Source organism: Procambarus clarkii, chromosome 6 (genome assembly GCF_040958095.1).
Source record: "Procambarus clarkii isolate CNS0578487 chromosome 6, FALCON_Pclarkii_2.0, whole genome shotgun sequence".
NCBI classification, from domain to species: domain Eukaryota; kingdom Metazoa; phylum Arthropoda; class Malacostraca; order Decapoda; family Cambaridae; genus Procambarus; species Procambarus clarkii.
Window position 1 is genome coordinate 50311931 of NC_091155.1, and position 72089 is coordinate 50384019.

The following is a 72089-nucleotide window of genomic DNA, read 5'->3' on the forward strand; positions in this document are numbered from 1 at the left end:
CGTACATCTAGAAGTGACTTCTGATATGAGTGCCGAAGCCTTCATCCAAGCTTTTCGTAGATTTGTAGCACGCAGATCCTGTCCCAAGCTAATGATATCCGATAATGGTTCAAATTTTGTGGCAGGAAAAGCCTGCCTATGAGAGATATGGAATCATCCAGAAGTGCAGTCTGTCATGCAGAGACGACAATGCCACTGGAAATTTATTGCTCCCAGAGCCCCCTGGCAAGGTGGGTTCTACGAACGTATGATAGGGACTGTCAAGAAATGTTTAAGGAAGACCTTGCATCGACAGAAAATTAGTTTCTCTGAACTCCAAACACTCGTCGTGGAAATTGAGGCGCGAGTCAACAATCACCCATTAACTTACCTATCAGATGACTTCTCACAGAGAGAACCCATGAGTGCCTCACATTTATTACACGGAGGCCTGCTGAGTCCTCTGATACCTTTGGCAGAAGAGGATCCCGTCGACCCTTCCCATGTAACTAGGAAGTATTTAGTGGAAAGTTACCAACATCTATCGATAGTAATTGAAAGGTGGAATGAGGTGTGGACTCGAGAGTACCTCACAGCTCTACGAGAGTACCACTATGGAGCTTCGAACCCCTATAATAAAGTTCAACTCAAACCAGGAGACCTAGTACTGATTGACAGTGATGGACCAAGGTCAGAATGGCCTATAGGCAAAATTGTCTCTATCCACCCAGATCACCAAGGCATCCTGAGAGTAGTATGGGTTTTGTGCCGAGGCACTACTACCCTAAAAACATTAGAGAAGTTGGTACCTCTCGAATTAGCAGAACGAGAGTGTTTAGCAGAACCAACTTCACCTACAGTTTCCGAGGACAACAATTCTGATCCACCGAGCACCCGCCCACCTAGAGCAGCTGCTCAACGATGTAAATGGAAACTACAAGCCTATTATAGCTCTGACTAGGAGCAAATAATTTTCCATCCAATTTGAGTAATCATGATGATGCTGTGTTGTGATGTCAAGTAACAAATCAGTTACAAGTCACAATGACCCTGGACATTCACCTCATGGTGGATTCTCAGTTACCTTAAATTGTATAATTTAATCATTAATTTGTTTGTGTAGGCTATCAACTATAACATTATTCCATCTAGAGCATTTATGAGTTTACAAAGCTTTAAGACTTAGTAACATAACCGTTACACGTCATCGCGACACCAGTCTTTGAGTATATTGTAGGCTTTAGTAGTTATCAACTTTAGATAATTCACAATTCCATGTTTTACATTTAACATGAGTTACTTTACAGGACTTAAAGTCTTATCTGTCCTTGACAATTACGAGACATCCGTTATGTGTGTACTAACGTACTAACATACTAACATTAATAATAACTTCGGGATAGGTACGTCAGTACTCAACATTGAACTGCGACCCGAGCTTCCCCCCCCCCACCTGGAGTTATGCTGGAAATTCCCAACACTAATACACTACCATTGTATTATAATACATCATTATTATATACTAATTACAGTAGTTATTAATTTCACTAACAGTAGTGTTAACATGAATTAATATTTCTTTATCTGAGCCTATTACTAATATTCTCTCGACATCGAGAGACAGGATTGCATCAGATAATGTACATTTAAACATATTTATTACCAATATGTTAGAGAATTGAATGTGGTTCTCTAAAATTATCAGTATTCCGTACAGTAATTAACTACGGATAATATAGCTCCCATTAATCCTAAACCGAGAGTTATTAACTGAAATTATTATCAAGTAGCAGTTTCATCTGTTACGTACGAATGCTATGGTGGAGATAAATTTTCTCTCCATTTCTCGTTTAACACCATTTAACGAGAATATGATATTATTTAATTCCCTATAATTGCAACCCGGTTCTCATTAACGCATTACATCAATAATTATACGGAAAAGAATTATCCATGATTAGTAATTTCTGTTGTGAATGCATGATACGAATTGAGGGAGGGCGGAGACACCGCCATGATTTACCTCTAGCTACCACGCCGTGAGGACGTAATCATTTATTCGCCATTAAGACACGAGCGAGAGACGCCAACATTCACATCGAGCAACCCGGAAGAGTCGATTTCCACCAATACTACGTTAGGCCCTTGTAGTTAATCGGCCTAGGAGCATGCAATTGCTCCAGTAGCAATCTGGAATTGCTTTGGTGGACAACCAGCAGGTTAAGTGTTATAGTTTTGGTTATATAATGAGATCTCTTTTTATATCCTTGTACTGTGCACTGTCCATCGTTATGCTATGCGACCTCCCCAAACAATAAGTACGTCCATAAGGAATTAAATTTATTCCTTTTATGGCATAGTGAGGATATTAGATAGTAGGTGTAACCCATGATTATATACAGTTGAAATTTCAGCTTGTGTTGTAAGCAGTCGTGGTCATCATGTTCCCACGCCATGCTTGAACTCACGTGTTGCTGCAAGTAGCAGACGACGCCATTGCACCTCTACCTCTCCGTTCACTATTACAGCTAAGCAGCTGAAATCTTTTCTCTTATTTCTTTGATTGAGAAAAATCTAGATCAGTCGAAAGGATTTAGTTTATTTGATTTGAGATATTTAACGTAATATGTTAGCCTCATAAAGATCAAATGAGAATAGTTGCTTAGTTAATCAATATATAATCTTTTATCAGTAATCAATTTATCTAATGTTTCTTAATAGTATTTAGTAGAATTACTAATTTTTATTCAAGGAAGAACCAGCCTCGATGAAGCGTACTGGGAGTAGATGACTTCTGGTATTAACCCCCAATTTTGTGAAGGACGGAAAGTTTACTTTCGAACATTAATATTATACAGCCCATTTAATTTTAAAGAATAAATCTTTAATAGCTTCTTATCCATAGGCACTGGTGTTTCAGTCCTAATCATTTAACTTTATCTGTTTCCCCTTTCAGTCAAAACAGGGTGGTCCTCTGATTAATTCAAATTAATCTATTAATTAAATATCAATCAATCAATAGAGAGTAAACTTTCTTCCCAACATCACCTGAATTATCGTTGGCTTCTTCGCTTCCTATCCTCGTGAAAGCCACGTTTCCACTGTGGGACATTTGGGGCTTGACTCTATTTATTTAAATATTAATGTAATGAAATTCTATTACGAAGGACCACCCGCTTTTATAGTAGAGGGAAACTAAGAAAATATGATCATTAGAAAATTCTAGATGAACCAGTAACTATGGATAAATACTAGAGAATATGATCACTAATATAAATTAATGGGCTGTATAATTTAACTGAATCAAAGCCTCAAACACCTACAGTGGGGGGTTATTACTGGAACTTCATATATGTCCAGGAACTAGTGTGGTTCATGCACCAGTTCATTATACAATAATCTAATCCTATGACCAATTATAGAATCATTATATTTATCACCAATAAGAACATAGATTATAACATGAGAAATTAATAATTATAATAAACACATGTCAATCCAAAGAAACAGTGCTCTGCATGAATAATACTACAGATAATGGAATTTAAGGAATACGGAAAGGGTCTTAGCTTGAAGACGATTTCCAAGAAGTCGTTTACGACTCGTCCTCAGAATCTCCTGGACTCATCATGGAACACTGGGAGATGATTAACACGGGAAATGACAGCTCGGAGAATTCTTCACACACGCTGTAAATCAAATTATATTCAGTAGCAACAGATTAAGCTGCTAGACATCTATGTTCAAGAAAATTAAATTAAATAATGAAGGTAAATAATAACCTGTGGTTTTTTATAGTCGCTCTGCGTAACGACAAGCTACCCAGCTATAACCCCCTCCTAGATGATGCATCAAATAAGAATAAAGGTACTTAGCTAATAGGGCACTGTGTAAGTTAAGGCTTGCCGAAGTTCACGTCCTAGGTTCAGGCTTCGTTGTAACGAACACGTGATGTCTAGCCTAGCCTAGATGTTGACGCGCTTCACTGGCCGGTCACGTTGGGCTACACGGAACCAAATTTAACAGGTTCCTGGCCGAATGTCAAATTAAATCTCTTGACAATTCAACACGTTGTGTAAAGTGACACTGACACCAGCTAAGTTATTGTCTGCAAAGGTTCTTCACACCTCACAGTGGCGACTTTCATCTGGAGCTCTTGGTGGCGTCTACCCTGGTGGCTGGGTAATGGCGACTCTCTCTGAGTGCGTCGCCTCGTGTACTCGCGTCTCCTCTGCCCCGCTCCGCGTCCCGCATTTGATACACAAATTATTTACTACGAATATTATCATTTCTCGCAGTTGTGATTGAAATGCTTGGATAAGGACGGGTTTATTATTCAGAGGAGTTAAATATTATTATTTGCCCTTTTTACGATGGTAAACGAGCAATGGAGATGAATTAAAGTCTCTCCAGGGCATTCACGCGTGACGTTAAATTTATTACCAGATAACAGTTATAACTATAAACGCTTTATTTGGCATTAGTTGGGGATCAGTTTATCTGCAATTAATTATCACACAGAACACCGTTGTTTTATAGAGAATCAAATTCAATTCTCAGACACACTGGATATAGTTGTGTTTATTATAATGGAATCTGACGCAATACTAGCGTCTGGTGACGTAAGAATTCTAGCCTTATTGTACAGATGTAATTATTAGTACATGTGAACTCTACGTTTGGTTAATTTTAATTACTACAGTGATTAGTAGATTTAGTAATAATTAATAATAACACAACAGTGTTGTATTTAGTGTTGGAAATTTCCAACATAACTCTGGGGGAAGAGTTTTAGGGTCGCAGTGTAATGTGGAGTACTGACACACCCATCCCGAAGTTGGTATTAATATTAGTATGTTAGTACACACATAACAAATGTCCCGTATTTGTCAAGGACATACAAGAAACTTAAGTCTTGCTGATTTCATGTTAAATGGAACATGTTATTAAGAATTACCTAAAGCCAATAATTAAGAAAGCTTACAATAACTCTGAGACTGGTGTCGCTATGACATGTAATGTGTATGTTACAAATCTCTAAGTCTGCAAACTCTCAGATACTCTAGATAAATAATGTTATTTATAGCCTATACAACAATTAAAGATTTAAATCACACAATTCAAACAACAGAATCTACTGTGATGGGAATGTCCTGGGTCATAGTGAATTGTAATGGTTTGTTTCTTGACATCACCACAGTATCATCATAGTTATCTAAATTGGATGTAAAAGGAATTACTCTTCGTCAGAGCTGTAATAGGCTTGCAGTTTCCACTTACATTGTTGAGCAGCAGCTCTAGTGGGGCGGTTGCTTGGAGGATCAGAATCACTGTCCTCGGAAACTATTGGAGAAACGGGATCTGGCTGATGTTCTCGCTCAGCCAATTCAAGAGGAACCAGCTTCTCTAAAGTTTTTAGAGTAGTGTTGCCTCAGCATAAAACTTTCACTACTCTCAGGACACCTTGATGATCTGGATGAATGGCAACAATTTTGCCTATGGGCCACTCTGACCTTGGTCCATCACTGTCGACTAGTACTAGGTCCCCTGGTTTTAGTTGCACTTTATTATAAGGACTCGAAGCTCCGTAGTGGTACTCTCGTAGAGCTGTGAGGTACTCTCGAGTCCACACCTCATTCCACCTGTTAATAACCCCTGAAAGATGCTGGTAGCTTTCCACCAAGTCATCTCTGGTCACATGTGACGGGTCTACGGGGTCCTCTTCGGCTAAAGGGATGAGAGGGCTCAGTAGACCTCCATGGATCAAGTGTGAGGGACTCAGAGGTTCTCTCTGGGAGAAATCATCAGACAGGTAGGTTAAGGGGCGGTTATTGACTCGCGCCTCGATTTCCACAACAATGGTTTGGAGTTCGGAGTAACTGACCTTTTGTATGTGTAAGGTTTTTCTTAAACACTTCTTGACTGTGCCTATCATTCGTTCATAGAACCCACCTTGCCAAGGGGCTCTTGGTGCTATAAATTTCCAGTGACATTGTCGTCTCTGCAGGACTGACTGTACTTCTGGGTGATTCCAGACTTCTCGTAGACAAGCTTCTGCCACAAAATTGGAACCATTGTCCGATATCATTAATTTGGGACAAGATCTGTGAGCAGCAAATCTGTGGAAGGCCTGGATGAAGGCTTCAGCACTCATATCTGAAGTCACTTCTAAATGTACGCCTCTGGTTGTAGCACACGTAAAGAGACAAATGAATGCTTTCACTGGTATCTTGTCTGGGTTGCCAGTGAGAAGTAAGGCTCCTGTGTAATCAACACCAGTGGTTTCAAGAGGACGAAGATGAACCACTCTTTCTTCAGGGAGTGGTAGAGGTCCTGGGTAAGGACATACTCTAGTATCGTATCTTTTGCAGATTACACAGAATTTAATTATTGACTTAACTGTCTGACGACCTTGAGGAAGCCAGTACTTTTGTCTAAGGTCGGTGAGAGTATCTAACACTCCACCATGTAAAGTACCATATTGATGGTGATGTAAAACAAGAAGTTTAGTGATGATGTGGTGACGAGGTAGAAGAATTGGATTCTTCGTGTCCAGATCAATTTTTGCATGAAGCAAACGTCCTCCACATCTTAGTATATTATGAGTGTTGGCATCATACCAGATACCTAGAGACTTAGTTAATTTATCTGGAAGATTTTCATATTCGCTTCCATATGTCTCTTGTTGTGCACGTTTGATCCAGTAGAGGATAGGATTGGGAAACTTATGTCGAATTCCTATCTTAGCAAGAAAGTCAAACACATGTGCAGTCACTCTTCATAACTTACTTAAGTCAGAATAATTGTGAGGATCAATGGCTAAGATTCGTTGAGGTTCTGGTTCTTTCATGGGAGTGGTGATATTGGTCACTATGACTTGTGGCTTTTGTTTGGGCCACTGACCACCAACAAGCCATGAAGGTCCATTGAACCACAGCGAAGACTTGATAAGTTGTTTTATCGTTAATCCTCGAGATAAATAATCTGCAGGATTGTCCTTAGTAGGAACATGTCTGAATTTATATCCAGCAGATAACTCATGAATTTCCCTAACACGATTACTGACGTAGGGAGTCTTGTTGTTGTTGTTTCTTACCCATTGTAAGACTGCCTCGTTGTCTGATGTTACGAACCCGGATCCAGCGTCCGAGCACGGAGCAGTGACGACCGCGCCATCTGTGGGTCAGCTCCCGAAACCCCCTCCAAACGGACGACGACACCTGGTGAGGACGACGTGTACTGGCCTCGAGGGCCAGTTTCCAGTCCTGTTCAGCACTCTACACCGCCGCTGCTGACCTCTGGTGAGGTGGTGCTCAGACACCAGCGCCATCTATGGAGTGGATAGGTGGGCGTTTGTGTCTGAGCCTGTAAGTGAGGTGCCTTAGGGTGTCCCAGTTATTGATGACGTGTCTGCTTACAGAGTCGACCTGGGACTACTGTGATGGAAGTTGGGTCAGTCTACCCGAGGCAGCCGCCTCCTTACCTTGTGCTTTGCTGCAGCAGTTGTGAAGTCGTCCCCCCGGAAGAACACTGTGGTGTGTTACCCTGCCAGTGGAGTGGCAGTAGAAGGATTACCCGGGACCGACTGTTGGAGACGATCATCCACTGGGGTATTGAGGACAGGAGAGTGATTTGTGGTGTCACACGAGGCTCCTGTCTAGGGCGTTCCCCTTATATCGTTCGTGGAGTGGCCTGACCAGCCTTGCTGATCCGAAACCTGCCAGCAGACCAGCTGGACGTGTGGTTGACGGCCTCCACGGCGGTGCCCCCAGTGGACCTGTGTTTTGGCTGACCTGTGGCCAGGGTAGGCTCAACTTCTCAGAGGATTCGTTGTGAGGCCACGAAGAAGCACCGAGGACTCATCACCGAGAGTTTTGCTCCAGAGTCTTCAGCAGAAGACAATTGTGTATTTTCCCCTTGTACAGTGCTAATACCCCTCCCCCTGTGTACTTTTATATATTATTTATTTGGTGATGGGAACAATTATAATCTTAAGTTCTTAACTTTCTTTCCCTTCCCCCTTTAAGTTACTTGTGTCACGGATCACATCCCTTGAAAGCCACTACTGGCTCGGGGTCGGATATAACTTCCTCTAACAACATCAGAGTAAGAACCCCGTTGCGTCCCGAGAGGGCCGTAACATCTGACCACACGACAATCTCACCAAAGTGGATATTATTGAGTGTCTTTGTCAGGCAATGAGCCAATCTTACTCCCACCAGCAATGCAGTCAACTCCATTTGAGGTAAAGATCTCTTCTTAATGGGAGCAACTCTTGCTTTAGATGTGAGCAAAATTGATTGTGCACTATTAACTAAGTAGGCTACAGCGCCATATGCTTTGCCAGAGGCATCGCAGAAAACATGCAAATTGGTGGGTAAGCTTGGTCCTGAAGCATTACGAGGAAATTTCAAAACACCTAACTGATTAAAATCCGTTGAGAGTATCTGCCATTTAGCTTGTAACTCACTTGGTAACGGATCATCCCATCCCATATGTTTCTGCCAGCACTCCTGCATCAGGAGTTTGCCCCTTATTAATATAGGACTAAGTAAGCCTAAAGGGTCAAATGGTTGACTGACAAACGAGAGCAGTGTTCTCATGGTAAGGGTTGAGTTATCGGTTTGTACTGACTTGACATTCATCTCGTCAGTACTGGTGTTCCATTCCACGCCTAGAACCTTTAATTGATTGGGTACCTGATAACCTGGAAATTCTTTCTTGATTACCTGGTTGAGTAATTCATTATTTGAGGCCCATGACTGTAGTGGCATATTGGCTCCTAATAGCTCACGGTTAGCCTCATGGTAGATTTCTACCAAATTAGTTTGATCATTAGTTGTTTCCTGGAAATTGTCGACATACACGTTGTCGCTAATGTCTGCCTTATAAGGGCTATTTGATTTCCTCAAATGTGTGTCTAATGTTGCTTGCAAAAGAAACGGTGAGGACGTAGCTCCGAATAATACTGAGGCAAAACGATATGTGATGACTTCACTGTTAGGATCCAGTGGGTCCTTAATCCAGAGAAATTTTGTGTAGCTACGATCTTCCTCCTGCAAACCTACTCGGAGGAAAGCTTTGCTGATATCAGCAGTATAGGCGAAAATACCAGTGCGAAATCGTAACAGCACATCATGTAGCCTTTGTGTTAGGCTAGGTCCCGTTTGGAGACATTGATTTAAAGACACACTGCTTGGCTTTACTTTAGCACTACAGTTAAAGACAATACGAATAGGTGTTGTCAATGAGTCTTTCACCACAGCGTGATGAGGTAAATAATGACCTAATTTTCGGTCATCGTTATCAACAATTTCAATAAATTTACTGTCAAGTTGCTGTTGGATGAGTTGGTGATACATGTTCAGTTTGTCTGGCTGCTTCTGTAGTCGTGCTAATTGAGACTGCAATTGTGAGGCTGCCATAAAATAATTAACTGGAAGTTGTGGATGATTCAACTTCCATGGGAGTCTTACCCAGTATTGTTTATTTTCATAGACAACTGTATCCAGATATTGCTGGTAAGTCCACATATCATCAGGGCTTGGTTGTTCAGGGATAATACCTAAAGTGTCTAAATCCCACAAACGATGTACAGGTGGATCAGACTCAATATCTTCAGATATCTCTCTGAAACGTAGGGGTGACTGTTCCAAGCCTAGTCACGCCACTATTATGTTATTAGATTGTTGGTTTGTTGACGCTGGATTTTGTCGGAAAAGCACCGGTCCCGTAAGCAATTTGCCTCCAGCAGACGACAACAAATTCATTCCGTGTTGTCTGGTGCATCCAGTTATAAATTTGTAATAATGATCCGCGCCTATAAGTATTCCAACATCAGTGAGGCAGTCAGAATTTATTTTATAATCTGCTAGCCTCATGCGGTTTCGTTTAAGATGTCTCGCAGTGCGAGCTAAACCTGTGACCTGTAGGTCTGTAGGAAGTTTATCTACTACTACCGCTTGTATTGGACTAGTGGAAGATCCGAGTCTCACTAATACCTTAACTACTTGATATTCACGAGGTCCACTATTCGTCAAGAAACCAGAAATATTTAACTCCACACTTTTGGCAGGTTTTAAATTTAACTGTTCTACTAACTGTTGTGTAATGAAGGTTTTCTGTGATCCTTGATCAAAAAGACCTCTAGTGTTAACTCTAGATCTTCGGTTTATTAGTCTAAGTTGAGCTGTAGGCAGAGTGGTATTATTGCCTGATTCAGTAGCAAGTACATTTACTTCTTGATGCACTTTGCAATATTTCACTGCGGTAGAATTCGTGGAATTCTCCCCAGTGGTCATGGTTGGTGTAGAAGATTTTCTACATAAGGCGTAGTGATGTACACCTTGTTTGCACCTATTGCAGGAACGTAGCTGCACTACACATTTTTTGGGATCATGAGAGCCCATGCACTTGGTGCACTTGTGTATTTCTTGCAACCTTTTAATCCTAGTATTATAAGTAGGATAAACAGAGCATTGGTAGGTGGCATGTCCTTGATTACAAAACAGACACCTTCTCTGGTTAATTGACTTGGTCTCTTTAGTAGACAAGTCATTGGTTATCTCAGAAGGAGACACCGAATAAGTACCTACATTTCCACTTCTTTTCCCAGTGGATGGAGTAGTCTTGGATTTATATTTACTAGACTTATTCAAAGCCTGTTTAGGTTTGACTGAAGTGTCAGTATTAGTTGGTTTACACTCAGGTTTAATTTTATCATGAGTCTTCAACCTGTTAACCGTTATTCTCAATCCCTCGAATATTTGGTCAAGAGTGAGAAACTCGGTATTATAGTGTGAGCAGAGCTCTGTTAAGACATTTCGAGGTAATTTCCTCTGCAAAAGTAACTTGATTGACCATTCTGAAGCTGGTATGTTAACTTTAGTACCTAAGGCCTTTACTAGAGACTCTACTTCTAGTCTGAAGCTTTGAAGTGACTCTGGTCTACTATTTGGTGCATTCAGATCTAGCAATTGGTAATAGAGGGTAGCTATACTTAACTCTTTGTTGCAATAGTTCTACTTCAAAAGTTTTATAGCTTCCTCATAATTACTCTCATCGAGAGTTAGGTTATGTATGACCCTTTTAGCCTCTCCTTTGAGAAGACTAAGCAGGTATGAGAATTTAGAAACCTTGTCAAGAGACTGTTTCTTGTGTATATGAACTTCAAATGAAGTCCAAAAATTATCCCAATTTTCTGTATCTAATCCTGAAAATGTAGGTAAGTCTAAAGTAGGTAAACGAACCTCTGGTAGTTGGGTATTGAATTGAGACCCTGTGTTATTGGTATTGGATCCAGATTGTTTTGCTAATTTAGATAGCATGTAAAGTTTATCTTGAGTCTCATCTTCATACTGGGAGATACCGTCTACAATTTGACTTACTTCATCAGGATCAGTTTCTGTGGTATTCAGTAGAGTAAGATAAGACTGACTTGTAGACTTAACTTGATCTAATTTCAGATCAGCTACTCTTACTGATGTCTCTAAGTGATAAGAGTCAATGGGAGTATCTTTAGATAAGCCCTCAGCCTTGTTAATTAGTCTGGTCAAATGACCTTTAAGGCCAATATAGGTTCTCCTTAATTGCTAAGGAGTAGCCATGTTGGGCTTGGGTCCAAACTTCATGGAATTAGTATATGTATTACTAATGAAGCTTGGGTACTTGTTCATTAGTTGACAAGTAACATTAAATGTAGCCTAATTTAATGTGGCTAATTTATACTCTGCCTCACTTGAGGTTAAATGTACCTACCTAACAACAAGTAGCTAGATATTTTGTGCATTGTCTGAACTTCACCATTAGTTCTCGTCCGGTTAGCTCTTCTATATCAATATTAGAGGTAATGGGGATCATCCAGCAATACACAAAATAGATACATACAAAATAATGAGTACAAGATGAAATATTATGGAGACACTCCAATCAGAGTTATCTCAAAATTTAATCCCACCCTGGATAGGGTCAGCACAAATAGTATAATACATACACTACTGACTAGCTTAAGTCTAGTTGTGATAATTCCTACCTAAGAACTATAAATTTATTTAGTCTGGGCTTGTACCAATTTCAGCACAATCTCAGCCTAAATTCTACCTAATAAGATTGGTAAAGATTATTGCGGTGCAGTAAGGTGAATATAATTGTGCTGTATTTTTTGTTTTTTTGTTTTTATAAGAGTGCTCTTGCACACACAGGTGAAACAATTATGTACAGTTAAGTTTGGCTTGCTAGCCACAGCCGTTTGTGATAGTTGATGGTGTTGATCAACTTGTCAACCACATGCAACCTAGACTCACCTGACAAGTGTACACCATCTCTGGTCAGGTTTTGTCTATAAGGTCTGGCTGTAAATTGGATATAAGTGGCATCCAATCTCACTCGTTTTTTCAGCCTGAAATTTATGTACTTAGCAGCTCTCTGGTAGTATTCTGGTGTTACTCCCCAACGATTATCTTGACTTGGTTGGCGAGGTTCCACTAACGTGAATACTACCGAATTACTGATGAGCTTGAAAGAAGAAATTATGGCTTTAAGGTGTTTGATCACCTCAGCTGGATGACGAGTAGGATGGATGTCATTACCACCTAAGTATATAATGGTTAGATGGTGAGGCCACTCTAACGCAGGTGTTAGTGTGGAATTGTTATAAAAGTTATGAGCTGTTGCTCCTGGTGACCTAAAGATTCTTACTTCTGTATGAGGTATAGGTCTAAGTGTTGTGGGTAATTGACTGTGTCCCACTAAGGCTACCTTATACATGAGGTGAAAGTAGCGATGTGTTGGTGTGACTTAGACTAACTGATGTGTTACACTGTTGGCTGACACAATTAATTAAATAGTTAGTCTTGATTACATCACACAAGGATAAGTTATTATTAATTAGTATTTATAATTATAATTTATGTTTATCCGGTTCGAAGGATCATAATGTGGGACATTTGGGGCTTGACTCTATTTATTTAAATATTAATGTAATGAAATTCTATTACGAAGGACCACCCGCTTTTATAGTAAAGAGGGAAACTAAGAAAATATGATCATTAGAAAACCCACCGCGCCTGGGGTGACCACATTCCTTTGCAAAGTGTCCTCGTCCCCCACAGTTGTAACACCGACCGCCTCTCCTGGGCGACCCTCTACCAGTCATCCTGGTAGCACCAACGGTAGAGGTTCCCTGAGTCCTCCTAGGACTCCCCGTCATCGGTTCCCGGGCAGCAGCACTTGCTCCCGAGCTAGGTCCACTGCTCACAGCTTGGGGCTTCCTCCACAAATCCCTTGAGCTCTTGAACCGGGTTACTTCATCGGGCACACTACTCTTGGGAGAGTCCCCACCCGTCCTTGCTCCTCCTGAACTCCTAAAGTTCCTTCCCGACCTGTCCTCCTCCAGCATGTCGGCTCGGTCCGCTGCATCCTTCAGGTCCTTAATACCTGCTTCTCTCACCCTTACTCGCACCTCAGGATGGAGCACTGACATAAACTTCTCCCTCACTATCAGTCGTTTGATCTCATCCGCCGACTCTGCTTCCTCCGCCTTCAACCATCGTAGGAATTTCCGTTCCATATCCCTGGCGGTCTCAGCATAAGACTTTCCCGACGCTCTTGTACACTCTCTGAACCGCTTCCGGTAATGAGTGGAGCACCGCATTCTTAATTGCGTCGTAACTAGCACACTCCTCTAGGTCCAGCATGTTGTAGGCTTCCCGGGCTTCATCGGTCAACCTGCCCTGGACCAGAGCAGCCCAATCATCTTCCGGTGACTCTTTCAGAGTCGCTATCCGTTCGAAGTGTTCGAAGAACGCCTCAGCTTCTTGTGGTTTGAATGTAGGTAAGTCATGTTCCCTTACCTTGAGGTTATTCCGCCGTGCAGGTAGTGGGGGCAGCCCATGCTCAATGCGACGCAATTCAACTTCTTTCTTCGCCTTTATCTCCTCCAGTCTCCTCTCGCTGCAGCCGAGCTTCACGTTCCTCTCGCTGCATTTGCGCTTCTTTCTCCTCTCGTCGCAGCTGGGCTTCCAGTTGCAGGCTCCTCTTACTACAGCTGGACCTTCCACTGCTCCCATGTTCTCTGTGAATTCTCCCCACACTGGTAGGCACTTGGGGTGGCTCTAGTCGGGACGGTTCACCTTGGGATGGCTCTTCTTGGGACGGCTCTCCTTGAGACAGCCTCTTTTGAGATGGCTCCTCTCTCGTCGCCTCCTCTCGAGCCGTGAGCTGTGCCATGATCTCTATCTTTCGCTCCGCTACCTTAGTCGTCCTCAACCTGATCCCAAAGTGGCTTGCCACTTGTTGGAGCTGGGCCTTGGTACACTCTTCCAAAATTCTCTCATCCCTTGTCTCAGTAAATTTCTTTACTTTATCCTCCTCCATCTCTATGTTATCGAGCATACACGACAGCACAGACAAGTTAGTAGGTACTAATTTCACTGTTACAGTCCCTTAGCTAGTTGGATAACAGTACCACTGAATTCACTGGCCACTCTGTATTAGTACCCTGGCGACACTGTCTTGAAATCTGGGCAACACTGTAGCTTGATTACCATACCATGGCATCACTGTAGCCAGATACATGCATCTCGGCGAAGTTGCCAGTTCTTGGCTACCGTGGTTCGAATCCTAGAAAGGTCGCCAGTTCTTGTCATGGGGGGTGGGCTGGGGCTCTGCTAGCAATCGGCTGCTAGGGGCTCAGAAGGCAGAATATTCAGCCCCTCCGACTCCCAGGATTCACCGGAGACTCCTTGGTCCCACAGGGGAGGACCAGCAATGCCCACCACCTCAGGTCTTTGCTCCCAACACTAAAGGGGGGGGGGGGGAATGCCACTGATTCACCCTGCGAGCCCTTCAGTCAACCACGGGGAAACTGCTGTTAACAGTTCCGGCCTAGACCCGTGGAGAAGTGAAGGAAGACACAGGCTTACCTTATAACAGTAACTTCCCTGAGTCTTGCCTGCCAGACAAAAAAGGTTGCAGGAACTCCTTTCCCGCCTGCCTTCCCTATTTTCTTCTTAACAAGGTCGCCAGCTGGGTTAGTATATCTGCACCCCAGCGATGCAGTTCAGTGGGTGTATTCTATACTATTTGATGCCAGAGTGTTGCTACTCCCTCGATCTGCCACTGGACTTGTCAGCCCAGGGTATTCTCCCATAAAAGTCTGTGTGGCTTTACCTATCTCCAGCCACTACGTTGCTTGTTGCCACCATTCAGGCTTAGGGTACACTTTTATATAAGTCTGTGCTGCTTTACCCCTCTCCAGGCGATAAGAACTTCTATAGAGAACCTGATGTGCCCTAGGTGGTACTATGATAACCCTCGTGTATGCTCATAGAGAAATATTATAATGGAGGCACACTTAAACAATGATAAAATGTGTGTATTTACTGACACAAATTGCATGATCACATACACTTATAAGCAATACAGGAAAATGAACATAAGGATAATAAATCTGGAGATCGTCAGCAACTCTTCTTTCACGACCTCCAACACTCCTTCAACTGGGCAGATTAGACAGGAGTCACACTCTCTCACAGAAGGGCCTCTTTGCCACGTCGGCACCTCTTCTTCCACTGTCCTGCTGTCCACGCACACTGTCCTCTCCAACAGTCCTGGACACAAGCTGCCTTACAGCCTTTTCTACTACTAAAGTATTAATGTTATCCTGCAACATACAAATGCAAATATCGTGGCCTATCTAGCCTACTCAAACAAGGGGTAATGGCAGGGAAATTTGATCTACCTTACATTCCTGGCTCACGACGCCTGTCCCTCGATGGTGTGAGGTTCCCACGCTTCCTGAGTCGATCCTTGACGATCCAGGAACGTTTCACAAGTCCTCAGGTGTCATGCAGCCTTTGCGTCATCGCCGATCCAATCCCAGAGATTCAGCTATCCCAATCCTGGTTCACCAGTGGGCACTGAGCCAATCACTATATTCACACACTCGTCCCTTCCTCAAGGCGTTGCTCCTTGTGCTAGGAACGGTGTCGTCCCTCCAAAACCCTCAGGGAATGTGACCCGGTCACAGCCTGGCCTGCCTGCCACACCTTTCAAGACTATCAGCGTCGAGCGGCCCCGCCCAGCGTCGTCGCTGACCAATTTTCCAAGTTTGGCACTCCTCCGCTCAGTGAACTTGGCTTCTTTCTTGCTTCCCAGAAGCGCAGGGTCTCCAATAACGTTGGTGGGCTGCGATGGCTAGTTTAATCCACTGAATAAGGCTTGTAGAGCCTCAAATCCTCGAGAGCTGACCGAGGCGCCTCCTCTCACCTCCACAGTCAGGTCAACTCTGACGTTGGCGCCGAACGGGGCACTCGGTGACATCACGGCGGGCTCTGATTGGTCGCCCATGACCCACGCCACCCAATCCGCACACGGCTAGCGTTTTCTACAAAACGGCGGATCTGCAAGTAGGGGGTACTCTTTCATTTATATCAGGGCGCCACTTTCCCCTTTACCTACAAACTTATTATGTAAATTTCTCCCTTATCTAGCGGCCGGTCTGGTCGCCACATATACCAACAGACTCCCTGTATCTCAGAGAATCAGTAGGGAGAGCTGATATGACTCTCAAAGCAGGCAAACGAAAGATATAGGAGAGGGCACCGTAACAATGTGTATCATTATGTGATCATCATACCCAGTGGTGTGTATCATTTTATCATCAGCATACCCAGTGGAGTGTATCAATTTATCATCAGCATACCCAGTGGTGTGTACATTATATCTTCAGCATACCCAGTGGTGTGTACATTATATCATCAGCATACCCAGTGGTGTGTATCATTATATCATCAGCATGCCCAGTGGTGTATATCATTATATCATCAGCATACCCAGTGGTGTGTATCATTATATCATCAGCATACCCAGTGGTGTGTATCATTATATCATCAGCATATACAGTGGTGTGTATCATTATATCATCAGCATAGTTAATGATATGCATGTTGGGTTAGCTTGGTACAGAGTTAAACAGCGCGTTTATTAAGATAATAAATAAAGTAGGACTGAGAACACCTCCCTGTGGGGTGCCTAGTTCGAAGTCTCTTGTTACACTCTTATGCCTCTGGAAAAACACAGATGACTTCCTGTTGGATAAGTAATCCTTGAGAAGCCGTATCAACGAAGAAGCCGACCACTTATATTCATTCACGCAAGCTCACTCAAGATAACATGTCGGTTTGCAATACCAAAGACAGACTTGAGCTCTAGGGAGGTGGTACATGAATATTCAGTGTGCAGGGTAAGAAAGGTGGTGATGCAATGATGCACACTACTTCCATGCATGAAGCCATATATCTGGAGGGGATAGTATAGTTCTTATTCTATTGAGGAGACGGTTCAGGACCATTCTCTCAAATGATTTGCAAATGCAGCTAGTAAGGGAAATTTGGCAGAAAGCATTCTCTTGATGAGCTATGCTACTGAACTTACTGAACAGTAACATAGCTCATAATATACAGCAAAAGAAGGGGATTTTCTGGGACTAAAAGAAGCAAACGCAATATGTCATAAGTGATAAGATCCTCACGGGGGAATGTGGCTTTACCTTTTTTAGGGCCGAAAGTAACTCAAACTCAGCAAATGTCACGTTGCATTCATCTTCCTTGTGGAGCATGAAGTCAACAAGCCTTTCTCGATCTCCGTAACCAGCATTTAATCTGAATTGTGTGTCTGGGAGAAGATTATTGAAGCTAGAAGCTAGAAGTGGTTGCCCAAGCATCGACTAACTCGTTTTCTCTGAGTAGAGGGTGAGGGTGAGACACTCCTTCCATGCCAGGCGGAAGGGGCGGGAGGCGAGAGGGTTGAGAGTTGAGACTGTTAACAGTTTAGACTGGAAACAATCTAAATTAAAGTTATATTTCCAGTTTATTGAGACTGGAAACAAAAGTTCCCAGTTATATTGCCTGAACTCTGTCACGCGCTCCCTCGCCTTGGCTAGGACTTTCTGAAAGAGCTTGAGCATTGCTGACATACGGGTTTCCCTATATGTAAGTCCAACTCATCTGGCAGTGCGTTTCAAAGTACGCAGTTTGGGGTCATTGTAATAGGCATGGTGTTTATTACTCTTCATATCGTTCCGAGTATTGGATGGTGCTGGGGGCCGACCTAAAGGGTCAGCAAACATCTGAATGTTCTGCTTTGAGAGAAATCTTAATTTTTTAAGTGTTCCAAGAGTCGATTCCTTGGAAGCTTCTCTAGCGCCTAACTGAGAATGGTCGATAATGAAGCTACTGTGTAGTTTAGTGGCTCCTGTGTCCTTTCATTCTGGCACATTGGCACTACATTGGCTGTCTTTCTTTCCTTTGACAACTCCTTCTTTTTCATTGATGAGACGAAGAGTTAATGGGAGGCTTGAGCCCGCTGCTACATCGTTCAGTCTCCTCATATACCATTTGATGTTTACAGTATGTTGGTGGGTGAGTGGTACTCATATTTTCTTTAAAGTAAGGTTGTGGGTGAATGTTTATGACTCATACGTTGCTTACTATAACGTGGTGGATGAGTGTAAATGATTCTTATGTTGGTGACAGTAATGCTGAGGTTTAGTACTTATAGTCCGTATGTTATAGAGAGCAAGATACAATGTGTTTTAAAACTTCATCTGAAACGTTAAATCTCATTAAAAATCTGACTTAATTTGATACTTTCTATTGAAGTTCACATCTTATCAGCTCTTGTGTGCTCATGTGAATGTCTAAGTGAATGTTTGCGTTCGTGTGTGTGTGTGTGTGTGTGTGTGTGTGTGTGTGTGTGTGTGTGTGTGTGTGTGTGTGTGTGTGTGTACTCACCTAGTTGTGTTTGCGGGGGTTGAGCTCTGGCTCTTTGGTCCCCCCTCTCAACCGTCAATCAACAGGTGTACAGATTCCTGAGCCTATCGGTCTCTATCATATCTACACTTGAAACTGTGTATGGAGTCAGCCTCCACCACATCACTTCCTAATGCATTCCATTTGTCAACCACTCTGACACTAAAAAAGTTCTTTCTAATATCTCTGTGGCTCATTTGGGCACTCAGTTTCCACCTGTGTCCCCTTGTGCGTGTTCCCCTTGTGTTAAATAGACTGTCTTTATCTACCCTATCAATCCCCTTCAGAATCTTGAATGTGGTGATCATGTTCCCCCTAACTCTTCTGTCTTCCAGCGAAGTGAGGTTTAATTCCCGTAGTCTTTCCTCGTAGATCATACCTCTCAGCTCAGGTACTAGTCTGGTGGCAAACCTTTGAACCTTTTCCAGTTTAGTCTTGTCCTTGACTAGATATGGACTCCATGCTGGGGCTGCATACTCCAGGATTGGCCTGACATATGTGGTATACAAAGTTCTGAATGATTCTTTACACAAGTTCCTGAATGCCGTTCGTATGTTGGCCAGCCTAGCATATGCCGCTGATGTTATCAGCTTGATATGTGTTGCAGGAGACAGGTCTGGCGTGATGTCAACCCCCAAGTCATTTTCCTTCTCTGACTCCTGAAGAATTTCCTCTCCCAGATGATACCTTGTATCTGGCCTCCTGCTCCCTACACCTATCTTCATTACATTACATTTGGTTGGGTTAAACTCTAACAACCATTTGTTCGACCATTCCTTCAGCTTGTCTAGGTCTTCTTGAAGCCTCAAACAGTCCTCTTCTGTTTTAATCTTTCTCATAATTTTAGCATCGTCTGCAAACATTGAGAGAAATGAATCGATACCCTCCGGGAGATCATTTACATATATCAGAAACAAGATAGGACCGAGTACAGAGCCCTGTGGGACTCCACTGGTGACTTCACGCCAATCGGAGGTCTCACCCCTCACCGTAACTCTCTGCTTCCTATTGCTTAGATACTCCCTTATCCACTGGAGCACCTTACCAGCTACACCTGCCTGTCTCTCCAGCTTATGTACCAGCCTCTTATGCGGTACTGTGTCAAAGGCTTTCCGACAATCCAAGAAAATGCAGTCCGCCCAGCCCTCTCTTTCTTGCTTAATCTTTGTCACCTGATCGTAGAATTCTATCAAGCCTGTAAGGCAAGATTTACCCTCCCTGAACCCATGTTGGCGATTTGTCACGAAGTCCCTTCTCTCCAGATGTGTTACCAGGTTTTTTCTCACGATCTTCTCCATCACCTTGCATTGTATACAAGTCAAGGACACTGGCCTGTAGTCCAGTGCCTCTTGTCTGTCGCCCTTTTTGTATATTGCGACCACATTCGCCGTCTTCCATATTTCTGGTAGGTCTCCCGTCTCCAGTGACTTACTATACACTATGGAGAGTGGCAAGCAAAGTGCCTCTGCACACTCTTTCAGTATCCATGGTGAGATCCCATCTGGACCAACAGCCTTTCTAACATCCAGATCCAGCAGGTGTCTCTTGACCTCCTCTCTCGTAATTTCGAACTCCTCCAAGGCCGCCTGGTTTACCTCCCTTTCTCCTAGCACAGTGACCTCACCCTGTTCTATTGTGAAGACCTCCTGGAACCTCTTGTTGAGTTCCTCACACACCTCTTTGTCATTCTCTGTATACCTGTCCTCGCCTGTTCGAAGTTTCAATACCTGTTCTTTCACTGTTGTTTTCCTTCTGATGTGACTGTGGAGTAGCTTTGGTTCGGTCTTGGCTTTGTTTGCTATATCATTTTCAAAACTTTTCTCTGCTTCTCTTCTCACCCTTACGTACTCATTCCTGGTTCTCTGGTATCTCTCTCTGCTTTCTGGTGTTCTGTTATTCCGGAAGTTCCTCCACGCCCTTTTTTTCAGTTTCTTCGCTTCCATACATGCCCTATTATACCATGGATTCTTCTGTTGCTTCTCGGATTTTTCCCGTTGGGCCGGGATGAACCTGTTTACTGCCTCCTGACACTTTTGGGTAACATAGTCCATCATACCCTATACAGACTTATCTCTGAGGTCTGTGTCCCAAGGTATTTCACTTAGGAAACTCCTCATCTGTTCATAATTTCCCTTTCGGTATGCCAGCCTTTTGATTCCTAGTTCTTTTTTGGGGGAGATAAGTTCTAGCTCTACCAGGTACTCAAAGTTCAATACACTGTGGTCACTCATTCCCAAGGGCACTTCCATCTTAACTTCTTTTATATCCCACTCATTTAGGGTAAATATCAAATCAAGCATTGCTGGTTCATCTTCTCCTCTCATTCTTGTTGGTTCTGTGATGTGCTGGCTTAGAAAGTTTCTTGTTGCCACGTCCAGCAGCTTAGCTCTCCATGTTTCTGGTCCTCCATGCGGGTCTCTGTTCTTCCAATCTATCTTCCCATGGTTGAAGTCTCCCATAATTAGTAGTCCAGATCCATTCCTGCTAGCAACAGAAGCTGCTCTTTCTATTATGTTAATGGTGGCCATGTTGTTTCTATCATATTCCTGTCTAGGTCTTCTGTCATTTGGTGGTGGATTATATATGACTGCGACTATAATTTTTTTCCCTCCATTTGTTACAGTACCTGCTATGTAGTCACTGAAACCTTCACAGCCCTGAATATCCATCTCCTCAAAATCCCAGCCTTTTCTTACCAGCAGAGCTACACCACCCCCACCTCTTCCTTCCCTCTCTTTCCTCATAACATAATAGTCCTGTGGGAACACTGCATTTGTTATCGTTTTCGTGATCTTTGTTTCTGTGAAGGCTATTATGTCTGGGTTTTCCTCTAGTACCAGTTCTCCAAGCTCATTTGCTTTATTTGTAATTCCATCTATGTTAGTGTACATCGCTTTGAGGCTCACTTTCTTCTGTCCCTTCTCAAATCGCCTCCTTGGTGAGTGTTCTGCTGGTGGGGGAGGCTGTTCCATGGGTGTGAGGGCCTGTGAGGTGGATAACAGGGTCTCAGAGGATACTGGGATGAGGGGCGGGGGATCCAGTGAAGGGGGAGGGACAGGGAGGGTATGGGGTGAAAGGGGAGGGAGGACGGGAAGGAAAGGGGGGGGGAGGGAGGACTCGGGAGGAGGGGAGGGGTAGAAGGGTGGGGATTGGGTGTGGGGGAGGGAGATTTGGCTGAACATTTGAGTGGGGGCAGGGAGGGTTTGGGGTAGGGGGGTTTTCTATGCAGAGGAGGGAGGCGGGGTTGTCCTCCCTTCTGATGTTACTGGGTAGCTGGTTGTGGGTTCCCCCCCTCGCCTCTGGGGGTGTTGTGTTGGGAGCTGTGACTTCCTGGTTTCCCCCCTCTCGCCCTGCGCCTCTTCCTTGCTTCTGCCGCCACGGCTCTCTCCTCCCTTGTCATGTCTCTCTGGAGGAATACATTTTTTAATTTTCCCACATTTTTCAGGGAACTCTTCCTTGATAGGATCTTCTCCTTTGTGTTCTTGTTTGCAAACACTATCTTTATCATTCGGTCTCGGTCTTTGTTGTACCGGCCTAGCCTGAAAACTTTCTCAATGCTATGCTCAGCCCCTTCCATGTCTAGTGTCTTTAGTACTTCATTCACTGCTGCTTTGTCCTTGTCACTCCACTCTGTCCTATTAGATCCTTCCTGCTCCTTAATACCCACAGCAACCACTGATCTGTTCCTTTCCAGCAATTGGCTAGTGGAGCGTGCCGCCTCCTGCGAGGTGGCTGCTTTCATGGCCACCTCCATCACTGCAGCCATTACGTGCCTCTTGTGTTAAATAGCCTGTCTTTATCTACCTTATCAATTCCCTTGAGAATCTTGAATGTAGTGATCATGTCCACCCTAACTCTTCTGTCTTCCAGCGAAGTGAGGTTCAATTCCCGCAGTCTCTCCTCGTAGCTCATACCTCTCAGCTCGGGTACTAGTCTGGTGGCAAATCTTTGAACCTTTTCTAGATTAGTCTTATCCTTGACTAGATATGCACACCATGCTGGGGCTGCCTACTCTAGAATTGGCCTGACATATGTGGTATACAAAGTTCTGAATGATTCTTTACACAAATTTCTGAATGCCGTTCGTATGTTGGCCAGCCTGGCATATGCCGCTGATGTTATCCTCTTGATATGTGCTGCAGGAGACAGGTCTGGCGTGATATCAACTCCCAAGTCTTTTTCTTTCTCTGACTTCTGAAGGATTTCTTCTCCCAGATGATACCTTGTATTTGGCCTCCTGCTCCCTACACCTATCTTCATTACATTACATTTGGTTGGGTTGAACTCTAACAACCACTTGCTCGACCATTCGTTCAGTTTTTCTAGGTCTTCTTGAAGCCTCAAAGCCTGTATGTGTGTACTCACCTAGTACACCTAGTACCTGTGTGTGTGTGTGTGTGTGTGTGTGTGTGTGTGTGTGTGTGTGTGTGTGTGTGTGTGTGTACTCACCTATTTGTACTCACCTATTTGTGCTTGCGGGGGTTGAGCTTTGGCTCTTTGGTCCCGCCTCTCAACTGTCAATCAACTGGTGTACAGATTCCTGAGCCTACTGGGCTCCAACATATCTACATATAAAATTGTGTATGGAGTCAGCCTCCACCACATCACTGCCTAATGCATTCCATCCGTTAACTACTCTGACACTGAAAAAGTTCCTTGTAACGTCTCTGTGGCTCATGTGGGTACTCAGTTTCCACCTGTGTCCCCTTGTTCGCATCCCACCAGTGTTGAATAGTTTATCCTTGTTTACCCAGTCGATTCCTCTGAGGATTTTGTAGGTTGTGATCATGTCTCCCCTCACTCTTCTGTCTTCCAGTATCGTAAGGTGGATTTCCCGCAGCCTTTCCTCGTAACTCATGCCTCTTAGTTCTGGGACTAGTCTAGTGGCATACCTTTGGACTTTTTCCAGCTTCGTCTTGTGCTTGACAAAGTACGGGCTCCATGCTGGGGCCGCATACTCCAGGATTGGTCTTACATATGTGTTGTGCAAGATTCTGAATGATTCCTTACACAGGTTCCTGAACGCTGTTCTGATGTTAGCCAGCCTCGCATATGCCGCAGACGCTATTCTTTTTATGTGGGCTTCAGGAGACAGGTTTGGTGTGATATCAACTCCTAGATCTTTCTCTCTGTTCGTTTCATTAAGTACTTCATCTCCTATTCTGTATCCTGTGTTTGGCCTCCTATTTCCACTGCCTAGTTTCATTACGTTGCATTTACTCGGGTTGAACTTCAACAGCCATTTGTTGGACCATTCACTCAGTCTGTCTAGGTCATCTTGTAGCCTCCTACTATCGTCTTCAGTTTCAATCCTCCTCATAATTTTTGCATCATCGGCAAACATTGAGAGAAACGATTCTATACCCACTGGAAGATCATTTACATATATCAGAAACAGTATAGGTCCAAGGACTGACCCCTGCGGTACTCCACTCATAACGTCTCGCCAATCTGAGACCTCACCCCTCACACTGACTCGTTGTCTCCTGTTACTTAGGTATTCCTGTATCCAACGGAGTACCTTCCCTTTCACTCCAGCCTGCATCTCCAGTTTTTTTCACTAGCCTCTTGTGTGGCACTGTATCAAAGGCTTTCTGGCAATCCAAAAATATGCAGTCTGCCCACTCTTCTCTTTCTTGCCTTATTTTTGTTGCCTGGTCGTAGAATTCAAGTAACCCTGTGAGGCAGGACCTGCCATCCCTGAATCCATGTTGATGCTGTGTTACAAAGTTCTTTCGCTCTAGGTGCTCCACTAGCTTTCTTCGCACAATCTTCTCCATCATCTTGCATGGTATGCAGGTTAGGGACACTGGCCTGTAATTCAGTGCCTCCTGTCTATCCCCTTTCTTGTATATCGGGACTACGTTAGCTGCTTTCCAAATTTCTGGCAGTTTCCCTGTTGCCAGTGATTTGTTATACACCATGGAGAGCGGGAGGCACAGTTCTTCTGCTCCTTCCTTTAGTATCCAAGGGGAGATTCCATCTGGGCCTACAGCCTTTGTCACATCCAATTCTAGTAAACACTTCCTTACTTCCCCGTTGGTAATCTCAAACTTTTCCAGTGGTTCCTGGTTAGCTATTCCCTCTCTTATCTCTGGGATTTCTCCTTGCTCTAAGGTGAAGACCTCTTGGAATTTCTTATTCAGTTCCTCACACACTTCCTTGTCGTTTGTAGTGAACCCTTCTGCCCCTATCCTTAATTTAATAACCTGTTCCTTTACTGTTGTTTTTCTCCTGATGTGGCTATGCAGCAATTTAGGCTGAGTCTTTGCCTTGCTTGCGATGTCATTTTCGTATTGTCTTTCTGCCTCTCTTCTCATCCTGACATATTCATTCCTGGCATTCTGGTATCTTTCTCTGCTCTCCAGTGTCCTGTTATTCCTATAGTTTCTCCATGCCCTTTTACTTTGCTGCTTAGCTAGCCTTCATCTCTGATTAAAACATGGGTTTCTCATCTTCATTTCACTGCTTTCCTTTTGGACTGGGACAAACTTGTTTGCTGCGTCCTTGCATTTTTGCGTGATGTATTGCATCATATCTTGGGCCGTCTTTTCCTTGAGCTCTGTTTCCCATCTGTTAGGAATTTACTTATCTCCTCATAGTTTCCCTTTCGGTATGCTAACCTTTTGGTTTCGGTATCCCTCCTCGAGTTCAATAACCCTTCTTCAATCAGGTACTCAAACACCAATACACTGTGGTCGCTCATTCCTACTGGGGCCTCAAAACTGATTTCTCTTATGTCAGAGTCGTTCAGGGTGAAGACCAGGTCGAGTCTCGCTGGTTCGCCATTTCCTCTCATCCTTGTGGGTTCTCTGACATGCTGGGTTAAGAAGTTTGTAGTCGCCACCTCCAGTAGTTTGGCTCTCCACGTATCCTCGCCTCCATGCGGTTCCTTGTTCTCCCAATCAATCCTGCCGTGATTGAAGTCCCCCATGATGAGCAGGTGGGATCTATTTCTACAGGCAGAAGAGGCTGCCCTCTCAATTATAGTGTTAACTGTAATGTTGTTGCTTTCGTACTCTTGACTGGGTCTTTTGTCATTTGCTGGAGGATTATATATTACTGCTACTACTATCCTCGGTCCTCCCATTGTCATGGTGCCTGCTATGTAGTCTCTGAAACCCTCACAGCCCGGGATAGCCATCTCCTTAAAATTCCATTCCTTTCTCATGAGTAGGGCCACTCCGCCTCCTCCCCTACCTTCCCTCTCTTTCCTTATTATTGTGTGTGTGTGTGTGTGTGTGTGTGTGTGTGTGTGTGTGTGTGTGTGTGTGTGTGTGTGTGTGTGTGTGTGTGTGTGTGTGTGTGTGTGTGTGTGTGTGTGTGTGTGTGTGTGTGTGTGTGTGTGCGTGTACTCACCTAATTGTACTCACCTAATTGTGCTTGCGGGGGTTGAGCTTTGGCTCTTTGGTCCCGCCTCTCAACTGTCAATCAACTGGTGTACAGATTCCTGAGCCTACTGGGCTCTATCATACCTACATTTGAAACTGTGTATGGAGTCAGCCTCCACCACATCACTTCCTAGTGCATTCCATTTATTAACTACTCTGACACTGAAAAAATTCTTTCTAACGTCTCTGTGGCTCATCTGGGTACTAAGTTTCCACCTGTGTCCCCTTGTTCGTGTCCCACCCGTGCTGAAGAGTTTGTCTTTGTCCACCCTGTCAATTCCCCTGAGAATTTTGTAGGTGGTTATCATGTCTCCCCTTACTCTTCTGTTTTCCAGGGATGTGAGGTTCAGCTCCTTTAGCCTTTCCTCGTAGCTCAATCCTCTCAGTTCCGGGACGAGCCTGGTGGCATACCGCTGAATCTTCTCTAACTTTGTCTTGTGTTTAACTAGGTATGGACTCCAGGCTGGAGCTGCATACTCCAGGATTGGTCTTACATAAGTGGTATACAGGGTTCTGAAAGATTCCTTACACAAGTTTCTGAAGGCAGTTCTTATGTTGGCCAGTCTAGCATATGCCGCTGATGATATTCTTTTGATGTGGGCCTCTGGGGACAGGTTCGGTGTGATATCAACCCCCAGATCCTTCTCTCTATTTGATTCTTGCAGGATTTCCCCTCCCAGATGATACCTTGTGTTCAGCCTCCTGCTCCCTTCGCCTAATTTCATCACCTTACACTTTCCAGAGTTGAACTTCAGCAGCCATTTTCTAGACCATTCCTCCAGTTTATCCAGGTCATCCTGTAGTCTCTGTCTATCTTCATCCGTCTTGATTCTTCTCATAATTTTTGCATCATCAGCAAACATCGAGAGGAATGAGTCTATACCCTCTGGAAGATCGTTCACATATATTAGAAACAGGATGGGTCCAAGTACTGAGCCCTGTGGGACTCCGCTGGTGACATCTCGCCACTCTGATGTCTTCCCCCTCACCGTTACTCGCTGTTTCCTGTTGCTTAAGTACTCCCTTATCCACTGGAGCACCATCCCTTTTACTCCTGCCTGTTGCTCCAACTTTTTTAACAGCCTTTTATGGGGTACTGTGTCGAAGGCTTTTTGACAATCCAGGAAAATGCAGTCGGCCCACCCTTCTCTTTCCTGCCTAATTTTCGTTGCCTGGTCATAAAATTCTATTAACCCTGTGAGGCACGATTTACCATCTCTGAACCCATGTTGGTGGTGCGTTACAAAGTTATTTCCCTCCAGATGCTCTACGAGCCTTTTCCTCACGATCTTCTCCAGCACCTTGCATGGTATAGAAGTTAAGGAAACTGGCCTGTAATTCAGTGCCTCTTGCCTGTCACCCTTTTTGTATATTGGGACCACGTTAGCTGTCTTCCAACTTTCTGGTAAGTCTCCTGTTTCCAGTGACCTGTTATACACCATAGAGAGTGGCACACTTAGTGCTTCTGCACCTTCCTTTAGTATCCATGGTGAGATTCTATCAGGCCCAACAGCCTTTGTCACATCTAGCTCCAGCAGACACCTTTTGACCTCATCACTGGTGAGGTCAAATTCCTCCAAGGTTTCCAAGGTTGCCGCCTCCTCATTTAGTGCAGGGGCTTCTCCTTGTTCTATTGTGAAGACCTCCTGGAATCTCTTGTTGAGTTCTTCACACACCTCCTTGTCATTCTCTGTGTATCTGTTCTCCCCTTTCCGCAGCTTCATCACTTGTTCCTTCACTGCTGTTTTCCTCCTGATATGGCTGTGGAGCAGCTTTGGTTGGGTCTTGGCTTTACTCGCGATGTCATTTTCAAACTGTCTCTCTGCTTCCCTCCTCACTCTGATGTACTCATTTCTGGCCCTCTGGTACCTCTCCCTGCTCTCTGGTGTTCTGTTATTTCTGTAGTTTCTCCATGTTCTTTTACTCAGTTGTTTCGCTACCTTACATTCCTGGTTGAACCATGGGTTTTTCTGTTGTTTTTCGTTTTTCTCCTTTTGGACGGGGATAAACCTGTCTGCAGCTTCCTGGCACTTTTGGGTGACAATATCCATCATGACCTGCACATTCTTGTCTCTAAGTTCTGTTTCCCATGGTATTCCCATTAGGAAGTTCCTCATCTCGTCATATTTTCCTCTTCGGTAATTCAGTCTTTTCCCCTCCACTCCCATCCTTGGATAGGTTATCCCTACCTCCACCAAGTACTCAAAGGTCAGTACACTGTGGTCACTCATTCCTATGGGGGCTTCAACTTTGACTTCCCTTATTTCTGACTCATTTAGGGTGAATATTAAGTCGAGTCTAGCTGGTTCATCATTGCCTCTCATTCTTGTGGGTTCCTTGACATGCTGGCTCAGAAAATTCCTTGTTGCCACTTCCAAGAGTTTAGCTCGCCACGTATCTGCACCACCATGTGGGTCCCCATTCTCCCAGTCTATCTTTCCATGGTTGAAATCACCCATGATTAAGAGTCTTGAGCCATTCCTGCAGGCAACTGAAGCTGCTCTCTCTATTATATTAATAGTTGCCATGTTGTTCCTATCAAACTCCTGTCTAGGTCTTCTGTCATTTAGGGGAGGGTTGTAAATGACTGTCACTATTATCTTAGGTCCACCCATTGTTATAGTTCCTGTTATGTAATCTCTGAATCCGTCACAGCCCGGAATTTCCATCTCATCAAAACTCCAGTCCTTCCTTATCAGCAGGGCCACTCCTCCACCTCCTCTCCCTTCCCTCTCTTTCCTTACTATATAGTAGTCCTTTGGAAACACAGCATCTGTTATGACTCCTGACAATTTTGTTTCTGTTAGTCCTATTACATCAGGGTTTTCTTCTTGCACCCTTTCTGCCAGTTCACTTGCTTTATTGGTAATCCCATCAATGTTTGAGTACATTACCTTGAAGCTCACTTTCTTTTATCCAATTTCACCCACACTCCCTACAAGTGTAGGAGGTTGTTCTATGGTCCTTGCTACTTGGGTAGGCTCCTCATCCTGTGAGGTAGTTGCCAGGGGTTCAGGGGGAGGTGGGGTGGGGGGTGGAGGGCTTAGTGTGTGTGTGTGTGTGTGTGTGTGTGTGTGTGTGTGTGTGTGTGTGTTCACCTAGTTGTACTCACCTAGTTGTGTTTGCGGGGGTTGAGCTCTGGCTCTTTGGTCTCGCCTCCCAACCGTAAATCAACAGGTGTACACATTCCTGAGCCTATTGGGCTCTGTTCATATCTACATTTGAAACTGTGTATGGAGTCAGCCTCCACCCTATCACTTCCTAATGCATTCCATTTGTCAACCACTCTGACACTAAAAAACTTCTTTCTAATGTCTCTGTGGCTCATTTGGGCGCTCAGTTTCCACCTGTGCCCCCTTGTGCGTGTGCCCCTTGTGTTAAATAGCCTGTCTTTATCTACCCTATCAATTCCCTTGAGAATCTTGAATGTATTGATCATGTCCCCCCTAACTCTTCTGTCTTCCAGCGAAGTGAGGTTCAATTCCCGCAGTCTCTCCTCGTAGCTCATACCTCTCAGCTCGGGTACTAGTCTGGTGGCAAATCTTTGAACTTTTTCTAGTTTACTCTTATCTTTGACTAGATATGGACACCATGCTGGGGCTGCATACTCCAGAATTGGCCTGACATATGTGGTATACAAAGTTCTGAATGATTCTTTCCACAAATTTCTGAATGCCGTTCGTATGTTGGCCAGCCTGGCACATGCTGCTGATGTTATCCTCTTCATATGTGCTGCAGGAGACAGGTCTGGCGTGATATCATCTCCCAAGTCTTTTTCTTTCTCTGACTCCTGAAGGATTTCTTCTCCCAGATGATACCTTGTATTTGGCCTCCTGCTCCCTACACCTATCTTCATTACATTACATTTGGTTGGGTTGAATTCTAACAACCCCTTGTTCGACCATTCCTTCAGTTTGTCTAGGTCTTCTTGAAGCCTCAAAGCCTGTGTGTGTGTGTGTGTGTGTGTGTGTGTACTCACCTAGTTGTACTCACCTAGTTGTGCTTGCGGGGGTTGAGCTCTGGTTCTTTGGTCCCGCCTCTCAACCGTCAATCAACAGGTGTACAGGTTCCTGAGCCTATTGGGCTCTATCATATCTACACTTGAAACTGTGTATGAAGTCAGCCTCCACCACATTGCTTCCTAATGCATTCCATTTGTCAACCACTCTGACACTAGAAAAGTTCTTTCTAATATCTCTGTGGCTCATTTGGGCACTCAGTTTCCACCTGTGTCCCCTAGTGCGTGTGCCCCTTGTGTTAAATAGACTGTCTTTATCAACCCTGTCGATTCCCTTGAGAATCTTGAATGTGGTGATCATGTCCCCCCTAACTCTTCTGTCTTCCAACGAAGTGAGGTTCAATTCCTGTAGTCTCTCCTCGTAGCTCATACCTCTCAGCTTGGGTACTAGTCTGGTGGCAAACCTTTGAACCTTTTCCAGTTTAGTCTTATGCTTGACTAGATATGGACTCCATGCTGGAGCCGCATACTCCAGGATTGGTCTGACATATGTGGTATATAATGTTCTGAAAGATTCCTTACACAAGTTTCTAAAGGCCGTTCTTATGTTAGCCAACCTGGCATATGCTGCTGATGTTATCCTCTTGATATGAGCTTCAGGGGACAGGTCTGGCGTGATATCAACCCCCAGGTCTTTCTCCCTCTCTGACTCTTGAAGTATTTCATCTCCCAAGTGATACCTTGTATCTGGTCTCCTGCTTCCTACCCCAATCTTCATTACATTACATTTGCTTGGGTTAAACTCTAACATCCATTTGTTCGACCATTCCTGCAGCTTGTCCAGGTCTTCTTGAAGCCTCAAGCTGTCCTCCTCTGTCTTAATCCTTCTCATAATTTTGGCGTCGTCAGCAAACATTGAGAGGAATGAGTCTATAACCTCTGGGAGATCATTTACGTATATCAGAAACAGGATAGGTCCAAGCACAGAGCCCTGTGGGACTCCACTGGTGACTTCACGCCATTCTGAGGTCTCACCCATCACTATAACTCTCTGCTTCCTATTGCTTAGGTACTCCCTTATCCACTGGATCGCCCTACCAGTTACTCCTGCCTTTTTCTCCAGCTTATGCATCAACCTTTTATGGGGTACTGTGTCAAAGGCTTTCCGACAGTCCAAAAAAATGCAGTCCGCCCATCCTTCTCTTTCTTGCTTAATCTTTGTCACCTGATCATAGAATTCTATCAAGCCTGTAAGGCAAGATTTACCCTCCCTGAACCCATGTTGATGGGTTGTCACGAAGTCTCTTCTCTCCAGATGTGTTACTAGGTTTTTTCTCACAATCTTCTCCATCACCTTGTATGGTATACAAGTTAAGGACACTGGCCTGTAGTTCAGGCCTCTTGTCTGTCACCGTTTTTAAATATTGGTACTACATTAGCAGCCTTCCATACTTCTGGTAGGTCTCCCGTTTCCAGTGACCTACTATACACTATGGATGCCGTTCCATAGTGTGTGTGTGTGTGTGTGTGTGCTCACCTAGTTGTACTCACCTAGTTGTGTTTGCGGGGGTTGAGCTCTGGCTCTTTGGTCCCGCCTCTCAACCGTCAATCAACAGGTGTACAGATTCCTGAGCCTATTGGGCTCTATCATATCTACACTTGAAACTGTGTATGGAGTCAGCCTCCACCACATCACTTCCTAATGCATTCCATTTGTCGATCACTCTGACACTAAAAAAGTTCTTTCGAATATCTCTGTGGCTCATTTGGGCGCTCAGTTTCCACCTGTGTCCCCTTGTGTGTGTGCCCCTTGTGTTAAATAGACTACAACCATTTGTTCGACCATTCCTTCAGCTTGTCTAGGTCTTCTTGAAGCCTCAAACAGTCCTCTTCTAATTTAATCCTTCTGATAATTTTAGCATCGTCCGCAAACATTGAGAGAAATTAATCGATACCCTACGGGAGATCATTTACATATATCAGAAACAAGATAGGACCGAGTACAGAGCCCTTTGGGACTCTACTGGTGATTTCACGCCAATCAGAGGTCTCACCCCTCACCGTAACTTTCTGCTTCCTATTGCTTAGGCACTCCCTTAGCCACTGGAGCACCTTACCAGCTACACCTGCCTGTCTCTCCAGCTTATGTACCAGCCTCTTATGCGGTACTGTGTCAAAGGCTTTCCGACAATCCAAGAAAATGCAGTCCGCCCAGCCTTCTCTTTCTTGCCTAATCTTTGTCACTTGATCGTAGAATTCTATCAAGCCTGTAAGGCAAGATTTACCCTCCCTGAACCCATGTTGGCGATATGTCACGAAGTCCCTTCTCTCCAGATGTGTTACCAGGTTTTTTCTCACGATCTTCTCATCACCCTGCATGGTATACAAGTCAAGGACACTGGGACAAGGACAAGGACAAGGACACACTCTGTGTGTGTGTGTGTGTGTGTGTGTGTGTGTGTGTGTGTGTGTGTGTGTGTGTGTGTGTGTGTGTGTGTGTGTGTGTGTGTACTCACCTATATGTACTCACCTATATGTGCTTGCAGGATCGAGCATTGACTCTTGGATCCCGCCTTTCTAGCTATCGGTTGTTTACAGCAATGACTCCTGTCCCATTTCCCTATCATACCTAGTTTTAAACGTATGAATAGTATTTGCTTCCACAACCTGTTCCCCAAGTGCATTCCATTTTTCTACTACTCTCACGCTAAAAGAAAACTTCCTAACATCTCTGTGACTCATCTGAGTTTCCAGTTTCCACCCATGTCCCCTCGTTCTGTTATTATTACGTGTGAACATTTGATCTATTTCCACTTTGTCAATTCCCCTGAGTATTTTATATGTCCCTATCATATCTCCTCTCTCCCTTCTTTTCTCTAGTGTCGTAAGGTTCAGTTCCTTCAGCCGCTCTTCATATCCCATCCCTCGTAGCTCTGGGACAAGCCTCGTCGCAAACCTCTGAACCTTCTCCAGTTTCTTTATGTGTTTCTTCAGGTGGGGGCTCCATGATGGCGCGGCATACTCTAAGACGGGTCTCACGTAGGCAGTGTAAAGCGCCCTAAAAGCTTCCTCATTTAGGTTTCTGAATGAAGTTCTAATTTTCGCCAGTGTAGAGTACGCTGCTGTCGTTATCCTATTTATATGTGCCTCAGGAGTTAGATTAGGTGTCACATCCACTCCCAGGTCTCTTTCTCGAATCGTTACAGGTAGGCTGTTCCCCTTCATTGTGTACTGTCCCTTTGGTCTCCTGTCACCTGATCCCATTTCCATAACTTTACATTTACTGGTGTTAAACTCCAGTAGCCATTTCTCTGACCATCTCTGCAGCCTGTTTAAGTCCTCTTGGAGGATCCTACAATCCTCGTCTGTCACAACTCTTCTCATTAATTTTGCGTCATCTGCAAACATTGACATGTATGACTCCACTCCTGTAAACATATCATTTACGTAAATTAGAAAGAGGATTGGTCCCAGCACCGATCCTTGAGGTACTCCACTTGTTACTGTTCGCCAGTCCGACTTTTCGCCCCTTACCATTACCCTCTGGCTCCTTCCTGTTAGGTAGTTCTTCACCCATACTAGGGCCTTTCCGCTTACTCCTGCCTGCCTCTCAAGTTTGTATAGCAGTCTCATGTGCGGTACCGTATCAAAGGCCTTTTGGCAGTCAAGAAATATGCAGTCTGCCCAGCCTTCTCTGTCCTGCCTTATCCTTGTTGATGTGTGTGTGTGTGTGAGTGTGTGTGTGCTAACTATGCCTAAACTATACATATATTGACGTTATTTACGTTACTTTCACTAATTCAAACACATTCCTAAGTACATGAACAGTAACAATTCAACAATATTAATAATTTACAGATTTACTTATCGAATTATTTTGTAACTCACTAACCCACAACAAACAAGCAACACACTGCCTACTCAGCCACAGGGGGCAGGTGGCTGAGTGCTGGACGCGTGATCCTGTGGTCCTGGGTTTGATTCCCGGCGCCGGCGAGAAACAATGGGCAGAGTTTCTTTCACCCTGATGCTCCTATTACCTAGCTGTAAATAGGTACCTGGGAGCTAGTCAGCTGTCACGGGCTGCTTCTTGGGCTGTGTGTGTGTGTGGTGTGGGGAAAAAATAGTAACAGTTGATAGACAGTTGAGAGGCAGTCCGAAAGAGCAGAGCTCAACCCACGCTAGCACAACTAGGTGAATGCACTAGATTTAATTTTTCTTAATAGATTCCTGGTGTTTATGCAAGATAAGATCTGTTTTGATGAAAGAGTTATCAGAAGCATCGTTGCCCAGCTGTGGGAGCGTCCTCAGCGACCTCGCAGTCCGGAGTTCCATCCATATATTCCTATATGCTTCTTTTACCGTTCACTTAAGAATAAATAAAACAAACTCTATTATGATAAGAGTATTAATTTGGAAAGAATATAGTCAATTATCGAGCAATCTTAAGATAAAATTGGAGATCAAATCGATATGGATGTGACTGTGGAACATTAGTAAATTCGGGACACCGAGTTGCCTTGATAAGTGTTTTGGTCACCTAAACATTTTTCACAACTTTGATGTAAATTATATGTCCATGTGGGCGTGTACCATCCTAGCAGTGTTCACTATGTTGTGTTAACAAAATCAAGAAATGGCTTTCTAGCCTATACTATTCCTGATGCTTTCACTTCGTCTCACCTATGTTTAGATCTTTGTATTTGTCAGTGTTAAAGTTAAGTGACCATCTGTCCAACCACCGTTTGAGCGCATCTAGATCTCCTTGTACTCTCCCTCAAACGTCTTCATTTGTAAATCTCAGCAATTATGTATTATCAGCAAGTAAGGATACTTAAGACTTTCTTCTGTTATTTTGGTGACATATATCACAATATGAATGACCCCAAATGATATCGCGCGGGTACACTGCTTGCATTCTTTAATACTTGCAACTGTTCCCCACTAATTTCTCTTCTTTTAACTTTACCTTTTGTTTTCAACCAATAATTTGCTCTCTCCTGCACACCAGCAGTCCTTTAGACATGAAATCCTGGGCTTCAATTTGGGATGGAGACCTACTAAATGGAACTGTGTTACACGTTTGTTGATTAATAATGAAAATAATGACAGCTAACCCTTCTTTCCTTAGTTTTATAATTTGTATTTAAACATTACACCTATAAATTCGAAGGGAATTATATACCTTACCAGAATTCATGCTGGTTCTTTGAGAGAAATCTTCATTTTTAAGTGTTCCAAGAAACGTTTCCTTGCAAGCTTCCTTATCGCCTAACTGAGAATGGTCGATAATGAATCTACTATGTAGTTTAGTGGCTCCTGTGTCCTGATGGGGACAGCAGGGGCGGCATACTCAAAGACTGGCCCTCACAGATGGCGGTATACAATTATATAAAGACTGCCTTATTCAAGTTTCTGAAGGAAGTTCTGGCGTTTGCCAGAGTAGAGTATGCGTCTGACGTTATACTAGAGTTCCAGATGAGCCTCTGGAGTTAGGTTTGGCGTTATGTTCACTCCCATGACTTTTTCTCTAGACGTTATTGGGAGGCAGTTTCCATCCATCGTATATTGGCCAAGCGGTCTCATTGCTCCTGTCCCCATTTCCATCATGTTGCACTTTTATTGTGAAATTTAGCAGCCATTTCTCGGACCAGCTCTGCAACCTGTTCAAGTCATCCTCGAGAATCTTGCAATCCTCATCTGTCTCTACTTTCCTCATTAGTTTTGCATCATGTGTAAACATTGACGTAAAAGAGGCAACTTTTGCAGTCAAGTCATTTACATAAATGAGGAATAGTATGGGCCCCAGCACGGATTCTTGAGGCATCCCTTTTGTTACTCTACGCCAGTCCGACTCCTCGCCTCTCACTGTCACTTTCTGACACCTGTCTGTCAGGTAATTACTTTCCGATGATAGTGGGTTTCTGTCTACTCCCTCCTGCCTCTCAGGTTTGTATAATAGCCTTCTGTGTTACTCTATCAAAAGGGTTTTTGCAGTCCAGAAACTTGCATTCTGCCCATCTTTCTCTATCTTGCTTTATTTTCGTTACATTATCATTAAACTCAAGGAGGTTCATCAGGCATGATTTCCCTGCTCTGAAGCCATGCTGTTGTTTACTTAGCAACCTAATTCTTTCCTGGTGTGCACCTAGTCTTAATTTTATTATTTTTTCAATTACTTTGCAAGGGATGCTTATGAATGGTACTGATCTGTAGTTAATTGCCTCTTCTCCTTTCTTGAAGATTGTGGCCACATTTGCCTTCTTCCAGCAATTTGGATATTCCCCTTGTGTAAGTGACGCATTATAAATTAGTGCTAGAGGTGTGCTGAGGGTCTGTGCTACTTCTTTTAACATCCATGGTGATATTCTATCTGGCCCAGTAGCTTTAGTTACATCGAGTGATGCTACTTGTATTCTTACTTCCTCTGCTGTTACCTCAATATTTAGTAGTGTCTCATCAGGGGCTATATCCTCATCTAGCTCTGGGAACTGTTCAGGCTCAATAGTGAACACTCCATGGAAGCTGGCATTGAGCTCCTCACAAATTTCTTAATCATTTTTTGTTCACTGGCCTCTCCTGATTTCGTAACCTGGTCACTTGGTTATTTACTGTCCTTTTCCTTCTTATATGGCTATGTGGGAGTTTCGGTTGGCTCTTTGCTTTGGAGGCAATATCATTTTCATAGTTTCTTTCTGCCAATCTTCTTACGTTTATGTAGTCATGCCTGGCCTTGTTGCATCTACTCTGGTTTACCTCTGTTCTTTACCTTCTGTATTTCCTCCACTTCCTTCCTGTTTTTTACTTTTGCTTCCTGGCACTGATCTATTGAACTACGACTTATTATATGTTCTCCTACTTTTTATTCCTAATAGTAGTATGAATCTCTCTCTTCTGCCTCTTTGCACCTCAATTGGACTTGGTACATCATTTCCAGGACAGTCTTTTCTCTATGTTCCTCCTCCCATTACACACTTCCCAGATACTCTTAATTTCATGTAACCTACTTTCATTTTGTATGTAAGTGTTTATGACTCACATGCTGCTTACAGTAAAGTGGTGGATGAGTGTTTATGACTTATTTGTTTGTTACAGTAACATGGTTGGTGAGCGTTCATCAATCTTATGTTGAATTCAGTAAGGCAGTGGATGAGTGCTTATGGTCCGAATGTTATAGTAAAGCTAGATACAATGTGTTTTACAACTTTATCTGAGTCGTTAAACTTTAATGAAAATCTGATTTAATTTCTAACATTCTATATTTTGCCCCGAGGGGCGTTTATTGGGCAGTGCCACTCATCCTGCGAGTAGACACACATCCATAGTGACAGTATTGGGCAGCGTCACTCATCTTGTGAGTGGACACACAGCTATAGTGAGAGTATTTGGTAGTGCCACTCTTCCTGTGAGTGTACACACCACCATAGCAGCATGTACAACACCCCCCAATAGGAAGAAAACCCGCTGGGTTGTTCCTTCTGTCACTTGTACCCAGACACAGCTGGGACTTGCTTAACTATCTCAAGTGAATTCTTTTCAAGCAAGAAGATTAACATTTGTCAACCCTTAAAAACTTACGTTATCTTGCGGGTGCAAAATAGATATATCTTTTGAGAACAGCATTTATATTTGACAGATAGTAATTTCCCTAACTCAATGCGGGGTTTACTATGCTACACATATTTCTGATATCTCTCAGATGTTCACAATCTCTCAGGTAGTGGTCAAGGCGGTGTCCATCACTCTCACCATAAATTCTGCCACTTCGCTGCCCAGCTGTTGTTTCCTTCCCGAATCTCCATGGATATTTGTATCCAAGACGAATTCTTGCTATTACAGATTCTCTCTCGCGGCCGCCTCTTCTTCGTCCATAATAATTAGGATAGCCAGCTGCAATCGCATTGTACCAGCGTACAGATTCACTGGTTTGTGCTTCTGTCCTCCTTTCTTCAGTTACCTTGTCACGGTGATATTGCCCGATAATACCTTTGATTTGTAGAAGAGTCTTAGGTATGAAGTATTCAATATGGTCTCCTTCAGTGCCTTCAGCAGCCAGCACACCTGCTCGTTCATTTCCACATATTCCAACATGAGATCCACAGAGATTTGACGACTCTTCGATGATTGGTTAGTAACCTCACAGCTCTCTTGATTTCAGCGACTATCGGCAATGTTTTCTGCCTTATTTTTATTAAGGCTTTGTATTGTTGCTTTTGAATAAAATCAGATCACTGCACCGTTAGTGTTTCTTTCAAGAAATCTTAACGCCATGACAATGGCAGTTAGCTCTGCTTGCGTTGATGAGAAATAGTTCTCAATACGTGTTTTTTCTTCACTTGCTTTTAGAAAGGCATTACTCCTAATTACAGTGTATGCTGCACCAGCCTTCTCATTGGCAGGATTAGATGACCCATCAGTGTAGATTTAATCTATTTCATTCCCAGCTTCTTTATAATTTCCTCAAGACTCTTATGTCTCATTTCTTGTGGTATCATTTTGGATTTTTTCATATTCATCTCGTTGATGATAAACCTACATGGGTTATCCACTGGTGGAGGGGGGAGAGCGTTAACCTCTCTACAGGCAGGAGCTCACGTGCTTGCTCAAGTAGGTGAAGGTCTTCCAGGTAGCAGACTGATCTGTGTTGCCAATTTTTGCTTTTCCGGTTTCCCCCTGTATGTAGCACAGAACTCAATTTTCTTGGCAATATCATTGTAATGGGGGATCTTAATTGTAAGCTTAGCATTCAGTTCCCTGATTCTGTTATTAACACCGGGGAGAGTCAAAACCTCTCCTAGATTTGATGTTTTGGCAGTTCTTTGGACACCAAAAATGATTGCCAGGGCTTCATTTTGTATGCTTTCGAGCCTTTTCATATCGTTTTGGGAGTAGGTGCACAAAACTGGTGCACCATAGTCTATGACGGAGAGCACATAGGCTGTGTACATCATTTTCATGACGGCAATGGAGGCTCCATGTCCATTCCAGGTCATAGCTTTCAGTGCCCTGAGTCGTCTTTTGCATATTCCAATGAGTTGGTTGACCTCTTTCTTCCCCTTGTTAGAGCCGACAGTGATACCAATGTACCGATAGTGGTCAACCCCTCTCAAGTGTTTCATCATTAATTTCTAGTTCATTATTTTCTCTTCGCTCGTGATGACAATATGCTTTTGTTTTGTTTGTGAAGAGAGTGAAATCGAGTTCAACACACTTCCTTCCAAGGAGCTCAATGAACTGCTTTATATTTCCCGAGGTTGGGACTCGTATTATAACATCTTCTGCATATCCCACTTCCTGTGTTGCTTCCGGAAATTCAATATTTACAATGGCGTAGATAAGTATATTGAATACTGTGGGGCTTAAGACTACTCTTTTGTCCCGAGTTCCATACTCATTGTTCTCTAGGCTGCTCCGTTGAAGCAGACCTTGGCTTTCCTCCCTGTGAGGTAGTCTTCAATCCATTTCATGAGTCTCCCCTTGACACCCTTGCATGCAAGCTCGTCCAGGATAGCAATCCCTTGTGCTTTGTCGACGGTTCCTTTAATGTAAGATAATCTACTCGCTAAAACAGAATACTTAGCTGTGTCATTAGCTAAGTAATTGACTATACAATTTGCTGTATTCAATTTACAATATAGTTTTTTTCCCTAGCTAGCGCCTAACTGAGAATTGTCGATAATGAAGCAACTGTGTAGTATAGTGGCTCCTGTGTCCTTTCATTCTGGCACATTGGCACTACATTGGCTGTCTTCCATTCCTTTGGCAACTCCATCTTTTTCACTGATGAGTCGAATAGTTAATAGGAGGCTCATGTCCTCAACTGCATCTTTCAGTCTCCACAAATACTAATTGTAGTTTACAGTGTGGTGGTGGGTGAGTGTTTAAGACTCACATGTTGCTTACAGTGTTTTTTTTATTATTATTATTATTTTCTACCACAAACGTGGCCACACATTTACAATGCTAACCAGCATATATACATTTTCTTCTGTCCTCCATGGACAGGGTTAGAGAAGTGTTAAACATATAGTTCAAGGGTTTAATGAACACTCAACCACAGAAGGTGATTCGGTGCTTTTAAAATGCTAAGCTAACCTACATACGTAAATACATAGATACACAGATACACGTATGCCCTACATAAAGTGTTTGATGTGTCTTTTACATAGTGCCATTAATGTACATTCACAAAGGTGTAATGTAATTCTGATCAGCTTCCATATATACTTTATACCCATACATATACATACACACACACACGTATACATACATATATATACACACACGTGCATCCACATACATTTGTCTCATTTACTCTGACACGGTGAGATAGCTGATAAAGAAACTAGTGTGCAATTAAGCACTTAATCACTGAAGGTGATGAAGGTGCTTTTACAAGCTCAGGTTATATAGTTACATCATATAAATACATTGTATAATTGATATATTACATGGGCAATCTTGGAAACAAGTCCAATATATCAAGTGTTCCAGTACTCATATAGTAATTACAGAGTTCAGCATACCTTAGCCCAGGAGGGCGAAAGTCAGTCAGTATGGGACATTCTACAATATAATTTTCAAGAGAGTGCATGTTTTCTCTTTCACAAAGTTGACACATTGTGTACTCGACATTTGGGTTTTGAGAAAGTTGCCAGATACGTCTATATCCCAGGCGAATTCTGGCCACTATAACATCACATTGCCGGGTTCTTGTTCTATTAGTCCCATATGTGAATGTCTCCTCACGATATCTATCATAATATTTAATGCTACAATTTTCAGGTCTTTGTGAATTTGTTAGGTCGGTGAGATCTTCATTAGATATTTGTTTAAGTATTCTCTTTGTCAATGCTAATGAAACACCCATATCAATTTCTACCACTGGTTTTCTGCAGGCTGTCTTTGCAAGCATATCAACAGTGTCATGCCTTGAGATGCCAACATGTGATGATATCCATAGGAATTTAATCTCAAATTTGTTTTCTTTAGCAGCTAAAACATTCATTCGAATATTACTGACTATTTTCTGGGTGTCACTACTATGTGCGTTCAATGCCAGGGGTGCACTCTGCGAGTCACAGTATATAAGTCCACTGCCTTTGTCTTTTAAGAATTCAGTGGCAAGGTATATGCCTGCAAGTTCGGTTTGAGTTGTACTTGCCCAGTCATTGACGCGCTTCATTGCTGTATGCACGAGAGAAGATTGTTCAAATATGTTACATGTACATCCGGTACATCGTCCACCTTCTTCCACAGAGCCGTCGGTATAGCACTGATACGCATCGTTACCCATTCTCTGAGTACTTTCTGTGATGCTTTTCAGTGTTAACTGTTTTAATAATGTAGTGTGCACACTATCTTTTTTGGGCGCATTTACAAAATCAACTGATAGATCCCAGTTATCCCATGGAGTAATTGGTTGATTAATCATTAGTTGAGTTGGGTACATATTTAATATTTTGATGGAGTTGGCTATCTTGTAGAACCAATATACATAATCAGATTTCGTTCTTCTTCTATAGACCTCAGGTAAGTGCAGCATATTAGAAAGTTTAATAACTTGAAACTTCATGTGTTGTCTAGATCTACTCAATGCCTTCACGCCGAAAACTGTGCTAATAGACAAAATTCTCTCACTTATGGTAAGTAATTTTAACTCTGCTCTCATATTAACTATTCTCGTGGACTTTGGAGCCCCAATGATGAGACGCATAGCTTCATTTTGCAAGGTTACAAGAGATTTCAGCTCTTTGTCAGTATACAGTGTGAGATGTAGAGCATTGTAGTCAATCACAGAGCGTATAAATGATACATAAAACATTCTAGCAAGTCTCACGTTAAGTCCATGATTGACACCAACAAGGACCCACAAGGGCTTTAATCGCTCCCAAAGTCTCCTCTTGAGAGAAGAAAGGTACCCAGGGTCGTTAATGGGGACACCAAGGTATCTGTAAGACTCGTAGTTCTCAAGTACTCGCCCATTTATATGATAATTGGCTGGTGGAATACCACATGGAATGAGGGCACGAGTTTTCTGTACAGAGATAAGGAGGCCACATTCCTCAGCTCTAGTAGCAAAAGCGTCGAGCAGAACTTGCATTCTAGGCTCGGAGGCAGCCTGTAAACATATATCATCAACATAACAAATGACAGTGTCTTCATTATTAGTTGGAAGATCTTTAATAAGTTTATGCATCAGAACGTTGAACAACAAGGGACTGAGGACCCCTCCTTGTGGAGTTCCCAGTTCAAAGTGTTTGCTCTCTGTGCTTTTAACACCATTAAATAAAACATATGCTGTTCGATTAGACAAATAGCCCTTTATCCATTTCAGTAATTTTCCTTGTATTCCCAGCTCGGCAAGATGTTCCAGTATGATTTCTCTGTTTGCTGTATCAAAAGCTGCTGTTAGGTCGATGAAGACTGTTTGAGGGGAAGCTTCAATATGTGCGAAGTACTCAGCAAAACAGTGTTGTGTACTGAGCCCAGGCATAAATCCAAACAGTTGGGGTGACAGGTGCCCCTGTATACGATACATGAGTCGGTTAAGAACAATACGTTCAAGCACTTTGCAAACACACGATGTTAGAGATATGGGTCTATAATTATCTGAGTGTGGTTTGGGGATGGGAACAATGACACTCTTTGTCAGGTAATACTCCTTCACGTAAACTCATTCTGTACAACACTAATAGTGGATTACCTGGTACGTGTGAGACTAATCTCAGTAGACTGTAAGTAATACCGTCCTCTCCAGGAGCAGTTGATTTTCCCATCTTTAGTGCATGATTTAATTCCCATTCAGTTATATCATTAAGTTCCGACACGTCGATAGCTGTACAGGCAAGATTGATGGTTCGTTGTCTGTTGGGGCGTGTGTCATCAAGTTTGTGCTGTATGTTAATTGGGAGTGAGTCGTAGCTCGATGTTAGTGCCCATTGATCAAGGAGAATGTTTGCTTGCTCTAGTGGGCTGTGGTGCAGCGGTTTGGTTGGGCTGCTTCTAGAGATTTTTCGTATATTTTCCCAAACTTCAACAAGTGTTGTTTGCACATTTATACTTTATAGGACCTCATCCCAATGTTTATTACGTATAACGTTGCTCATGTCTCTCACCTCTCTATTTGCAACTAGAAATGCATGCAAGTAACCTTGTGCTTTGGTTCGTTTGTACGTATCTCCAAGTTGCTGAACTCGTTCATGTTCTTTAAGAAATACGGGGTCAAGGACCCACTTGGGTGGTGGTAGATGTTGCCCACTTCTGCTAGGCTTACGACCTGTTCCCCAACACACCCATGTGTCATAGTAGGTAGTAATCGTATCAACGAGATCTCTGGAGAAGGCTTGTACATTCGTTATTGTGTAATCTTGATACCATTTTGTAATACAAATAATAAAGTGGTTATGCAAGCCATATGTAATATTCGTTTTCCGTCTCTGATGTCTATTAGGTACATCACACTGTACCTCATAGGAAGCAGAAACTGCATAGTGATCACTAACCAAATGATTTACCAACGAACATTCCATCCTATCTTGCACAAGGTTTCTACCCATTATATAATTAAGTCTGCCTTCCAATAAATGAGTTTGGGTATCCGTAGTATACACGGTTAATCTGTTGTCATAAACATATTATATAAATTTGCATCCATTATCGTTGTTAGTAATGTCTCCCAGCGCAATATGTCTAGCATTAAAATCTCCCATGTATATTGTCCCATGACTGTCTAGATCCGGGAACAATGCTACATTGAGTTTCTGGCTTCTGGCATATACGTTGAGGAATGAGAAGTGGCCTGCTGCAGTTTGTACATGAAAGTTATGGTACTGTGTGTGTACATTGTGTGACGTGCTCACAAGAATGTGCGGTAAATCACTTCTGATGTACGTTAATAAGCCTGTGGCGTTACTGTTGTCATAGGATGCATACCCTCTGATCTTTGGTGGGGTTTTGTTTATCATATTGGACGTGTAGGGCTCCTGTATAGCAATTATATATATGTTGTTACTGGTAACATGTGCAATTAGGTCATTCAGTCTTTTGTTGATGCTACGAATGTTCCAACTGAGAAACCTAATGGTCCTTGTGTCAGCAGCAGCCATCGTCTTGGTGTTGTTCCTCCCTGGGACTGGTGGTCCCATTGTTGTCCTTGTCCCACTTACACAATGTGAGTTGCTCCTGAGCTACCGTGCAGTGAGGACGTGTCGCCTGCTCGCTCCGGTAGTTTGAGGTGTTTGCCGTTTTCGCCGGCAGGGGGTGTGGGTGTCTCTACCCTCCCTGCTGTTCCTGGTGGTGTGGACGTGGCGCTTTTACGATGGGCGGCCATCTTCCCCCTGTCGTGAGGGTAAACTCCATCGGACTGGAGTTTACTGGCCGTGCTGGATACCCGCTGGTGGACGTGGTATTGAGTGCCATGCTTCGTGTCCCGGTTGGGGACGTATATGGCATTGAGCTGGTAACTGCTCACCGTGTTGTTGTCAAGTTTGTGGGTGAGGCGGTGTACCGTGCTTTCTTACGGAGGTACGAGGGACGTACTTTGCAGCTACAGGACGGCACCGGGTCTGTGACCATTTCAGACCGTAGTGGTGCTGTGACGTATGTCAGTGTTCATGGCGCCCCCATGGAGTTTCCTGAGACTCAACTCCGGCGATTCTTCCAGAGGTACGTCTCCGTCGTCAGTGTGCGGATGAACTCACTGTCGTCTGGTACGTATTCGGGTGTGAAGACCAACATTCGGACCCTCGGGATGCGACTGAGGTCGGACACACCGTGCTCTGTCCGGCTGTTGGGGTACTACGTGCGTGTGTTTTATGCCCGGCAACCCCGTACTTGCTTCCGGTGTGGCTTGTTGGGGCATCAGGCTGCCGGGTGTACTGCTGATCCGGTCGCTCCTGTGAACTTGTTCCGTGAGGAGAATTTCCCGCCGCTCCCTCTGGAGGAGGACTCCGGGGGTGAGGTGAGCGTCCCGTTCGCTGCTGCGGCTCCCCCAGTGTCACCCGACGTTCCCCCTGTTGTTGCAGCCCCTCCTCCGGGTGTTGCGGTGCCGTCGGATGTTCCTGCTGACCATGTCTCTGGCCCTGCCGTTCCCATGGACCTTCCTGGTGATCCCTGTGGAGCGTCGCCGTCGGCTTCCTCGTCTTCGGCTGTGGACCCTGGACCTGCGTCCTCCCCTCGAGTTCCTCCTGTGCTGGGTGCTGGGGTGGCTGCGGTGCCTCCTGCTGTGTGTGGTCCGGTTCCCCCTGTGGTAGAGGCTGCTGCCGTTCTGCGACGGGCGTCGGTTCGTGAGGCCAGTGGTTCTGGGTCCGCCTCCGGCTGTGAGGATGTGCGACCAGTGCCCAAGCGGTCCAGGCGTTCTTCTACTGCTTGGGCTGATGCGGAGGACTACGACGCAGGTGGAGCTTCGGGAGATGATGTGGCGCCTCCGGGTGCTTCGCGCTCTACGACGCTGGTGGTGGTTGACGTCCATGTGTCTGCTGTTGACGATGTTTGTACCTATGATTTACCTCCTGTTCTTTCTCCTGCAGAAGGTTCTCTGCAGTGGGGGGTGGTCGCTCCTACTGACGTGGATGGTGAGAGTTCTGGTGCTCGCCGAGGCATCAAGCTGGTACTGAAGAAGGATGCCAAGCGTGGGGGGTCCCGGCAGGAACAACGTCCGGTGGTTGACGCGGAGCGCTGTGAGGCGGCCAAGGAGGCTCCCAGGGCGCTGCCCATTGCCCGGCCTCGTGGGAAGGAGCCCCTCCCTCTCATCTTGGCCTCCGGAGTAGCGCATGGTGCGCAGCATCCTCTGCAGTTTGACATTATCGACCGCGTGCATCCTGTTCCGTGGTGCCCTTCTTCCATCTGGGTACAGCGGGCTCGGTGTTTTGTTGTGGGTGTGCCCGAGTTGATGCCTGATCCTCGTACTGTTAATACTGTGCCTGTTCCGGATGACGTCATGTTACTGTGGGAGGCGTATTGTGTTCGGTTCTTGGCGGCGGAGTGGCCGGATAAGTATGAACAATTTGAGTAGTCTGTGTGCTTGCTGTGACCTGTGGTTTGTTTGCAATGTATTGTACCTATTGTGCGCCCCTCAGGCCGGTGTTGTGTTTTTCATGACTGTTGTTTTGTTGTATTTATTGTATTTCCGTTACCCTTCTGTCCAGTATTGTTGTTTCTTTTTCCTGTGTTTATGTTCATTGTTGTGATTTTGTTGTCGGCCCTTCAGGCCGGTATTTAGTGTATTTGTCTTACTTTGTGTTAATTTGCTTTGTGCTTTTGTATTTTTGTTGTTGTCTGATTGTTTGTTATTGGTTTCTTATTTTATTATATTTATTGTATTGTATTTATTCGCATGTTCGTATGTAAAAATAAAAAAAAAAAAAAAATAAAAAAAAAAAAAACTTACACAATGTGTCAATAAGTGACTCTACGACGTAAAGAGCCACACCAACCTGGCGTTTGGTGACGTCAGGAACATCTGGTGATATCATCAGTTTCTTGATCACTGAGCAACTCGGGATGGTCCGCGAGTGAATGTTCTCTGTAAGCTGTAGGGCATAATTACTCTCACTCATAGTATTATCTTTTTCATTCTCGTACTTGGCATGAGCGAGTTCGTTAAGGTCATGAATCATTTTAAAATATGCTGATGCAGATCGACTTTCTTTTCCAGTTAATGTTTCTGTGTCACTATCACTGCTGTCATCCCTGAGTTGACTGACGACGTTGCTGCCACCGCCTCCGTTGTCGCTCTCCTCTCTGCTGCCGCTGTCGCCGCCGCCGCCGCCGCCGCTGCCGCCGCCACCACCACCGCAGGTACCTTTACCAGCGCGGGCCACGGCTGTGACACAGCAGCATGGAGGCTGCTGTATGTCTTGTGAAGGAGCCTGACGTAGCGTCTGTATAATTTCAGCCAGTTCTGCTACCTGTGCTTGCAAGGCTGCCAACTGTCCTTTAACTGTTATCTCAGGCTGTTGTGTGTTGTCAGGGGCGTTGCTGGTACTGTCACCGTTATTGGGTGGGTCAACAGTACTAGAGCCGGCATCAGTAGGCACTTGTTGAGTCTCGGGCACTTGCCTCCTTGTGCCAAGGGAGGCTGGCTGTTTGGTACAATCTGAGTGTCAGATGGTTACTCCTTCCGTACCACATCTGAAACACTTCAGCGGCGGTTTAGTTGGAGTCACAGTTTCAGGTTGTTGCCCTGCTTCTGTTACAGTGTTCTGTTGCTCCTGTTCCAGTTTTCTTTGGTCTCTGGTCTTCTTATAGGGACAGTTCTTCAGTGGGTGATCACCGGAACAGAGAGCACACTTGGGTGTGGAGCACCAGCAGTGCTTAGCTATGTGGCCACTGCCACAGCACTCGTAACACTCCACAGGGTTCGGCTCCCACACCCTGAACGTGCTGGGGGGCACATACACCCACCAAACCAATACTTTTTAGGTGGCGGATCAGGCTTCTTCCAGACTATGACTATTTAATTGGTTGGTTTACCATTTTTGGTCAATCGTCTTGCTTTGTGAACCCCGTCTAATTCATAGACCCACTCTAGTGGGTCTATGAATTAGTAGTATCTGTAGACTGGTATCTGTAGACCAGGTATTCATCCATCTTCTTGTTTCGCGATGGATTATCTTGAAGGGAGAACTTTATACCACCTATTGCTCCTTGCTGAAGAGCACCCACAACATGTTTATTCTGTCTTGAAACGTACACATATGGGGAGTTGACATGTGGACGTAGGAGGTCTACAGAGCCAGGTTTGTACGCCTTGCTCGGTTCCTTGCTCCAAACAATCTTGTCAGCTACACTCGTGCCTTTAGGGAAGGCCAGGCGCGTGTACTCTGTCTTTGGTGCTAGCGGACGTCGTCCACCCTGTTGTTCACCAAGCTTTTGTTTCCTTCTCTGATTTTTACTTAACATGGTCAAAATCCATCACTGGATGGTGGGGTGACAGTGTCACTGGTCATGGTGGGGGGGAGCCCTGATGGCCCGGCAGCTACCTCCTCCATTACTGCTTCTTCAGGCGACATTAATTTGAAATAATATTGTCCGATACCTGGTTAATACCATTTATAACCATGTGATGATGAATAACACGACAAATGGCAGGGCAAGCAGCATGCCTTACCAGTCATCAGCGCCAACAGTCATAAACCTGTTCTGAGGGGTAGAGCACTCTGTGGATCTGAGAGTGCTCAGACCACTTGGATATTCCTCTTGGTTGGTTGGGACTCACAGAGGGTAGCCCTCAATGACTTATTCTCCTATGTGAGGACAGAATGTCCCCTAAGACAGCCTAACCCTGCTACAAGGGTGAACAGATGCCCAAGTCAAGTGGCCCCCCAGATTTTACAGGTAACCGCATGGGCCACTGGACCGTTCAACTTGAACTGTTGAAATGGCGAAATGAGAAGAATAAGAGAAAGTGGGGAAGATAAGTCTTATAACTAGGAATGTACAGGTGCTCTGTACAAAGCTGGCATCATTGTAGTGTTGGCGGCTGTCAACCTCCCGCCAGGGAAGGGATAGGGGGGACCGTTGGGTCAGCGCTCTAACCGCAAGGGTCAGAGGTCCGTGGGGGTCAGATTACGATCCCACAACTCTCCTTGCTGTTTGTTGCCTGAAGCTGTAAAGTGTGGTGGTGGGTGAGTGTTTATGAGTCATATGTTGCTTACAGTAACGTAGTGAGTGTTTATGACTCGCATGTTGCTTAAATACTCACCCACCACTTTCATTTATGACTCAAATGTTGCTTACAGTATCCTGGTGGATGAGTGTTTTTGAGTCATATGTTGCTTACAGTAACGTAGTGAGTGTTTATGACTCACATGTTGTTTAAATACTCACCCACCACTTTCATTTATGACTCAAATATTGCTTACAGTATCCTGGTGGATGAGTGTTTTTGAGTCATATGTTGCTTAGAGGAACGTTGTAGGTGAGTGTGAATGTTTCTCATGTTGGTTACAGTTTGGCAGTGGTGAGTGCTTGTGGTTCGAAAGTTACACTAAAGCTAGATATCATGTGTTAAACAACTTTATCTGAGTCGTTAAACCTGATTGAAAATTTTATTTAATTTCTAGCTTTCTACTGAAGTACACATCAAATCAGCACTTGCATGCTCATGTGAATGTTTGAGTGACTGTACTCACCTAATTGTACTCACCTAATTGTGCTTGCGGGGGTTGAGCTTTGGCTCTTTGGTCCCGCCTCTCAACTGTCAATCGACTGGTGTACAGATTCCTGAGCCTACTAGGCTCTATCATATCTACATTTGAAACTGTGTATGGAGTCAGCCTCCACCACATCACTTCCTAGTGCATTCCATTTATTAACTACTCTGACACTGAAAAAATTCTTTCTAACGTCTCTGTGGCTCATCTGGGTACTAAGTTTCCACCTGTGTCCCCTTGTTCGTGTCCCACCCGTGCTGAAGAGTTTGTCTTTGTCCACCCTGTCAATTCCCCTGAGAATTTTGTAGGTGGTTATCATGTCTCCCCTTACTCTTCTGTTTTCCAGGGATGTGAGGTTCAGCTCCTTTAGCCTTTCCACGTAGCTCAATCGGAAACTGTGTTGATATGTGTGTGTGTGTGTGCTAATTATGCCTGGACCATACATATAAAGACATCATTTATGTTACTTTCACGTATCCGTCGCAGGCCATCTGTGGGAGCGTCCTCCGTGGCCTCGCTGTCCGGAGTTCCAACCAAGGTCATGGGAAATGCTTCTTTTATTGTTCTCGTAATATAGTTTTTTTATTATTAAGATGTGAATATTAATTTGGAAAGAATTTAGTAAACTATTGAACAATGTAAAATTTGGAGATATATTTATTTATTTGTTTATTAATATACAAGAAGATACATTGGGTTTATGAGAGTACAGAGACTTGAAGCTTTACATTCTTGTAAAGCTATTAGCAAGCATAGCGTTTCGGGCAGATCCTTAATCTAACATATAATTTTAAGAAGGTAATTTCTAGGAAAATTAAAAAAAATGTTTACAGGTACATTGCATGAAAGTATAAAAATACATTGTAAGAAAGAATAAAAAAATATATTGTAATAGAGTGTATAAAATGCATTGTATAAGAAAAACATTGTATAATAAATTTGATAAAAAAAAAAAAGTAGGCGCATTAAGGTAAATTTAAGGGTTATCCACAGGTAAATTTTAGCATAATTTGAGGATTATTGCAAGATATTATGTAGCAAACTTTGTGTATTACAAGATATAAGATATCAACGATGATTACTATGGTGAAATTATATGGGATAGATACATATATTGGGAGAATTGGGTAGCACTAGATACAGTGCGAGCTTCAAGCACTAGTTAGGAAACTATGAAGATGAAATGACGTACTTTTTTATTTTATTTTTGAATGAGGCAAAAGTTTGACAGCTTTTCAATTCGTTAGGGAGCGAGTTCCATAGACCTGGTCTCTTCATATGCATAAAGTGTTTACACAGATTAAGTTTGAATCTGGGGATATCAAAGACATTTATTTTTGGTGTGGTGATTATGTGTTCTATTACATCTGTCTAAAAAGAGTTTCAGAACAGGGTTTGCACTTAAGAACAGGGTTTTGTAAATGTAACTGGCTCAATAGAATGTGTGGAGTGATGTTATGCTTAGCATGTTTTGGAATTTAACTTGGGGAGCTAAGTGTTGTCTGAAAGCCGAGTTTGTTATTGATCTGATAGCAGATGTTTGCTTGGTGATGATGGGCTTGATCAAATAGATATGGATGTAACTGTTGAATATTTGTATATGTGGGACACTGCTTTCCCTAGGTAATAGTCATTTGGTCACCTAAACGTTTCTTACAACTTTGATGTAAATTATCTGTGAATCTGTGCGTGTACCATCCTAGCAGTCTTCACCTTGTTGTGTTAACAGAATCCAAAAATAGCTTTATAGCCTATACTATTCCTGGTGCTTTCTCTTTGTCTCGTCTCTGTTCAGTACTGTACATTTGTCAGTGATAAAGGAAAGTGACCATCTGTCCGACCACCACTTAGTGCATCTAGTTCTGTTTGTTCTCTCCCTTAAATATCTTCGTTTGTAAATCTAAGTAATTATGCATAATCCGCAACAAAGGATACTTAAGACTTTCTTCAGTTAATTTGATGACAAACATCACAATCTGAATGACCCCAAATGATCTCGCGAGGTACACTACTTGCGTTTTTTTAATACTTGGAACTGTTTGCTGTTGATTTCTCTTCTTTCAGCATTACCCTCTGTTTTCTACAAATGATATGTTCTCTCCTTCACACCAGCACTCCTATAGTTATGAAATCCTGGTCTTCAATTTTGGGATGGGGTCCTGCTAAATGGAACTGTATTCACATAGTTGTGTTTACCTAGTTGTACTTGAGGGGATTGAGCTCGTCTCTTCCAGCCCACCTCTCAACTGTCAATCAATCAACTGTTACTAACTACTAAATAAATATTTATTTTTCAACACACACACACACACACACACACACACACACACACACACACACACACACACACACACACACACACACACACACACACACACACACACACAGACAAACACACACAGGTTTGTGAACAAACATCAACATGGGTTCTGGACAGGGAAATCGTGCCTAACAAACCTTCTGGAATTCTATGATAAAATAACGAGGATAAGACAGGACAGAGATGGTTGGGCAGACTGCATATTTCTGGACTGCCAAAAAGCCTTTGATACAGTACTGCACATGAGACTGCTGTTCAAGCTCGAGAGGCAGGCGGGGGTGGGGGGAAAGGTCCTAGAATGGATAAGGAACTACCTAACAGGAAGGAGCCAAAGAGTTACGGTAAGGGGCGAGAAGTCGGAGTGGCGAACAGTAACAAGTGGAGTACCACAAGGATCGGTGCAGGGACCAATTCTATTTCTTGTATATGTTAACGACATGTTTACAGGCGTAGAGTCCTACATGTCGATGTTTGCGGATGATGCAAAGTTGATGAGAAGAGTTGTGACAGATGAGGATTGCAGGATCCTCCAAGAGGACCTGAACAGATTGCAGAGATGGTCAGAGAAATGGCTACTAGAATTCAACACGAGCAAATGTAAAGTTATGGAAATGGGACTAGGAGATAGGAGACCAAAGGGACAGTACACAATGAAGGGGAAGAGCCTACCTGTAACGACGCGTGAAAGACACCTGGGGGTGGACGTAACACCTAATCTATCTCCTGAGGCACATATTAATAGGATAACGACAGCAGCGTACTCTACACTGGCAAAAGTTAGAACATCATTCAGAAACCTAAGTAAGGAGGCATTTAGGGCGCTTTACACTGCCTACGTAAGGCCAGTCTTAGAGTATGCCGCCTCATCATGGAGTCCCCATCTGAAGAAGCATATAATGAAACTGGAAAAGGTTCAGAGGTTTGCAACGAGACTCGTCCCAGAGCTACGAGGGATGGGGTATGAAGAGCGCCTGAGGGAACTGTGCCTTACGACACTAGAAAGAAGAAGGGAGAGGGGGGACATGATAGGAACGTATAAGATACTCAGAGGAATTGACAGAGTGGACATAGACGAAATGTTCACACGGAATAGTAACAGAACGAGAGGACATGGATGGAAGCTTGAAACTCAGATGAGTCACAGAGATGTTAGGAAGTTTTCTTTTAGCGTGAGAGTAGTGGGGAAATGGAATGCACTTCAGGAACAGGTTGTGGAAGCAAATACTATTCATAATTTTAAAACCAGGTATGATAGGGAAATAGGACAGGAGTCATTGCTGTAAACAACCGATGCTCGAAAGGCGGGATCCAAGAGTCAATGCTCGATCCTGCAGACACAACTAGGTGAGTACAACTAGGTGAGTACACAAGCACACACACCTTACGACACTGGAAGACAGAAGAGTAAGGGGAGACATGATCACAACCTACAAAATCCTCAAAAGAATCGACTAGGTAAAGAAGGATAAACTATTCAACACTGGTGGGATGCGAACAAGGGGACACAGGTGGAAACTGAGTACCCACATGAGCCACAGAGACGTTAGAAGGAACTTTTTCAGTGTCAGAGTAGTTAACGGATGGAATGCATTAGGCAGTGATGTGGTGGAGGCTGACTCCATACACAGTTTTAAATGTAGATATGATAGAGCCCAGTAGGCTCAGGAATCTGCACACCAGTTGTTTGACAGTTGAAAGGCGGGACCAAAGAGCCAAAGCTCAACCCCCGCAAGCACAAATAGGTGAGTACACACACACACACACACACACACACACACACACACACACACACACACACACACATACACATATATTAGAAAATTCCTGACAGAAATAGCATGGGAAACATAGCACAGGGGAAAGACGGCCCAACATATGATGGACTACATCACGCAGAAGTGCAAGGACGCAGCAAACAAGTTTGTCCCAGTCCAAAAGGAAAACAGTGAAATGACGATGAGAAACCCATCGTTTAATTAGAGATGTAGGCTAGCTAAGCAGCAAAGTAAAAGGGCATGGAGAAACTATAGGAATAACAGGACACTGGAGAGCAGAGAATGATAAAAGAACACCAGGAATGAATATGTCAGGATGAGAAGAAAAGCAAAAAGACAATACGAAAATGACATCGCAAGCAAGGCAAAGACTCAGCCTAAATTGCTGCACAGCCACATCAAGAGAAAAACAAAAGTAAAGGAACAGGTTATGAAATTAAGGATAGGGGCAGAAGGATTCTCTACAAACGACAAGGAAGTGTGTGAGGAACTGAATAAGAAATTCCAGGTCTCACCTTCAAGGAGAAATTCCAGAGATAAGAGAGGGATTAGCTAACCAGGAACCACTGGAAGAGTTTGAGATTACCAGCGGGGAAGTAAGGAAGTGTTTACTAGAGTTGGATGTGACAAAGGTTATAGGCCCAGATGGAATCTCCCCTTGGATACTAAAGGAAGGAGCAGAAGAACTGTGCCTACCACTCTCCATAGTGTATAACAAATCACTGGCAACAGGGGAACTGCCAGAATTTTGGAAAGCAGCTAACATAGTCCCGATATACAAGAAAGGGGATAGACAGGAGGCACTGAATTACAGGCCAGTGTCCCTAACCTGCATACCATGCAAGCTGATGGAGAAGATTGTGCGAAGAAAGCTAGTGGAGCTTCTGGAGCGAAAGAACTTCGTAACACAGCATCAACATGGGTTCAGGGATGGCAGGTCCTGCCTCACAAGGTTACTTGAATTCTATGACCAGGCAACAAAAATCAGGCAAGAAAGGGAAGGGTGGGCAGACTGCATATTTTTGGATTGTCAGAAAGCCTTTGATACAGTGCCACACAAGAGGGTAATGAAAAAGCTGGAGATGCAGGCTGGAGTGAAAGGGAAGGTACTCCGTTGGATAAAGAAGTACCTAAGCAACAGGAGACAACGAGTCAGTGTGAGGGGTGAGGTCTCAGATTGGCGAGACGTTACGAGTAGAGTCCCGCAGGGGTCAGTCCTTGGACCTATACTGTTTCTGATATATGTAAATGATCTCCCAGAGGGTATAGAATCGTTTCTCTCAATGTTTGCCGATGATGCCAAAATTATGTGGAGGATTGAAACTGAGGATGACAGTAGGAGGCTACAAGATGACCTAGACAGACTGAGTGAATGGTCCACCAAATGGTTGTTGAAGTTCAACCCGAGTAAATGCAAAGTAATGAAACTAGGCAGTGGAAACAGGAGGTCAGACACAGGATACAGAATAGGAGATGAAGTACTCAATGAAACGGACAGAGAGAAAGATCTAGGAGTTGATATCACACCAAACCTGTCTCCTGAAGCCCACATTAAAAGAATAACGTCTGCGGCATATGCGAGGCTGGCTAACGTCAGAACAGCGTTCAGGAACCTGTGTAAGGAATCATTCAGAATCTTGTACGCCACATATGTAAGACCAATCCTGGAGTATGCGGCCCCAGCATGGAGCCCGTACCTTGTCAAGCACAAGACGAAGCTAGAAAAAGTCCAAAGGTATGCCACTATCATTGTCCCAGAACTAAGAGGCATGAGTTACGAGGAAAGGTTGCGGGAAATGCACATTACGACACTGGAAGACGGAAGAGTAAGGGGAGACATGATCACAACCTACAAAATCCTCAAGGGAATCGACTGGGTAAACAAGGATAAACTATTCAACACTGGTGGTATGCGAACAAGGGGACGCAGGTGGAAACTGAGAACCCACATGAGCCACAGAGACGTTAAAAGGAACTGTTTCAGTGTCAGAGTAGTTAACGGATGAAATGCATTAGGCAGTGATGTGGTGGAGGCTGACTCCATTCAAAGTTTCATATGGAGATATGCTAGAGCCCAATAGGCTCAGGAACCTGTACACCTGTTGATTGACAGTTGAAAGGCGGGACCAAAGAGCCAGAGCTCAACTCCCGAAAGCACAATTAGGTGAGTGCAATTAGGTGATTACACCCACACTCACCACTCCCCTAAACCCTCCCCTCTTCCTCGCCCACCTAAGCCTTCCCTTTCCCCCCATGCCCCCCAAGCGCTCCCCCCTTTTCTGACCACCAAGCCCCCTTATCCCCCCATCCCCCCATGCCTCTCCTCCCCTCATGCCCCCCAAGCCTCCCTGTCTCCCACAAACCCCAACCCTCCCCCCTCTCACCCCCCCCATCCTCCCCCTCTCACTCACCCCTCAACCCTCCCCCTCTCACCCCCCCCTACCGTCCCCCTCACTCCTGCCCCCCCCCCCCCCCCCAAGCCCTCCTCCTCCACCAGTCTCCATGTACCAGATCCCACAGATTCCACAGATCCCACAGATTCCCCCCAGAGGAGAAGCAGAAGAGAGTCAGTTTCAGGGTAATGTACTCGAACATAGATGGGATCACATGCAAGGCAAGTGAACTAAGGAAAAGAGCACAAGAAGTGAACCCAGATGTAATCGGACTCACTGAAACAAAACACTCAGGAATCATAACGAATGCTGTATTTCCCCAGGAGTACACAGTATTAAGGAAAGAGAGCGAAGGTAGGGGAGGAGGAGAAGTGGCCCTACTAATGAAAAAGGAATGGAGTTTCAAGGAAATGGCTATCGTGGGCTGTGAGGGTTTCAGAGACTACATAGCAGGCACCATGACAATGGGAGGACCAGGAATAGTAGTAGCAGTAATTTATAACCCTCCACCAAATGACAGAAGACCCAGTCAAGAGTATGATGACAACAACAACATGACAGTTAACATTATAATTGACCGGGCAGCCTCTGCTGCCTGTAGAAATAGATCACACCTGCTCATCACGAGGGACTTCAATCAGGGAAGAATTAACTGGGAGAACAAGGAACCGCATGGAGGCGAGGATACGTGGAGAGCCAAACTATTGGAGGAGGTGATTAGAAACTTTTTAACCCAGTATGTCAGAGAACCCACAAGGATGAGACGAAATGACGAATCAGCGAGACTGGACCTAGTCTTCACTCTGAACGACTCCGACATAAGAGAAATCGGTTTTGAGACCCCAGTAGGAATGAGCGACCACAGTGTACTGGCGTTTGAATACCTGATTAAAGAAGTGTTATTGAACTGGAGGAGGGGTACTGAAAACAAAAGGCTGTATTATGGTTGGCGTTGTTGTTGTCGTCGTGTTCCTCCTGTACGGACAACCCAACCCACAACTCGGTAGAGTGCTTATACCTCACTAGGAGATCACACTAGGCACTTCTGGCTCTTGGAGAGGGGCTCAACATCACACATTTAGGGGATGCGGCTCCAACACTTAGCCTCGTTGTCACGTGCACACACCCACTTGAGCCGCTGTGACTCCCCACTCTCTCCTTAGGTGATATGATCTCCTCAATCCCCCTTTGACTTATTAGTATTACCATCTACCCTGTCCACAGCAGTGGTTCTTGGTTCTTTCTCTCTCTCACTCTCCTTCTTTACTACCTCCTGGGAAGCTTCACTAGGACAAGGGCAAACATCAGCAAATTGGGATACATTTACTGGACAAAGCACATACACGATACATACACACATAATAATAATGAATCCTATACTCTATAATATTACAATCAGGTTGCTCTCCAACACCATCAAAACTCTATTATCAGTTTACCAAGTGGTATCCTATCTTCTGATTCACCACCTGATACTATCACCCTCCTCAAGTAGATCAAGTCTACATACACTGTTGCACTATCAACAAGAGGAATATATATATTCATATGTCTATAAATGTGTACAATGAAAATCAGCATGTGAATGCAATAACATATATCAGCAAAAATGTTCCTTGATACACCGCAATGATCAATCGATCACCCTATCAGTCCTAGAACGTATACATCTGTAGGTAATCCAGCCTACGCCTGCAACTCTAAACTTCAGTATAAAACACTCCTTGACGTAAGAATGCCAACAATCACTCACCTCTCACTGCGTCTTGCACGCTAATGACAACCAAACACTATCAACTCCCTACAAGTAATCCACCAGAACTTCCCTTCCACCTCTGGAAGTTCACTACCCTGATCTTCAGGTTCTTCTGGGCTTAACTACCAGGATCCTCTGCAGCTCCTCCAGGCTGCTATCATGAAGTTTCCTTGAGCAACTACGGTGCTTCACCCTTCTGCTAGGGTCCTCCACAGCTCTCTTGGCTGCTACACCATGAAGTTTCCTCGAGCAACTATGGTGCTTCACCACCTCTACAGAAGCACGTGACACTCGTCTTCACTGCTTCTCCTCACAGCTCGAGGTCCTCTCCTCCACTACCTTGGAGTCTCATCAACTACTTCATCTGTGCTGGCTTCGAAGTTCTCAGCAACTTCTTCCCCAAAGACAAACCTGCAACCCATCGACACTCCAATAAAAATGTTTCCCCTTTAACACATAAACAAAAATTATCACACAATATGTTTGCCTTAAACCTCTATCTGTCCTCTACATACAGTGAGAGTGGACTCCCCCGTTGGGCGGGTCCATGCTCCACCTCGCCTGGCGGGCCTCCTCACTCAGGGAGGGTCCTTCACCGTCAGGAGCTCTCAGTCACCTGCCAGCGCTCAGAGGGGACGGACGTCGCTCCGTGTTCCTCCCTCTCCACTCTCTTATTTTAGGCTTTCTGCCTTATGAAAACATGTCTAACTTATAAATAAACATCGCTACTGTCGCTGGGCACACGACCAACTACAAGCTATCACTATGAACTGGCTTAACTCGTGCTTACCACAGATTGTCTAGTTGAGGGCGCTCCTCCCTCTGATGAAGCTTGGTCAGGGCGCTGCCACGGCCCACAATAATGTCTCTGGGCGGCTTAATACTCTTCTCGTCGACCAGGACTTGGGACCACAACGTTCCCAGCTCGATTCTACAGCTGGCACGTCTACACACTTCTCTTCTCTTCGAGATATATCACTAGAGGTTCCCTTCTGACGGGAGCTCAACGGAGCGCGGCTTTCCCCCTTTGAGGTCTGTCCTCAAGTGAGGTCAAAGCCCTCCAGAAGCGAGCCTCACGCCTCCAGCAAAATGTCCACATCACCTAGCCAGTCGTTTATCTGTTTTCTTCTTCATTGCCCATAATCTCAAATTGTTCAGCATATCCAACCAGCTATTTTACATATGTGTTATCACCTCTATATTTCTTAGACCTTCTGGTTAGGTCAGGCTTGCTGAATAACTCTCAAGGGGGGAGGCTCGTTTCTCCTGTAGGCTGAGATCATAACACTCCCCTCCCCTTATTTTTGAGAGTTATTCCAGTGGCAAAGCTCGGGATAATACATCCGCCACCAGTGTCTCGTTCTTCAACCGATATACTCCCTTAGGAGTCTACAATTAGTTCATTGCTCCTTGCAACATCTGGCTCACAACTCGCCAGAAACATGATCTTCTCACAAATTATCTGACCTCTCTGGCACCTCTTGGCTAGGCTGTCCTCCTTGGACGCTTGCACTCCATCGGTCCACTCTACTTATTGTTTCCACCCTCCGTTACCTCGTCTTCTTCTCTTCACGTCCAGAGTCAGACATCTACTGTCTGTACCTCCTCTGTTGTCTTCACACTTCCATCTACTGCCGTTATACTTTCGTCTCCTGTCATCATACTTCGCTCCCTCGACTTCACCGACGATCCTCTCTTTCGTCTCTTCATTTATCCGAGACCTCATCCTGTTTGACTTCCATCGAGTCCTCGGCTTTCTTCTACTCCTCCACTCTTGTATCATCATCCTCTTCTCACACTTTTCACCTCTATACAACTCCATTTCTTCTCCTTCAACTCTTCTTCGTTCTCTGAAAGTTTCTCCGAGCACTGTACTACAACCAACAGCACTCGACCGTACATGTCGCTTTACCTCCCCTAGAGTGCTCGTAAGCATCTCTCCACACGTACTGTCTCTTCTCCTTTCATTTTCTCGGCTACTACTCTTCTTCACTACCTCTCCTCCTCGTTTTCTGTGAAACATGTCAACTCCTGGCATCTCAAACAACTTAACTCCACTATCCATATGCCTCTGTGCTCGTGGACAACTTGACGCTCTACTCCTGTCCTCAGTCTGTCCACATCTTTCCTCATTCCTGTTCAGAACAGTTGCATTCGCATTCCGACTCTTAATTTCGGCAGTCTGGGCTCTACTCAGGTCTGCTCTCTTCACATGATTCTTCTCCGGCTGGGCCATCTTCACTTTTGACCTCACCGAGACTTTATTTTCCTGGATTGGACCTTCCTCGAACAGCCACGCTATATCTACATCGATATCTTCTACCAGTTTAATCGACACTGTCTCATCTTCTCCAGCGTCTTCCTTGTCGGCCACGTCTGCCTTCTTGAGGTTATCTTGAGAAAATTTCGGGGCTTTTTAGTGTCCCCGCGGCCCGGTCCTCGACCAGGCCTCCACCCCCAGGAAGCAGCCCGTGACAGCTGACTAACACCCAGGTACCTATTTTATTGCTAGGTAACAGGGGCATAGGGTGAAAGAAACTCTGCCCATTGTTTCTCGCCGGCGCCTGGGATCGAGCCCAGGACCACAGGATCACAAGTCCAGCATGCTGTCCGCTCGGCCGACCGGCCTTCATCACTACCGAGACAGGGTTTTCAATGGCTTGGCAGTCTCCTGACTCATCTCCTCGGATGTCAGTCAGGTTCACACACTCAGGTGTCCCACCCGTGCCGTGGCCTTCTGGGTACTCGTCTGGCACAGTCTCCCCAATGACTCAAGGCAACACCTTTGTCCCCAGGATCACTTGGACTCCTGGAACAGGTATGTCGGGGCACACTCCCAACATCACCTCTGCCGACACATATTCCGACCTCAGCTGGACAATACATACGGGCATGTCACTCTCAGACAACAACCCATATACTTTCATCTTACTCCTGCCAGCTAATCGTCGATCATTCCCAATCAGGCTTCTCGTAATCAAGCTCTGATTAGCTCCGGTATCTCTTAAGATACCAACTTCTACCTCAGGTTGGCCTCCTATACTGATCCAACCTTTGCTCATGAACTGCCTATACCTCTCGTTCACTGTTACGGCCTTCTCGGGTCGCAACTGGGTTCTTTCTCTGATGTAAGTAGAGTTTGGGTATCCGGCCCCAAGCTAGTAGTGGCTTTCAAGGGATGTGATCCGTAACGCAAGTAAATAAAAGGGGAAGGGAAATAAAGGCAAAAACTTAATAATATAATTAACACCGTCACCATAAATAATATAAAGATTATCACAAGGGGGAGGAATAAACACTATAATGTACAACGTTGTCTTCTTCTGAAGACTCTGGACGTTCACGGTGCTCACGATGCTAAGCTCGTGGTGCTCTTGTGGCCTCACTATGAATCCTTCGATCCTCTTGAGTCTACCCTGGCCACAGGCCAGCCAAATCACAGTTCCACTGGGGGCACCATCGTGGAGGCCATCAACCACAAGTCCAGCTGGTAGCTGGCAGGTTCCAATCAGCGACGCTGGTTAGGCCACTCCACGATCGATACTAAGGTCGCAAACCCTAGTCAGGAGCCTCGTGTGATCCCACAGACTACTCTCCTCGCCACAACACCCCCAGTGGTTAAGCGTCTCCACCAGTCAGTCCCGGGTACTACAATCCCTCAACTGCCACGTCACGGGCAGGGTAACACCACAGTGTTCATCCGGGGGGCGACTCACAGCTGCTGCAGCAAACACTTGGTGACGAGACGGCTGCCTTGGGTAGACTGATCCAACTTCCATTACAGCAGTCCCAGGTCGACTCGGTAATCAGACACGTCATCAGTAATAGGGACACACTAGGACACCTTACTTACAGGCTTAGACACAAACGCCCGACGTATCCACTCCATATATGGCGTTGCTGTCTAAGCTCCACCTCACCAGAGGTCAGCAGCGGCTGTGTTATGAGCTGATCAGGACGGGTAACTAGCCCTTGTGGCCAGTATATCTCGTCCTCACTAGGTGTCGTCGTCCATTTGGAGGGGGTTTCGGGAGCTGACCCACAGATAGCGCGGTCGTCACTGCTCCGTGCTCGGACGCTGGATTCGGGTCCATAACATTCACTAAGTTCGCTCTCTGTGGTTTGTCTCGGAACACATTAGTATATTTACTTCGGGGGTCACACATGGCCAGGGGTCACAACTCTTTTGCCCTGCCTACAATCTCGCATCACGTGACCCAATCCGTTACAATTGTAACACCTCACCTGGGAAAAGTCTCTTCTATATGTACCAGAGTGGCTCTGACTTTCTCCACTCGCATGAGAGTTCCTCGGGCCAGGCAGACTACCTGCACTCTGTGGGACTTTACTGGACTCTTGATTTCCTGGATCACGATTAGTTTCTCGTTTAGCTCCTCCATCCTCACTTTCAGACGAAGTGCGCGACCTACTCTTCTGAGTTTTAGGGTACTTACTTTTATCTGCCCATTTATCAAAATTCTTCTCACCCCAGACTCCTCTGGGTCTTTCATAATTTCTTCCTCCCCAGACTCCACTGGGTCTGCTATTGCTGCGTCTCGCCTCGCTTCTCACTCTGTTCTCCCTTAAGCTCTTGTATGCTTCAGTAATCATATCCGCCCTATCTGCGGCATCTTTCACTTCCTTTATCCCCGCTTCTTGGATCTTGAACTTTGTTTCGGGATGCATCATCTCCAAGAACTTCTCCATGACCATCAGTTGCTTCAGGTCAGGGTAAGATCCAACTCCAGCAGCCTCAATCCACTTCTGGAATCGTCTTTCCAGATCTCTTGCTGTCTCAGCAAAAGTACACGCTCCAACCTTCACCATCTCTCTGAAGCGCTTTCTATAAGCTTCTGGGGTTAACTGAAATGAGCGCAATATGCTGCTCTTTACCGTGGCATAATCCTGGCACTCTTCCAGTGACAATTGGGTGTATGCCTCCCTGGCTGCACCGGTCAATCTTAGCTGGACCAGCTGGGCCCATTCCTCCTGTGGCCACTCTTTGATGCTGGCAACTTTTTCAAAATGCTCGAAGAAGCTCTCCGCCTCTTCAGGAACAAACAAGGGAATGTCCTTCTCCCTAACCCTAACATCTTGTGAGTGTGATACCTGGGTGGTGCTCTCTGGCAACCCATGTTCAATCCTTTGTTCAGCCAAGGTTCTGTTCACTTCTATCTGCATTTGTTTTGTTCTCTCTTTTTCTTTTTCGACCTCTAGTCTTGCTTTCTCTTTTTCTTTCTCCATCTCTAGTCTTGCTTTCTCTTTTTCTACCTCCAGTCTGGTTTTCTCTTTTTCTTCTTCCAGCCTGGTCTTCTCTTTTTCCTTTTCGGCTTCATTTTTTATCTGGAGTTCTAATTTCATCTTTTCCAGCTGGAACTGTCTCTCCTTGTCCTCTCGTTGTTGCTGCATCTGGAGCTCTAACTGGAATCTCTCCAAGCTCCTAGTTCGGCTACTCCTGCTACTGCGGCTGCTCTTGCTGCTCCTACTCGATCCCTGGGATCTCACTTCATCCTGCCCATCGTCCTCCTTTCCACTTTCAGCTCCTTTTTGGGCTCCTTGCTCTGCCGCTTCACTTCTGGCTCTCAACTGACTAAGGATCTCATCCTTCATCCCAGCTACTTTAGATGCTTTCAACCTAATGCCAAATTTTTCTGCTATTTGTTTTAATTGATTCCTCGTGCAACCTTCTAAATCCTCAGGCTTGCCTGACTCCACAAACGCTTGCACCTTATCCATCTTTGTCCTGTGAGTCTTCCCAAGAGAGAGAGTATACACCTGCGGTCACACAGTTTATCTATTTCAGCAAGGGTGTACAAATCCACTCTTGGACAGGGTGTGGGTGTGTCAGTCCACTCTCCCGGACACAGGCCCCCAATTTATTATGGTTGGTGTTGTTGTTGTCGTCGTGTTCCTCCTGTACGGACAACCCAACCCACAACTTGGTAGAGTGCTTATACCTCACTAGGAGATCACACAAGGCACTTCTGGCTCTTGGAGAGGGGCTCAACGTCACACATTTAGGGGATGCGGCTCCAACACTTAGCCTCGTTGTCACGTGCACACACCCACTCGAGCCGCTGTGAATCCCCACTCTCTCCTTAGGTGATATGATCTCCTCAATCCCCCTTTGACTTATTAGTATTACCTTCTACCCTGTCCACAGCAGTGGTTCTTGGTTCTTTCTCTCTCACTCTCCTTCTTTACTACCTCCTGGGAAGCTTCACTAGGACAAGGGCAAACATCAGCAAATTGGGATACATTTACTGGACAAAGCACATACACGATACATACACACATAATAATAATGAATCCTATACTCTATAATATTACAATCAGGTTGCTCTCCAACAGCATCAAAACTCTATTATCAGTTTACCAAGTGGTATCCTATCTTCTGATTCACCACCTGATACTATCACCCTCCTCAAGTAGATCAAGTCTACATACACTGTTGCACTATCAACAAGAGGAATATATATCTATCTATATATATATATATATATATATATATATATATATATATATATAAATGTGTACTATGAAAATCAGCATGTGAATGCAATAACATATATCAGCATAAATGTTCCTTGATATACCGCAATGATCAATCGATCACCCTATCAGTCCTAGAACGCATACATCTGTAGGTAATCCAGCCTACGCCTGCAACTCTAAACTTCAGTATAAAACACTCCTTGACATAAGAATGCCAACAATCACTCACCTCTCACTGCGTCTTGCACGCTAATGACAACCAAACACTATCAACTCCCTACAAGTAATCCACCAGAACTTCCCTTCCACCTCTGGAAGTTCATTACCCTGATATCTTCAGGTTCTTCTGGGCTTAACTACCAGGATCCTCTGCAGCTCCTCCAGGCTGCTACCATGAAGTTTCCTTGAGCAACTACGGTGCTTAACCCTTCTGCTAGGGTCCTCCACAGCTCTCTTGGCTGCTACACCATGAAGTTTCCTCGAGCAACTATGGTGCTTCACCACCTCTACAGAAGCACGTGACACTCCTCTTCACTGCTTCTCCTCACAGCTTGAGGTCCTCTCCTCCACAACCTTGGAGTCTCATCAACTACTTCATCTGTGCTGGCTTCGAAGTTCTCAGCAACTTCTTCCCAAAAGACAAACCTGCAACCCATTGTAACACGGGTCGGGTTCCTCTCTCTACTTATCTACCTTCTACTCCCTCTACCCGTATTCTTACTTTTTATTCTCTACCAAGGGACTCCAAAACTTTTACCAAAGCCAACTCCACGCCACGTGGTCCTAAGACGATTGACCGACTTAGGATTCTACACCCAGTATGACGTGACCTAAGCTCTGAGCAAAACCCTAGAGTCACCTCTGCTGCCACCACCAGACCAGTAACACAGAGCAATGATCGAGGTCTGGATCGATCACGCTAATTAATCAACCTTGGGGCTTGATCCCCACTAGTAGTTTATAACCTCGGAAACTTGAGTGTGGAATTAATTACACGGGAATGATTCGATGTTAGAATCGGCGCCCAATCCAACTCTGCCTCGTGTGGACCACGTGACCAGGACAAGTATACACATAACCAAATGGAAACAATAAAATGCAAATTAATAACAAATTTAATTTATTAAAAGAAAACTAAAACAAAATCTAAATATGTTCACTCCCTGTCACTTTAACACTCCCTACTTGACCTGAGTGGCAAATGAGACTATTTCTATACATAACCATAGCAACTATACCTCTATGTTTTCCAGCTAAGATGTTGGGCTGGTCTCGGGGAGAGGTAAGATGTTTGACCTCTCCCAGCTGCTTCCGTGACCACACTGATCTGTCCTCGTCTGATCTCGCCCAGACTAGAACATTGTATTGTTCCGCATCGCTTACCCAGTTACTTTAGCAAGGTTAAGTTATAACAATTATCCTCTGTTTATACTGAATTGATCCAGACTGGTTGAATTATTTTACTGGAATTAAATTACAAACATCTAACGGCAGAGCTGTTCCCGATCCCCAAAATGGTTAATTGAACTTTGAGAAATACTAGACATGTCAACCCTGCTGACCTATGACCGCCGGTCACTCCGCCTTAAAAGTTAGATCTGATTCGTGACGTCACTGATGGTGACTTAAACTCAATAATTAGAATACTCTTGATATTGTATCCAGTACTATTATACAATACAATTTTAATGCAAAATGAATAAAGGCTAATTTTCTCTTAATTACTGAATACTATAGGATGGTTCATTATACACAGCTATGAACAAAGATGCCCGCCATTTGTGACTCAGACCTGCTAATTCCCAGGGGACTGGGCGTTGTTGAGAGGTCAGGTCCCTACTCGAACTTCTGGAACCTTCTGGAATAATTCTTACAACAGCCTAGTTTGTTACAACCCCCCCGCACAAGCACTTAGTAAACCTTGTTAATTTGTTAAAATTCACGAGGTTTAGTATCCAAACCCACAATTCAACTCATGCCACAAACAAAAGCTAACCTAACTAATAAAATTTGACAAATAATAGTCCAACATCATAATGAACATGTTCATATTTCATAAATTTCTCAGCTGTCAACTGACAGCAATCCTCCAATATCAGGAAACATACATCCTACCCTTACTGACATAGCTAAATAACATGTCCCTACTCTACCATCAAAAACTAGCTATTAAACTCTCTTGGCTCTTCACTAGCCAAGTCCATGTGTCCTCTAGAGCCGGCCACACCGTGCTCAAACAAACATTAAAGTTATATCATCAGACTGAACTTTCAGTCATCCGGGAGCGTACTACGGAACTATCAAGTTCACATCCGTGTACTACCCACTCCCCATCAATGTCAACCTTGACATGTTAAGGAACACACCTAACGTTTATTACATGTATCTAAAAATAAAAAATTCCTATACTATATCACAGGTTTCAGCTGACTGTACAGCCAAGTGTTCTCACTCACTAGAAGTGTCAATGTTTATATTGGTCCGCCTCTCCTGTGTTCAAACATTCTGCAAAAAATAGCACAACATAATTTTCCATAACCGTTTGTTCTGGGCTGAGACAATTACACAGGGGCTTCGATTTTGATTACTGACCACTTTATAGAGTAAAATTCATATATTATACCAGAATTATTTTAAATCTGTTTTTCAACATTTATAAAGTATTGATTCTAAATCTGTTTTTCAACATTTAAACAAAAGTGTCCAGATGTTCTTTACACAGATGTTCAGAGCCAACTTTGTTGTTTGTATCAATTGTTCATATTGAGTAAACGAGAAAAAAAAAATCGATGCTGCTGGATGCTGAATGTAGTCGCTGACGATGACGGTGTCGATCTTGCTTCTTCTCATGTGTAGACATCAATACCTGGTCCTCTTGTACTCCCATCCGGTACTCCTGAATGACGACAGAGTGTAGTAGAGCGGAGTGCCAAGTGACAGCTGTAGAATACTGTTACTTCGGCCATTAATCTTGCTCTCGACAGTCCACACGCCTTCGTATCAATCACAGTTCACACGGCAGTCTTGATGTTAAACTTGACGTCGCAGATGACCACAGCAGAGCAGGACTGGATGTACCAACGGTGTCTCTTAGCAGGAGTGGTGTCAGAAGGTCGTAGAGGCGGGTTGCTTGTTTGCAGAACAGGTGAATCTCGTCTTCCATCATTGCTCACGTCATCTCAGGCGTTTCTTGATGTCACCAGGTTACTAGGCCGTAAACACCAACTGTGTATACCCTCGTACCGCCGACTTTAGGCCAAAGGAGACAATTTTGCGACCTTCTATTGGCGAGTCCCGGTACTCTGTAGGGAAACCGTGCCTTCCACCTGTGACCGCCTTACTTCCGCTTTCTTGTTACTTCAGATGACGTAATCATTAATCTTCCGGCGAAATTCTTGAGTACTGCTACGTGCTTTCCATTTCTTGACCTCTCCTCCAACACTGCTGGAAAGGCTGCAGTCTTGATGACGCAGCAGGTGGGTAGTGGTGATCTCGAGACAGCTACCCCCGGCGTTGTATGGCACCTCCGGTGACTGCTATAATGTGGACAGCTCGCTGGCCCTGACAACCTCGTTAGTGACGTGAGGCGTCGGCCGGGTGACTCTTGGACAGTCACTTATCCCCAAAGTAACTGATGTATGGGTTACTGGGTCTGGTGGGGGGAGGGCTTTGTGTAACGTGCCTCCCCCCTCGGTCTTTACAGACAAGGGTTCACGTGTGGCTGGAACAACTGGGTCGGTGTACCAATCAGACCTGGGAACAGACAGACACAACACAGCGGAAGCATAGATATACTCTGGGTTTGGTGGAGGTGGAACCCCAGAGCACGGTAAAAGTTGCTACCTGAGTCAAGTATAGACATAGTACATCTCATTGCCTTTACAGGAAAATCTAATGAATACTAAATTATACTAACCAAGGAAGTTACTTTACTGTATAGCGCGAGATCTCGTCACCATAGGGTGGCGAGACTGCACCTGACTACTGATGAGCGATGACAGAGGGTCATCCTCATCTTCTGACTCGTCGGTGAAGCCATGAGTCAGCACTGCTGAGTCAGGAACTAGACCCGCTGAAGGCAGTTCTAATTCCTCTCTAGCATGATAATGTTTCAATTTATTCACGTGAATTGTCCTTTCCACCTGGTCCTCGAACACTCCTTTTATAACAAGATTAACCGGCCCCGCCCTTTTAATTACTCTATATGGTCCTCGCCACCTCGGAGCTAGTTTCCTGCTCTGATTGGCGGGCGCAGCCTCATTCACTCTCAATACGAGGCTTCCTTCCGTCAACTCAAGAGGGCGTACTTTCTTGTCATAAAAATGAGCATACCGAGTCCGTGCCTTCTTGGACGCTTCAGCTGCAATATTCCATGCATTTCTCATTTTACCAAGGACCTCTGAAGGATAGTCCTCGCCGTATGCAACATTATGTCTGTTAAGCAGACCTGAGGGGAAATTGCATGAATTACCAGTAAACAAATGAAGTGGTTGGGTGTTAATTGATTGGTGGATGACAGTATTCAAGGCGAACTGAACATAGGGTAGGTGTTCATCCCAGGTGTTTGCATCATGTTCAGCAAGGATTGCAAGCATATCCTTGACTGAACGATTAGTCCGTTCCGTCATTCCGTTTGCTTGTGGGTGGTAGGCTGTTGTAAAAGCCGAAGTTGTCTCTAAAATCTTACAAACTTCTCTAAATATATTCCCATTGAATTCTTGACCCCGGTCAGAGACTAAAACTTTAGGAGGTCCGAATACAGTAACGAACCTACGCAAGAACGCATCTGCAACCGTACGAGAATCCTTCTGAGGTAATGCAACTAGTGTAGTGTATCTAGACAGATGGTCAACTAGCACCAACACGTATCTGTTACCCGCATGACTGTGGTGTAAATCAATCAGGTCGGCCCCCACACGATCTAACGGTTCACGAATTTCAGGAAATTCCTGAAGTGGGGCTTGTACTTTAAGGGTGCCTTTCCTCCTCTGGCAACGAGGGCACGACTTCACGAAATTGATTACCTCAGAAAGTAATCCTGGAAAATAAAATAGAGACTTTGCTTTTAAGTGCGTTTTAAAGATCCCCGGATGCCCTGCAATTTTTGAAGCATGCGCAAGCTTTAACGCTGATGACCGCAACGCGTCCGGAATAACTAGCTGAAATACTGCCCTATCATTCTGGCTATTAACATAATACAGGACGCCCTGTTTCATCTCAAAATCATGAATAGGTAAATTCTTTTTCTTTTTCGGGTATTTTCCTCCCTCTAAATACTCAATAATTTCTTTCCATCTCGGCTCGCTCATCTGGTATTCTCTCATTTTATCTGATGGAATGGTTTCAATGTTTTCATTAATTTGAACTGCCGCTATATTTCTACTTAGCGTATCTGGCACAACATGTGCTGGACCAGGCTTGTACAGGATCTGGAATGAGTGGGCCGAAAGTTCGTGAGACCAGCGTGACATTCGTGGGCATTTCGTTCGCTTTTTAAATATATGTGTTAACGCTCGATGGTCTGTGTAGATTACAAAATGCCGCTGAAATAGGTAAGGCTCGAAATACCTAACTGATTCTACTACTGCCAGTGCCTCCCGATCCGTAGCTGAATAGCGAACTTCAGGTCCTTTGACCTTCCTACTGAAATAGGCTACTGGATGGGGTAAATTATCTGCGTCTCGCTGAATTAAGCACCCGCCAATAGCAATACCGCTGGCGTCAGTGTGCACTTCCCACTCTTTCTCAAAATCAGGAATAGCCAATACCGGTGTCGTGATTAGTTGGTCTTTCAGTTTGCGATAGGCCTCGTCATGTTCAGATTTCCACACAAACTTCGCATTTTTCTTTGTCAGATCAGTCAGGGGTGCTGAAATGCCAGCGAAACCTTCAATATGACGACGAAAATATCCGGCCGCCCCCAAAAACCTACGCACGTCCTTTGCTGTCCTTGGAGTAGGCATGTCAGCAATGGCGCGGCAAGAATCTGGGTCAGGTCGGATACCGTCTGGGCACACCTGGAACCCCAGAAATTTGAATTTCTGAGCCGCCAAGGTGCACTTCTGAACATTCAGCCTGAAACCTGCCTGATCTAACAACTTCAAAGTCTCAGTCAAGTCCTGTAGGTGTTCCTCAAACGTCCTGGAATATATCACAACATCATCCAGGTACGCTAAAGAATGCCTACCCAGTACCGGACTAAGGATAAAGTTGATGGCCCTCTGAAACGACGAAGGCGCTGTCTTCAAACCAAACGGCATCCTACGGAATTGATAAGTGTGCCTACCATCCGAGAATGCTGTTTTTTCCCTATCCTGTTCTGCCACCGGGATCGCCCAATACGCCGATTTTGCGTCAAGAGTTGAGAAATACTTAGCAGCACCAAATTGATCTATTATCTCCTGTATTCGGGGCAACGGATACACATCACCCTTAGTTAGTTCGTTCACCTTCCGGTAGTCAACACAGAAACGATAACTACCGTCCGGTTTCCGAACTAGCACAACAGGAGAGAGCCATGGTGACGTACTAGGCTCTATCACGCCCTGTCTCAACATTTTCTGGCACTCCTCCCTGATAATGTTCTTTGCCTGTTCCGGCAACCTCCACTGTCTTGTGTACACAGGCAAATGGTCACCAGTTGGAATGGTGTGCTCGATCTTATCAAGGAGACCAATCTGGTCATCCTCTGTCGCAAACAATTTCGGGAATTTTCGTAAAACTCCTCTCAGTGCCTTCCTATCCGCCTGTGTAACATGTTGCAAATCAAGTCCTGATATTAATTTTTCTACTTCCTCTACATTCTGTGCAACATTTCTCGTTTCGTATTGTAATTTGGATGGTGTTTTAGTTTTCAACATATTCAGTGCACTACATTGTGCAGTGACGGCTGGCGTCTCAGCTGACTCATGGTGAAAGATTTCTGTGTCCTCCACCATGGTTCCCTGAGATACCCTATCACCTGCCCTGAAGCGAAAAGTCTTATGTGAAAGATTGACAACTGGAATGAGTGCACCTTTATCGAGCACTACAACTAAGTGATGAGGAATTAATAAACTATCACATCTCCCAGCCACCTGAAGGGTGGTACCTGGTTGTATGTGACGTCCCACGGCTACTTTAATAAATTTAACAGAATGTGGTGGGCAACTCTGTTTGGTCAATGCATGCAATGCGCATGACCTCTTAATTGTGTCTGGAAGAGACTTAAAAATCAATTTTGGATAGTGCGCATTATATTTCAGCTTCCTCTTAATTGAAGCTACAACTGGGGGATGGTCGATCATCTCCACTGGGTAGGAAGTCTGTCCCAACTGCAACCTGCAGTTCCTAGCCCCTTTTTGAGCAGACAAGGAATAATTAAATCGCGACAGAAAATCAGTTCCCATTAAGATGTGACCAGGAAAATCAAGGTTCTCTACGATCGTACATGTGTGAGGCTGCAATGCCCCATCAATCTCAAAATTAACTGTACCTTGACCTACGATCTCAATCTTCTCCCCATTGACCGCTGTTAATGTCTTTGCGCAACGTTGAAGACGTGCATACTTAAAATTGCTGAAGGCTGACTTTTTAATTACCGTTGCCTGGCTTCCTGTATCAACAAAAGCTGTCAATCTCACACCTTCCACTTTCACCTCAAAAGTAGGCCTGCCATCACTAGGAGCCTGCTTTCATGCTTTCGTAGGAGTGACTTCGCAATCCCTCTGTATATGCCCGCGCTTCCAGCAGGAGTAACACCTCCGCGGATCTCTGTTGTTACCCCGCGCAGGGTGGCTCGAACTTGCAGCTGAGGGCTGCTTTCCGCCTGATGAAACCGCGCCACAGTTTCTCGGCTTGGCTCCCTCGCCTTTACTTAACGCCTCTACGTATGACGACAACTGAGTGCCCGGCGTCTCCGTGCGCATCTGCCTGTCTAAGGCTGTGGCGGCCTGGGGTTGGGGTTGAGGTATGGTGTGGGTGGCCTCGGGTTGGGGTGTGGATTGAGGTTGGGGTTGAGGTATGGTGTGGGTGACCTCAGGCTGGGGTGTGGATTGAGGTTGGGGTGGGTATGGGG